General features: G+C 37.8%; 5 protein-coding genes and 1 pseudogene across 5 annotated transcripts; 5 read left to right on the forward strand and 1 right to left on the reverse strand.

Annotated features, from left to right (window-relative positions):
• The first annotated feature begins 2005 nt into the window (after positions 1 to 2005).
• Positions 2006 to 2735, forward strand: LOC121810385. The gene is made up of 2 exons (XM_042211169.1): positions 2006 to 2095; positions 2175 to 2735. The coding sequence occupies exons 1-2, from the start codon at positions 2006 to 2008 to the stop codon at positions 2733 to 2735; spliced, it is 651 nt and encodes a 216-aa protein (XP_042067103.1).
• Positions 2736 to 17613: 14878 nt separating this feature from the next.
• On the forward strand, positions 17614 to 21093 carry LOC121741778 (CDPK-related protein kinase-like). Its single transcript, XM_042134678.1, has 11 exons — positions 17614 to 18431; positions 18692 to 18822; positions 18946 to 18987; positions 19069 to 19177; positions 19319 to 19397; positions 19476 to 19772; positions 19855 to 19967; positions 20055 to 20162; positions 20239 to 20301; positions 20391 to 20558; positions 20656 to 21093. The coding sequence occupies exons 1-11, from the start codon at positions 17844 to 17846 to the stop codon at positions 20794 to 20796; spliced, it is 1839 nt and encodes a 612-aa protein (XP_041990612.1). The 5' UTR covers positions 17614 to 17843; the 3' UTR covers positions 20797 to 21093.
• A 4680-nt stretch (positions 21094 to 25773) lies between these two features.
• On the forward strand, positions 25774 to 28883 carry LOC121811061 (BTB/POZ domain-containing protein At3g50780-like). Its single transcript, XM_042211831.1, has 2 exons — positions 25774 to 27134; positions 27759 to 28883. The coding sequence occupies exons 1-2, from the start codon at positions 26499 to 26501 to the stop codon at positions 28743 to 28745; spliced, it is 1623 nt and encodes a 540-aa protein (XP_042067765.1). The 5' UTR covers positions 25774 to 26498; the 3' UTR covers positions 28746 to 28883.
• Positions 28884 to 32638: 3755 nt separating this feature from the next.
• On the forward strand, positions 32639 to 36044 carry LOC121810898 (protein DA1-related 1-like). The gene is made up of 13 exons (XM_042211628.1): positions 32639 to 32768; positions 32884 to 32961; positions 33310 to 33431; positions 33520 to 33607; positions 33723 to 33861; positions 34166 to 34286; positions 34397 to 34480; positions 34590 to 34709; positions 34785 to 35006; positions 35084 to 35146; positions 35250 to 35365; positions 35436 to 35494; positions 35563 to 36044. Exons 3-13 carry the CDS (start codon positions 33318 to 33320, stop codon positions 35883 to 35885), a joined length of 1449 nt encoding a protein of 482 aa, XP_042067562.1. The 5' UTR covers positions 32639 to 32768; positions 32884 to 32961; positions 33310 to 33317; the 3' UTR covers positions 35886 to 36044.
• LOC121810899 (serine/threonine receptor-like kinase NFP) lies at positions 35919 to 38251 on the forward strand (the record flags this gene model as incomplete). The annotated part of the gene is made up of 3 exons (XM_042211629.1): positions 35919 to 35931; positions 36046 to 36160; positions 36399 to 38251. Coding segments are annotated over 3 exons (1827 nt in total), but the record flags the coding sequence as incomplete, so codon positions are not given.
• A 288-nt stretch (positions 38252 to 38539) lies between these two features.
• Positions 38540 to 39691, reverse strand: LOC121810386 (annotated as a pseudogene).
• Between the last annotated feature and the right edge of the window lie 17493 nt (positions 39692 to 57184).

The raw sequence follows: 57184 nt of genomic DNA on the forward strand, positions 1-57184 counted from the left end.
TTCATTGCAATATAGCGACCCTATACACTAAAAACCCAAACCTTGAAACCTAAATCCTAAACCCTTAACTTTAAAATATACTCATCATGACCAACAAATGAGCCAAATTTTGATATATGTTGAATTTTAGTATTTTCACATTAAAAAAATATATTATTTGCTAGTATTTTAAAAATTTATTCAAATCAAAGGAAGGCCGTGCCTTGTTAATATTTTTGAGAATTTGTATGCATGTTTATAATGATAGATTGAAATTAAAGTCTAGGGGGAAAAATTGAATCTTTATTTCATTACACTTGTAAATCTATTTGGAGATTTTATTTATAAGACTAATTATTTTATATTGGTCTAAATAGCCAAAAATAATCAATAAGTACCTTCATTTTATCATTAACCATGATTATGGGATAAAATTCTGAATATATGTAATCAAAATAATCCATAAATATATATTAAAAGATACTTAAAGATCAACATCATCGGCAACAACAAATATAATATGATACTTGATAACATGCTAACCAAAATATAAAATTGAATAGAGTGATGAACGAATTACCGATAGCAAAAAATAATGAACAATCGAGAAACCAATTAGTAAATGAACAAATCAAGAAACCAATTATTTTTCGGTATACCGTTACCGTTACCATACCGTTATTACGGTATACCGTACCGTGTTTCGGTATACCGTTTTTTAACGGTATATCGTAATAACGGTATGGTAACGGTATCAAAAAATATCATACCGAATTTCCGGTATACCGGAATTTCGGTATACCGAAAATTCGGTACGGTATCGGTATTGAATTTTGTCATACCGTACTTTCCGGTACGGTATGCGGTATGGCACGGTCGGTACGGTATACCGTACCGTCCCACCCCTAATTATAGATGTTGAGAAGAGTGCTGGACATAAAATTGACTCTTCATAATCATACTTATGCTTGTATGCATATGATATGCGTTTTGCTACTAACCCTTGACTGGAAATTACAAATCAATTGGATAAAAAGTGCATTACACTTGTTTGGTTACTACAAATTCACTAATATCTTTGATGATTGTTAATATAACAGTGCACCCGTTTCGATTTCCTTGCTTTTCTTTACTCGAGTAAAGAAGAAAAGATTTTGGTAATCTAAGGGCTTGTTCGCTTCTTCCTATTTGGAAAAGTAAGAAATAAAGGTTGACTTAATTAAAACAGGCTAGTCCCACCATGAAGGAAATAGTTGAGAGAGTTTGGTGTTCCATATTTGGCTGACAACACGCAAGCCTCTTCCATGCATTCAGACGAATATGTTCCTATCATGTACTCGTAATTCCTTCTTCTACCCCTTCCGCCGATTAAAGCGGCAAAACGAAAAAAGTCGACTACCAAAGATTATGTCCTCGCCGGAGTATGGCCCCTCTGCTTAGCGGCCGGATCTGAGACTGCACACACAAATCGCACTTGTTAGATCCAACCTTATTCAAGAACGGTGGAAGGGGTATACACGTAGAATCAAGGATACCGATCAACTTTTGTACGCATAAACGTTGTTGTAAGCGGCGGAAATCCGTGGATCTTAGCCACCGCCTCTTCAACAGCTTCCAAGGAGTGCAGTGTAGTGAGAGAGAGAGAGTATCCCCAAAAGGCTAACTCAAAATGCAGACACAATGTGTGAATGGGGGGAAACCCAAAATTTTGAGGGATAATTTGGTAAACTTCCCACCAATTCTTGCCCACTGTAGCGGGAGACAGTGGCGGATCCAGGGGCAGGTGGGGGCGGTAGCCCCCACCGTGCGACTAATTTTCTCTTATCTCGGATGTATATTTTCCATATCCGCCCCCTCCGTTGTCTCCGACGTCGCCCCGTTGACCGAAAAAAAATAACCATTAAATGCGATTTTCTTAATAGAGAATGTGAAAGAAAGCTTGAGATCATTTCGAGAATTTGGATGGGATACTTTCTTGCAAGAAGTGAATGATTTTTGTGGGGCAAATGACATTTCAATAACAAACATGGATGATGATGCTCCAAAGCAGATTAGTAAGAGGAATGGTTCAAACATCAAGAACTACAATCATTATCGCGTTGAAATATTTTGTCAGGTAATTTGAAATTTAATATCTTATTCATTTACTAAATTAGAATCATCTTGATATTTAATCTTTCTTGTGTGTCAATTAGGTCGTCGACTTACTTACACAAGAGATGGAAAATCGTTTCTCTGAGGCATCCACAGACTTGCTAAGTTGTATGGCATGCCTCGATCCAAAAAATAATTTCGCTGCTTTTAATGTTCATAAGCTTGTTCATCTTGCTACACTTTACCCAAAGGACTTCACATCGACTCAACATACTGAATTGTTTAAACAACTTGAAACTTTTGTTGATGTTGTGAGAAGAGATGCACGATTGAATGGTATTGAAGATTTGGCTAGCCTATCTCAGAAGATTGTTGAAACCAAGAAAGATAAAGTTTTTCCGTTGGTTTATCGTCTGATTGAGTTGGTATTGATCTTACCTGTAGCGACTGCATCTGTTGAAAGAGTATTTTTAGCAATGAAATTTGTCAAGACTGACTTGTGGAATAGGATGGGAGATGAGTGGTTGAATGACAGTTTGGTAGTATACAATGAAAGATCCATCTTTGCTAGTGTTTCTAATGAAAGAATCTTGAAATGTTTTCAAGATATGGATACCCGTAGAAATCAGTTGTCTCGGTTAACAGATGCTAGAGCTACTTGAATTGTAATAGACTTTCATTTTGCTAAAAAAACATATTGAAGTATTATATTTAATATTTTATTATTTTATTATTTTATTCCGCCCCTTCCGTTTTTTAATCCTGGATCCGCCACTGGCGGGAGAGAATTCCAATATCAAGTGGGAATCGTGAAACATCTCGTGCGAAAGTATTCATGAATAGTGCGGGCCGGAGCGGAAATCGAGGGCCATGCAGAAAAATCAAATGAACACCGAACCAGCTTCATTGCCATGATTTGACCCTATTTTTGGTCAATTAATGAACACCGAACAAGCCCTAAACGTTATAGTACAAACTTATATAGATGTAAAGCAAGCAGATTAAAAAAAAGAAAACAATATTGTATTTTCCTATGATAGATGGTGGTAAAGGCCTAAAGAATGAGGGGTCCATGCTTTTGACTTTGCATTGGACATTTGAAACACAATACTATTTAGAAACCATACTTCATCATTGTCGGTCTTATTTGATTTGAAGTCAACACGAAGATAGATAGGACAATTAGCCTATGGAGAATCTAAACGCGGTGAAGTTAATGGATTGAATAAGGATCTTTCTTTTATTATAAATAACTAATTTAAGTTATTTTCTGAAAAAGTTGAATGCAAGTACAGAGCTATTTTGATTCTTGCAATTAACAAAGTTTCCTAGAATATCTTAATGTGGAAACATTATAAATTGTGGTCCATGATTTGCCCCTTGGCCCTTGTAGAAATGGTGAAACATGGCATATACATAAACTGTGGGATATGACGGAAGCATGAAATATTTACTCGTCACAAAATATTTTGAGCACTCGCCATGACTAATAGCCATGACACTTATTTTAATATAAAAATTAATAATGTATGATAAATAAAAAGTATTTGAAAATATTTTTAATGAAAAATAGAAAATTATCTCATTAAACAAAAACTTAAAAAAAAAATTAAAGAGAATAAACTTTTAAAACCGGCAAAAATATGACTATTGATTGTGGAGAAAGAAAGAGAGTATTAACTAAAATGAAGAAATCAAATGATATGGGGCTTGTGCAATGGTTCTTAAGTCTCACATTCCGGTAGAATGAAACGCTTAACTAACATATCGGGGACTTTAGGCAGCGGAGGAGGGGTGAGGTGGGTGACGTTTCACCATGTACCGACCCCCCTCACTCAATAGGATCTCAACATGAAGCCCATTCGTGTGCTTACGAGTGTACTAAATTTTTTTAGATATTTAATTTTTTTTAGATATTTAATTTAATTTTTTCAATCAAGAAAAATATTTTTATATTTAAAATTTGTCACACTATTTAATATATTCATTCCTCATAATATATCTATCCACTTTTTTTTATTTTTTTATCCTTCAATATCTTTTGTACTCATGTATAACTATTCCATCCAACTTACGACATACAATTTTCAACATGATACGATATAAAAATCTGACACGAATGCGCATAAAATTAATGGATTTGAGTAAACTTTATTGGGTTCGTATCTTTATTAGGTTGAACGGTTAGAAACCCGATAATTCACTTAACAAGAGACGATGTAGTGATTTGTGTCCATGATCATGCCCGGTGCATTTGCCCTACTAGATGACTACTTATTAATTAAATGTGTTTACTAATTATAACGGAAAACAATTAATTGACGTTTATACAGTTAAGCATGTAAATGGGTGAAGTAATACAATAGAATATAAATGTAGTCATCCACGCACCATTTGACACCTAGGCGTGTTTAAGCAAATTCAAATTACAACCACTCTTCATCAAATGATTTGTTATCATGATATATTGGATCATCAAAACTAAATGATTCACGCATGAAGAAGAAAACGAATTGATCTTCTAGAAGAAAAAAAGTCAATTCCATTTACTATTAGTACTATATTTGTATCAAGTCTATTTTCCTTTTGCATTTTCTTTTCTTCCCTTTGTTCGGCTCACATTCTTTGTTAAGTTTGTGTTCACTTTGGAAGCTTTCATTTCTTTGTTACTAAGTTATTCTCAAATTTTTTATTGTTTTCTAATTCTTGATCTAACTTTGATTCGGACTTCGGAGGATATATGATCTTCTAAATCTCGATTTCATGATAAGTTATTGATATTGCATGAAGATGAGTAGCAAAAAAAAACATAAAGTGGTGGTCGAATTTTCCTTTTATGCGTGTATATTTAATATTTATTATTATTATTATTATTATTATTATTATTATTATTATTATTATTATTATTATTATTATTATTATTATTATTATTATAGCACAGTCACACTATATGGTTAGATGCCCTTTTCGTAATCAACTGAAGCAAAGCAAGTTATTCCATGAAGTTAGTTGGTGCAGTTGTTGAAATAAATTTGAAATCTTGAAAGGAATAGTTGTCGGTCGATCGTAATTCTATTTTTGGGAATTTTAATATTTTAGTTATTCGTTCACCAAATATTTTGCATGCATGTATATGTGTAAGTGTACGTGATGTATATATAATTGATATGTTGATGATGATCGGTATAACTCTAACATCCAATAAATTATGTTATATATATATATATATATATATATATATATATATATATAGAGTTGTGATCATATGATAACCCCTAAATCACGTAATAACCCTATAACTAAATCTGGACCACACGTTTTTAAAATCACGCGGTCTAGATTCAAACTTAGATTTACTTCATAAAAAAAGACGCGGGGTAAATATGTCATTTTGCTCATTTAAATTTCTGAATTTCGCTCCATTCTTTCTCTCTCTCAGTTCGATTCTTTCCTATTCTCCGCGATTTGGTTTCAGATTTCCATAATCTCCAGATTTCCTTCCGATTATTTCCATAGATTCCAGATTTCCTTCCGATTATTTCAATAGAGATTTCCTTCCGATTATTTCAATAGAGATTTCCTTCCGATTTGGTTCATTATTCAATAATCTTCAGATTTTTATTCATTATCTGTTCAATAGCTGTCAGAATTTGCTTCGATGGAGAATGTAGCAAATAACGAAGGTAACAATCATTTTATTTTATTGATTGTTTTGATTCATGTATTGAATTTGATTTTTGATGAATATTATCTGTCGATTGGTTTATGTTTCTGATGTACTGAAATTCTTATTTAATTAAATTATATTTTGCCGTTTTTGTGTTAAGATGATAGTTTTGGCTTATAAATTTTAGGTTTGCATCATAAAATGATAGTTTTGCCGGATACAATGATATTCTGAGTTGATAGTTTTTTGTGTATAAAATGATACTTTCAGCCGATAGAATGATACTTTCAGACTATAGAATGATAGTTTTGACGGTTAGAATGATAGTTTTGACGGTTAGAATGATATGTATTTTTGGTGTATAAAATGACATTTTTGTTTAATAAAATGATACTTTTTCTTTAAAAAATGATAATCTAAGCGGATAAAATGACAGTTAGCTTATAAAAATGATAGTTTAGCTGGAGAAATTGCATGCAAGCTGATAAAATGATACTTTAACGTGACAAAATGACATAAAACTGATAAAATGATACTTTTGCCCGATAGAATGATACTTTCAGCCTATAGAATGATACTTTTGCAAGGTAGAATGATAGGTATTTTGGTGTATAAAATGACATTTTTGTTCAATAAAATGATACTTTAACCTTATAAAATGATAATCTAAGCGGATAAAATGACAGTTAGCTTATAAAAATGATAGTTTAGCTGGAGAAATTGCATATAAGCTGATAAAATGATACTTTAACGTGACAAAATGACATAAAACTTATAAAATGATACTTTTGCCCGATAGAATGATACTTTCAGCCGATAGAATGATACTTTCAGCCGATAGAATGATAGGTATTTTTGGTGTATAAAATGACATTTTTGTTTAATAAAATGATACTTTTACCTTATAAACTGATAATCTAAGCGGATAAAATGACAGTTAGCTTATAAAAATGATAGTTTAGCTGGAGAAATTGCATATAAGCTGATAAAATGATACTTTAACGTGACAAAATGACATAAAACTGATAAAATGATACTTTTGCCCGATAGAATGATACTTTCAGCCTATAGAATGATACTTTTTCCGGGTAGAATGATAGGTATTTTTGGTGTATAAAATGACATTTTTGTTCAATAAAATGATACTTTTACCTTATAAAATGGTAATCTAAGCGGATAAAATGACAGTTAGCTTATAAAAATGATAGTTTAGCTGGAGAAATTGCATATAAGCTGATAAAATGATACTTTAACGTGACAAAATGACATAAAACTGATAAAATGATACTTTTGCCCGATAGAATGATACTTTCAGCCGATAGAATGATAGGTATTTTGGTGTATAAAATGACATTTTTGTTTAATAAAATGATACTTTTACCTTATAAACTGATAATCTAAGCGGATAAAATGACATTTAGCTTATAAAAATGATAGTTTAGCTGGAGAAATTGCATATAAGCTGATAAAATGATACTTTAACGTGACAAAATGACATAAAACTGATAAAACGATACTTTTGCCCGATAGAATGATACTTTCAACCTATAGAATGATACTTTCAGCCGATAGAATGATAGGTATTTTTGGTGTATAAAATGACATTTTTGTTTAATAAAATGATACTTTTACCTTATAAAATGATAATCTAAGCGGATAAAATGACAGTTAGCTTATAAAAATGATAGTTTAGCTGGAGAAATTGCGTATAAGCTGATAAAATTATACTTTAACGTTACAAAATGACATAAAACCGATAAAATGATAGTTTTGCCGTATAGAATGATACTTTCAGACGATAGAATGATACTTTCAGCCGATAGAATGATAGGTATTTTTTGTGTATAAAATGACATTTTTGTTTAATAAAATGATACTTTTACCTTATAAAATGATAATCTAAGCGGATAAAATGACAGTAAGCTTATAAAAATGATAGTTTAGCTGGAGAAATTGCATATAAGCTGATAAAATGATACTTTAACGTGAAAAATGACATAAAACTGATAAAATGATAGTTTTGCCAGATAGAATGATTCTTTCAGCCGATAGAATGATAGTTTTGCCGGATAGAATGATACTTTCAGCCGATGGAATGATACGTATTTTTGGTGTATAAAATGACATTTTTGTTTAATAAAATGATACTTTTACCTTATAAAATGATAATCTAAGCGGATAAAATGATAGTTAGCTTATACAAATGATAGTTTAGCTGGAGAAATTGCATATAAACTGATAAAATGATACTTTAACGTGACAAAATGACCTAAAACTGATAAAATGATACTTTTGCCTGATGGAATGATACTTTCAGCCGATAGAATGATACTTTCAGCCGATAGAATGATAAGTATTTTTTGTGTATAAAATGACATTTTGGTTTAATAAAATGATACTTTTACCTTATAAAATGATAATCTAAGCGGATAAAATGACAGTTAGCTTATAAAAATGATACTCTGAGTTGATAAAATGATACGTTTACTACTTTGTGATAAAATGATGGGTTTAATTCATAGAATGATAGTTTTGATTGATAAAATGATAAAATGAGCGAAATTCAGAAATTAAATGAGCGAAATTTGTATACGCAAATTTTATCATGAGCGAAATGACATATTTACCCCCGCGCTTTTTTTTATGAAGTAAATCTAAGTTTGAATCTAGACCGCGTGATTATAAAAACGTGTGTTCCAGATTTAGTTATAGGGTTATTACGGAAATTGGGGTTATCATTATAACGCACCCATATATATATATATATATAGGGTCTTGTTAGGTTGAGATTTTTTAGCTTAATTGAGAATTGAGATGCATTTTCAGCCACTCATTTTGAAATGTCAACTGCAAGTAGATTATGTCAACTAAGGGGTATTATCGTCATTTCATTTCAATAGCCAGAATATCAAATGTCAACAACTCGTATTAAAATGTCAACAACTAAAAAAAATTTAATTTTTTTAATTTTTTTATTTTTTTTTAATTTTTTTTAAATTTTCGCGCGATGTCAACTACTGAGACATTATGTCAACTACGATGTGTAGTCTGCACATCAAATGTCAACAGCTTATAATTGACATTATATATGTGTAGTTGACATGAATTGTATATGTAGTTGACATTATATGTGTGTAGTTGACATGAATTGTATATGTAGTTGACATTACATGTGTGTAGTTGACATGAATTGTATATGTAGTTGACAAAAAAAAAATAAATAAATAAAAAAAATAAAAAAAAAATCGAAAAAAAAAAATAATTTTTTAAAAAAAAATAAAAAAAAAATTTATTAAATAAAATATATGATGAAATTACAAATATGCCCTTTCACAATTAATTAATGTAAAAATATTTTCCATGTGGCAAATTCTGGACCACTCATTTAATAAAAATGAGTGGCTTATAATGCATCTCAATTCTCAATTAAGCTAAAAAATCTCAATTGATCACAACCCTATATATATATATATATATATATATATAGGGTTGTGATCAAGATAGAACCATTCTTAAATGTAGAACCAATCTTAAATGTAGAACCAAAGCCAAATTTGGATTGAAAACATGATTAGTGGGGTGGTTAGTGGAGTGGTTATAACCGATGCATTGTGATTATGTATGAAATTTGATCTTGACCATCCTTTTTCCTCATCCAATGGATGAAATGTAGTTCTAGGTTTTATATACACTTTAGATTGATTTGTATATAGGACAACCATATATATATAGTGTGGTAGTAGATATCGAGCCAGTCCATAAATTTAACAATTTGTGTATGTTGTATGATTTTTTGATTTTTACAACAATTGCTCACCCAATCACATAATTAAGGGTGCGGGTGTGGATAATTGGTGACAGAAATATAGTATAAGTAGTAGATAAAAAACTGAGAGTATGTTAGATGATATGATGAAGGATGGGAGAAGATCAGCTAGTGAAAGGAAAGAATAAGACAGAAAAGGTTTCAACAATGAATGGATGAGGTTCGCCACTTACATTATTGCAATTTGCAAACATCTTTATTACAACTAACACAAAAATGGGGTTAAAATATGTATGGGACAAAGCTTATTATGTGCCTGCCATATATCTTCTAGGACTAGTATTTTTCTTTCCTATTTTTTTTCTCGTGGGTGGGGATGTTCCACTCCTAGGAATTTTACTGCTATTAATTTTAATTAATAAATTAAAAATAGTTCTCTAGTAGTAGTAGTATAATTTTAATTGCTACAGCCTACATAATAGTACCACCTCATTTCAGATTTTTCTTTATCGCAAATATTTAAAAAAACTAATTTCATATTTACATTCAATTAAAATAAAGTTTTGGATAAAAGAGAGTATGTATTAACCGAAAAAAGAACCCTATTCAATTTAAAATAGATAGATTTAAGCTGATTATATACTAAAATTTAGGCATAAAGGGTTGTTTAGCACATATCATAATAAATTAAATCAATAAATATATATTAAATTACTAAATATATTTGAAATTAAAATAACTCAAGAGAATGTTATGGGTATATCAAAAGTTAGAAGAATATAACACATTTGATTATCAAAAGAAGATCATGTCCTCATACGTGTTCATGTATATTGTGCCTAGCTATTCCGAGTTCTATACACCCCACATACAATAATCCCCCTCCGAATCTAATTTTGTTACTATATGTTTTTTTGTTTAAAGTAGAAAAAAATATAACGTGTGAGAATTATAAGGTACATTTACTTATAGTGTGCAAATGGTTGTGTTTGGGATTGGAATTTTATGAAATTGAATTAGATGTTATACTATTTTAATTCAATTTAAAATATTTTGTTCTATCGAATCACGTTATTGTTATAAAATTGTATTCTAATTCTAAATTTAATTTTTATTTATTTATGTGCATTATATATTTCTAGATAAGTTTTCAATAGATTTTGAGTTGTTTGTATGAGTTTAAGTGTTTTATCTGCATTGTTGTGTTTGCGTGTGTGCAATATGTATTTGAGAGGTATTAGGAATTCTAAACAGTAGTATTTCTATTTATTTTGGAAGACTGGAAATTATAATTTAATTCAATATCCAAATATTTGTACAGTAATATATTTAGAATTGAAGACTTCAATTTCAAATCCACATTCTCATTTCTTATGATACCAAACGAAACTTAAGTTTTTATTCTGAATAAGTGTACAATCTATTCAAATAATTTTTCATTATACTCAACTTATTGCATCTTAGAATCTTAGCATTTTCTTCCAAATTGTTTTTTAAAGTGCGGCATGGTGTTATTTAACTTCTAAATTTAGAAAATAGATCATTTGCGGCCTCTCGGCTGAAATTCTGGCTCTCTATTTAGAAATGTGGTTAAATAAAACATTTTTATTATAGGAATTTTAGAACTGTTAGAAGTAAGAACTAAAATTTGTGCAGTTCTTGTAAATTATATGCATATATGCAATGTGCAAATTAGATCACGAATTCACGTTATTTATTAGAGTGGACTATAAGCGCATTAACCTAAAATTTTACCACAGATCTCAAATATATATTTATAGAGAAAAGTTGAATTTAAATATGATCAACATCTTAATTCATAATTAAGATCAAATATCAATTTTACTATTGCAACATCAAATTGGATTAATATTACATGACAACCAAATTTTATTACTAATTATAATAGCTAGTCAAAATCAATGTCATTCTCTAGCTAGATCGCATTTGACCTAATTATCGTAATTTGCATGGGGAAATATAATAAATATGTACTATCTATTCTAAAATGTAAAATAATGAAGTAAATGTAATGTTACGAATTTACGATTATATTAATTTAACGTTATAATTATGTTATAGTTATGATTAAGTAATTGTATTGTTTCATGTTTTAAAATATATAAGTACGTATATTCTGTACTTGTAAATTTGTTTTAAAAACAATGGACGGTCATGCATGAATTGATTTCGTCATGAGCGATACCGACTTATTTTTTAAAAAAAATTATCGTTGCTTTCAGATTTATGTGACGTTCTTTAATGTGATACTCTCATTTGAAAATTGCCAACTTCCCTACCCTAGCTGTTCAGTCACAATTTTCAAATCATCATAAGCTGTATAATAACTGACATCCATAATAAATTTAACATTTAAATATTACACCACCAATTAGTAAGCCACGTAATTGTAACTGAAATTAATACTACAAAAAAATTAAATGCGTCTCTAATTTTACCAAATTCGTTTCGGAGTTATCCCTTTTTATTTTTTTATTTGGAACGCATCCAATTTTACTGACGTATAAATATGGACATGGAATTTAAATTACTCAGCTGATGTAAATCGTCGGCTGAAACACCGTCACACTGTATGTCCTATTTCTGCTTTATTTCGTCCAATTTTGACTATAGTTTGAATATTATTTCATATCTATACATATTATATTCGAATTATTTTTTTACAATTAATAGAAAGATTATTGAGATTCTGTGGTTGGATCGACAAGATTTGATATGCCACCCCAATGTGATTGTTGCGTACAAATCAATGTAGGATTATTTTAATTCATGCATCAACTACTCATGCATATTAAATATATGTATCTTTGATGCCACTGCGAAACAAGAATATAATGATAGTACGTTAGTACTTCCTCCGTCACCTTCACGATGACCATCTTTTTTACTTGTCTCAATCAAGATAACTCTTTTCAATTTTGGAAATAATCTCCTCTTTCCTATCTTCTTATTAAAATATCCAATCACTTTTTTTTTCTTTCTACTTTATTACATCTAACAACACTTCCTAAAATCTCGTGTCACTAAGAATGTGACCATCTTGAGTTGGATGGAGGGAGCGCAACTTACAAGTCTTTGAAAATGAAATAAGACAAGAAAATGGGCTTGTACATGTACTTGCTGCGGATATAAGAGACAAAATAAATAGATTTTCACAAAATATAGTAGTTTGTGTCTTCTAAATTATGTGAGTTGAATTAGGGATAAATTGGATAATTGTCGAATACATATCATTTTAATCACATTCAATAATTTAATACTCCACATTATTTGTAATACTTCAGTATAATATACTCCCTATACCACTAGGTTTTGATTAATTTGTCATAAATTTAACATCTACTAGTACTATATTTTATTTAAAAGTCTATTTTTAAAACGATGTGGTTTATGCATAGAAAGATGATACTGATGTTAAAATATGTACTATTAATTATGTAGAAATTACAAAATATTTAACAGGAGCAAATTAAATTAATTCTACCCTAATTGTTTAGAGTATAGCAAGTACTACCCTCTCCGTTCCCTCATAGTTGAGGCGAAACTTTTAGGGTTTAAAAAATGAATGTTGAGTGTGTTAAATAAATAGATAAAAAAGTAAAAAAGAGAAAAAGGTAGAGAGAATAAAGTAAAAAATGAATAAAGTAGAGAGAATAAAGTAAGAGAGAGTAAGTAAGAGAGAGAAAAGAATTACTCCTTATATATGGAAATGACTCAACTATTACGGAACTTTCCGAAATGAAAAAATGACTCAACTATGAAGGAACGGGGGAGTATGTTTTTGTTTTTTAAAAAGAAACAACTCAAACCACTCTAGAGAGTGTAGGGATCTATCTCAATCCAATCTAGAATATGTGGGGCGACCTGAATAGCCTGATAAAATTAGCGAGTTAGAACTATAATTTTGCACCCGAATATAAAACGTGCTAAACGGGTTAGTCCATTATGGTTGACGAGTTAAACGGTTGGCTCGAACGGGTTGCGGACAACCCAACAGATTGTAGATTTTAATTGAAAAATACTAATTTTTGGGTTTATCTTGTACTTTTGGAATTCATATGTCACAATTTGTCTGTCTTTTCAATCTTCATTCCACACCTTTTCACTAAGTTTCACACTACCAACTTTCAAGGTCTACATTGACACATTCTTACGTTGTCCCATCATCTGCCACGGCCAGTTTACCACCACCAAAGCCAATCAAAACAAAATTGAGAATTATTCCATCAAAATCTCAATATATTTATCGTTTTAATAGTGATTCATCTAAGATATGATTTCTAAGTTTCGTAAAGAATTGATTATGATCCATGCCAAAATAATGACACAAACAGAAACTTTAATTTAAATCGATTTCTTTTATTTTGATTTATATTTGTTTAAGTTGTTGGTAATCAAGATGAAAGACTCATCTCTAAATTTGAAAATTTTATATTATTCTATGACTAAAAAGATAAAATATCTAATATTTAAAATCATTTTACAGAGGTAAATTTTGACTACGAGAGATTGTTTTCGAAAGCTTTTTAGCCCGAATAGCCCAATGGGTTAGCTTGAAACTCGGTGAATTAGGATTAGGATTGAAAATTTATAACAAAAAAAATTATAACCAGAATAGCCCACGTCCAAATAGCCCAACAGCTCGAGTGGGTTGACTCAATCGACATCCCTACTAGAGAGGATGAGTAAAGGAAACAAAATCCAGTAAAAAAATTAACCGCATAAGAAACAATCTAGAAGAGATTAAGTGGTGCACCCTCCAAATAAAAAATTAACAAAAAGTTATTTTTCAGCAAATACCACATTAAAAAGTAATTGTTACAATTATTTATATCAAACTCAAATTAATAAACATTATTTATTTTTTAAAAAAATCAATCATACCCATACTATTTATTTGATCTAAATTACACGTTAACTTCACAGCACGGTGCCGAACATAAAATAAAATAAAATAAAATAAAATAAAATAATAAGAATTGGTTATTAATGTATTTATTTATATATTAAATGTATTGTTATTGGATAAAAAACTACACAACTTGAGAATTAAAATACATTAAATATATTACACTTACATTTAAACTTAAATTAGAACATACTTAATAAGGCTTGTGATCGATTGCTACTCAACTTGTAATTGCTAACTACAACTAATTTAGGACCATAGAATTTTAAAAATCTAGTGGTCCAAAATTTGTCACATGTAATTTTTGTTTTTATTAATTAAATAAAAAAAGATATAAAAAAAATCAAATTAGGGTTTTGGATGAAAATGTCAATATAGTGTTTTGAAAATATCAACACAATGCTTTGAGAATGTCAACACATTGCTTTAAGAATGACATTGTACATGTATTATATTGATATATTTTATATACTAAAAGCGAAAATTTTTGAATTTTGTTTTCTAATTTTGACATCGGAACATATGCAAGTGAGATCTCGTTAGAATCCTTATAAAATTATCTTTAATTTGATATATTTGTGCGAAAAAAATAATTTAAATCGAAAAAGTTACATGCGTTTTAAAGTTATGAGATATTTTTCAAAAGTTAGTTACAACTAATTTGTTGTAAATTGACATTAATACCCTTATTGACGTTTTTTGTTGATCATATTGACATTCCGGGGCGGATGATCTAGGTCCTTGATTTGAATATCTAATGGCGATTATTTAATAATAGTTAGTAATTAAGTATTGAGTTAGCAATATAACACTCTCCAACTTAATAATACTATCACATTACGAACATATTAGAATACTGACATAAAATTGCTTAATTTTAGGATTCATAAATTTATATATTGGTCCTACAAATGATTGCATTTTTAAAAATTAAAAGGTAAGTAATTAATTAAAATAAATGAGAGATGAAATTTAACAATTATCTATGAAATTTAAATAATATGCATGATCCCCAAGATCATGAATATTTCCAAGATGAGAAAGAAACATTTAAAAAAAAATATTTCAACAGCAAGATCAACCAAAATTACGAAGTACTACTATACAACTAATGCATATTCTTCATATTTTCATAATACGGAGTATTAGAGAATCTGGTTCTAATTTACCAAATTATTTGATTGAGTTTTTCCTTTTTGTTATTGTAACTTTGTTGTTTGTATTTTATTTCGATTTTTATGTATTTGAAATAAGATGTTTATTCGTTGGATTTTGTGTTATGGTGACTGGCGGAGGCGTATGCAATCCACATGATCTTGTAGAATTAGAAGTGAAAATTTTCGAACGAATTTCCACATGATTTCAGCTTGATTTAAAATAACCAACAATATTTAATTATAATTTTTTCCTTAAATTTATGGGAGTAGATATTTAAGGTAAATTTTTAATATTTTTTAAAATTGTTATAGAATGATTAGCTTGTAATTCATATTTATAAATTAATTTTTAATATAAATTATTTAAAAATTCAATTATATATATTACTATAATTTATGTACATTTGTTATAGATTGTTTCATATGGATATAATTATGTAGGTTTGTGATGGTAATTATTCATTTAAATGAAACATTATTTCATTAATTAATTGAATAAAGAATCTAAAATTAGTATTCCACTGTCCCATTACATGTGACACATCTCTTTTGGCCACAAGTTTTGAGGTAATGGTTAAATAAAGAGAGAATAAAGTTTAAAAGAGAAAAAAAAATAAAGAGCAAAAATAGGATAGAAGATAAAATAAGAGAGACAGAGTGTTGTTTTTTACCATAAAAGAAAATGTCTAACTTATAATGGGACGTCTAAAAAAAAATTATAACACGGAGTACTCTCTATAAAAATAATCTTATTAGTAGAAGACACATATTCTAATACAAAATTTATAAAATATAAGAAAAAAAATAAAGTAATTGAAGCAATGACGTCTAATAGTGAGACTTATTATAAACGGACTCATTTTTTGGACATACTACTAAAATAGTAAAATAAAACTTTTTTTTTGACGATAGAATAAGTTTCTCTTGCATTTGTTCATTGTTATAGTAATATTTTTTGTTAATTGTTATGATACTTAATTTTAAATATAGACATATTATAATCTTATTTAATCCATTCATACCAACTGATTTTATATATGTATAATTTAAAACTTGAGAACCCCTGTTATGATTGGAATATGAATTCATAATGCAAGTCAAACTAAATAAATTTTTCTTTGATTTCCTAGTCACACAATTGGTGGAGTATTATAACACAAAAGAAAAAAATATTTTTTAAATAAAATTAATAAAAGTTAATACTACCTTCACATTTGTCATGGTATCGAATTTGAAGTTTATCCAAATGTTTAAAAAACAAGTGTCAATTATCCATAATTATATGTAGAAATAGGTAATTTTGCTTATTATTCACTGTGAATTACATGTCTCTTTATAGACAAAGAAAAACTTATACTCCGTACAAGATAAATTAGGAAATCATATTTTCCAATTATGGTTATATATTAATTTGCTGATCTGATGTGATTTTTTCCTAGAATTATTTTGATTTCTTTCTAACATTATATTTATATACTACATCTAAGGGGGTGGTGTTCGATTTACTGATAAAATAATATCAAGATATAATTTATGATTGAGTTGTGAGATTTTTTTAGTCATAGAGAATTAGCAGATTGAGTTGAAGGATTGAATCTCATGAACCAAACACACTATATATTTAATTTTGAGATATAGTCTTGCAAACCAAACGCTCCTCCCATGGAAGTATTAAATTAATCCTTTTGGGGTTTCAAACTATTGCGGGAGAAAATACGCAGTAAAAAACAAAAAGAAATATCTTGATAATCCAAAGGAAACAAATCATACATATTAATCAAGAAATTCCTTCGTCACCCATCCCAAAATATCATTAAAAATCCACTGTTTCCAAGGAAAAATAAGAAAACAAATTCTATTTCTCACTGTTAATCAATAATCAATAAAAAAACCCAACACATCATGCCACGTGGATCTCAACTGTACACCCTGGACCACTGTGCCCTACATTCATTATCGTTAATTCTATTTCCTGAATTCGATTTCTTTTTTTTCAAATTTCCGGTTTTGATATTCGATTTTTCCTTTATAATCCAAAGCACCCATCGTCGTTTACTTTTTATCACCTTCTCCGCAGATCCCTCTCTCTCACTTGCTTCACTTTCTTCTTTCGTAGAGATTCAAAGCTGCAATCCCTTTATAAAAATGTGTTCAAATCTTTGAACTTTGAAACAAGGTTTTCAACTGCTGCGGACTAATAAAAAGATAGAGAGAAAAAAAAAAGTTGAGATTTTGTGTGTATAAACGGAAATGGGAGTCTGCACTTCTAGACCCAAACCCTCTCAAGAGCTCAATTGCCATTCATCAGGTGAAATTGGTGATAATTATGCCCCGAATCAGAATAACGATGAGCACCAAGTTCCGGCGAAGAACATCCGCGAGAATGGGAGAACTTCTGGAAGCTTCGAGAAGAAGAAGAGCGAGGAAAAAGGTGAAGCAGGAAAAAAGTCTCCGTTTTTCCCCTTCTACAGCCCGAGCCCGGCTCATTACCTCTTCTCCAAGAAGTCTCCGGCGAGATCTCCGGCGCCAGGGAGCGGCACGCCGAGGAGGTTTTTCAAGAGGCCGTTTCCGCCGCCGTCTCCGGCGAAGCACATCAAGGCCGTGTTGGCGCGGCGGCACGGTTCGGTGAAGCCGAATGAGGCGGCGATACCGGAGGGGAAGGAGGTGGAAGGGGCGGGTTTGGATAAAAACTTCGGCTTTTCGAAGAATTTCTACAGCAAATATGAGGTTGGGGAAGAAGTAGGGCGAGGGCATTTTGGGTATACTTGTAAGGCCAAGTTCAAGAAGGGGGAGCTCAAGGGCCAGGAGGTTGCTGTTAAGTTCATACCTAAAGCCAAGGTGAGGAACTTCTCTCTCCAATTTTGGTGATCTCATGTTTCTTTAATTGTGATGGGAGTTTGTTTTGTGGAGATCTGTTCTATTCAGAAAGGAGTTTGATTTTGTAAAATGTTTTTGAGTTTAGTATCTCCAAGAATATGAGGTCTGGAAATGGCTAATCTTCTTGTTACTTTTATGGAGATGAAAGATAAATGTTCAGATCTTGCTTGCCGTTTTTTGATAGTGTTTGTAATGCGTTTTTGTGTGATGTGTGTTGCTAGATGACCACTGCTATAGCCATTGAAGATGTGAGGAAGGAAGTGAAGATATTAAGAGCATTGACAGGTCACAACAATCTCATCCAGTTTTATGATGCTTATGAAGATCATGACAATGTTTATGTAGTCATGGAGTAAGTTCTTGCTTACCTTTGATTCTCCTTTGAATTGACTCGATCCGACTCCATTTCCGCTTATAAAGTGTAAAAATTAGCATGATCTTGAGTTTCTAACCCTTTGATTTTTTAATTCTTCAGGTTATGTGAAGGAGGCGAACTTTTGGATAAAATACTTTCGAGGTATCAATTTGTATGGTTTTACTTCGTTTTGTTTTGAGAGAGCGATATCCTGTAACTTGGATATGTGTCGTAATCTTTCAGGGGTGGCAAGTATACAGAAGAAGATGCGAAATTGGTGATGATACAAATACTGAATGTTGTTTCGTTCTGCCATCTCCAGGGTGTGGTACATCGGGATCTTAAACCTGAGGTAGGAGCTTCTAGTCTTCTATTCTGTGGCTTGTTTTTATAACATGTCAGAATATAGTTGGAGCTAAATGTTGTGTTTTAGCATGTTGGATTTGCTAATGCTATTTAAGTATAATCTAACTGTTGCTTGCCTCTTGATCAGAATTTCTTGTTTACAACCAAAGACGAAGACTCAACATTGAAGGCCATTGATTTTGGATTATCAGATTTTGTAAAACCAGGTTTGTCCCATTTGTTTCTCTCATAAAATATAATGGAAATGACGATTGATAAATTGACATTGATTCATTTCTTTGTAGATGAAAGGCTTAATGATATCGTTGGCAGTGCATATTACGTAGCGCCTGAAGTTTTACATAGGGCATACAGTACTGAGGCCGATGTTTGGAGCATTGGCGTTATAACATATATATTACTATGTGGGAGCCGACCATTTTGGGCTCGAACCGAATCTGGCATCTTTCGAGCCGTTGTCAAAGCTGAACCAACTTATGAGGAACAACCTTGGCCAACTTTGTCCTCTGAGGCCAAAGATTTTGTCAAGCGTTTGCTTAATAAGGATCCGAGGAAACGGATGAGTGCAGCTCAAGCCATGTGTGAGTGTCCAATGCTAGTAACACTTAACTACCACTGTGAATGACAAAATAAACTTATTTACTTACAAATACGATGCTTCAGGTCATCCGTGGCTCAGAAATACCAGTAACGTAAAAGCGCCATTGGATATATTGATATTTAAGCTCATGAAAGCGTATATGCGATCATCTCCCCTAAGAAAAGCTGCACTACGGGTGGGTAAAGTGTAGTGTATATTCCTTTGATTTATGTGTTAACTTTCTTGTTGTTGTTCCATAATTTCTGTTCATTGATCTCTGCAGGCTTTGTCGAAAACACTGACAGCTGACGAACTCTTCTACCTGAGGGAGCAATTTGCACTGCTCGAGCCAAACAAAAACGGCACCATATGTTTAGATAATATTAAAACGGTTGGTAGTCGTCGTCTCATTTTTGCTATTATATGTTAGAATAAAAATGTGGTCTTACTATCTGTAATTTCCACAGGCCTTGAAGAAAAATGCAACTGATGCCATGAACGAATCCCGCATCTTCGATTTTCTTGCTTCGGTGAGGCTTGGGATAAAGTGTGTCATGAATTGTCAATCAACTATAACTTGCTATAACACACACACTTTACCTTTTTGTATATGCAACAGCTAAATGCACTTCAATATAGAAGAATGGATTTCGAAGAATTCTGTGCTGCTACTTTGAGTGTGTATCAGCTGGAAGCTCTGGATAGATGGGAGCAACACGCACGTTGTGCTTACGAGCTCTTCGACAAAGATGGCAACAGGACTATCATGATCGAGGAACTAGCTTCGGTAACACATACTCCTACATACATCTTCTTAGCCCTCCTTATTTTCGTATGGAGGTTGGATGAAAACTGAAAGAAAACTCGATGAATTGTCGTATCAGGAACTCGGGCTTAGCCCTTCGGTGCCTGTTCATGCTGTTCTTCACGACTGGATCAGACACACCGATGGGAAGCTTAGTTTCCTGGGATTCGTGAAGCTGTTGCATGGCGTGTCCAGCCGGGCTCTGGCGAAACCTCATTAGGATGATAGAGCATGAAAGATCTGGCAACAGAATTGAAGAAAAGCAGTTCTGCAGCCAGTGTAAAGCCATAGTTAATTTTGAGAGCAGGCTGAAGTGGACATTCATAGCACAGCACACCCATTTCGTCTGACATACGACGCTGCCTGACATAACCTTCCTTGTATCTTCTTCCACCATCTAATCTATTCATTCTCTTTTTTCTTTTCAGTCATATTATTTAATGGAAGATTAACGTGAACCACGAACCTATGTACAGAATTGTTCATGCTTGGAGTTGTTGAAGTTCAACTACTACTATATTTGCTTGTTCAATCAAGCCAAATAGTTGAGTATTTTCCTATTCAATTCACCAATCCAAGACAATTAATTGGATGAGAAAGCAAAACAATTTATTTGGATCTAGAATAGAACAAGGGGGTAAAATTGTATCCCCAAAACATCGAAATAAGATTAAGGGCCTGTTCAAATTGCTTGATATGAGCAGAAATGAGCTTATATCTTGGACTTGATGGGTGTTCAAGATACTTGTTTAAGCCTACTGAAGCCCGTTGTTATTTTTCGGGCCCGCACTGTTCACTCCAGGTATCCTCTTAAACCAATTCAGCCGAAGGAGATGCTATATCATTTCCTGTCTCGAAATTCGGATACAGTAATGGATGGAGATTACCAATTTACCCATCTCTTCCCTCTTTCATCGTTCCGCCGCTCCATTCTTCAACCCCACAAAAATCCCCACACCACCTCATCGATAAATCTTCTCCAAGACCATCACCAAAAGAATTTCCTCAAACCAACCCCTCCTCTCCTCCCCTCCTTCCTCTTCCTCCCTGCAACGCGTCCCTTGCAATTGTTAGGGTTTCGACCGATTTCGCAACCCTTCTGGGGTTGCAGCAGAGCTTAACCCAATCTCGGAATAATGGATTCTTGAATATGTTGAAATTGATGCAGAAGATGGCCTTGCAATTGTATGTTGCAGCCGAGAGAGGTGCAAGCCCTAGCTCTGGTGTCTCAGCAATTGGGGATTCTACAATTAGTGATGGTGGAGCAGGGGAAAGTGAACTTGGTGGAGATTTGAGGGAGGATTTGGGGGGTAATAGCGAATTGGGTAGTAGGGGAAGGAGGATTGAGGAGATTTTGATGGAGCTAAGTCCAACTGCAATACATGTTGAGGATATATCTTATCAGCATGCCGGCCATTCCGGGGTGGCCGGTAGCGATGGAGAGACGCATTTCAATTGAGGGCAAAGTTGGAATTGCATATGGTGGGTATTATTAAAAAAATTGACAAACAAAATAAAATTAGTATTTTCGGAAGCATTCCTATAAGCTTGAACACAATGAACTCAAGGATTAAAACCATGATGGAACGGTGCCAAAACCGGATCAGATTAAATTGAGCATATATCATGTCATCCAACTTGAACAACCCCTAACAATGATGCATTTGCAAAAAAAAATATTGACCCAACAGTAGAATGTTCGCGTGTCCCATCCGAGATTTGAGTCTGACGAAGAGTGGTCACATGTACGAGCAAACTTAATGCTAGTGACTTCGTTTCTTGAATTGTGGTTTGGATATGTTGTGGCTTATTAGACCATCCACAATAGGAATAGCCCAGCAATAGCCCAGCCATAGCCTAGCCACTGCCACATCATCAGCACTAAAAATCCTCCTGCCACATCATCAAAACAAGCAATTAGCCCAGCAATAGCTCAGTCATAGCCCAGCCACATACTATCCACATCACTATTAACAAATATATACAAAATGAAATAATTAACAATCACACAATATACGGAATTAAATTTACGACACAAAAATAAGAAAATTCACTAATATTAATAAAATTTAAAAAGTACATTAATTAAAAAAATTACATAATTAAAAAAAACTAACGGCGGTCAATCCTCCGCGCCCATAACTCTTCAATTAAATCCTTTTGGAGTCGAATATGAGCCGTCGTTTGGCGCATGTCGGCATGTGCTTGTAGGAGGCCGGCTTTATCGTGAGGTACCCCACTCCGTACGTTGGGGGTGGCTACGCCGTGGCTTGGACCGGCTTCATTATCGTCGTTGACCCAATTGGTCAGTTCGCCACCTTCATCTTCGACAATCATGTTGTGCATGATAATACAGGCGTACATTATATCAGCAATGCATTGGACATTCCACAAAGGCGTTGGACCCTTAATTGCCGCCCATCGAGACTGGAGCACACCAAATGCGCGCTCCACGTCCTTGGACGCCGACTCCTGCCGTGCCGCAAAGTAGGCCTTCTTCTCATCTCCTGGGCATCGGATCGTCTTCACAAAGACGGGCCACCTAGGGTATATCCCATCCGCCAAGTAGTAGCCCATATCATATTGGTTGCCGTTGGCGACAAAACTGATGGCCGGACCGACGCCCTGGCACTGCTCGTTGAAAAGTGGCGACGAGTTGAGGTCGTTGTTCGAACCAGCTATCCCAAAATACGCGTGCCAAATCCAAAGCCGATAATCAGCTACGGCCTCCAGGATCATCGTGGGATTCTTTCCCTTGTAGCCGGACGTGTAGAACCCCTTCCAGGCTGCGGGACAGTTCTTCCACTCCCAATGCATACAATCTATGCTGCCTAACATACCCGGGAACCCATGCTGACTCCCGTGCATCCGCAACAGATCTTGGCAGTCTTCGGGGGTAGGCGTTCGGAGATACTGATCACCGAATACTTCTATCACTCCCAGACAGAAATTCTTCAGACATTGCAGGGCAGTCGTCTCACCGATGTGGAGATACTCGTCCCACATGTCTGCCGCGCCTCCGTAGGCCAACTGCCGGATTGCCGCAATGCACTTTTGAATAGGTGTGTGGCCGGGTCTACCAGCTGCATCGTGCCTGAAGCGGAAATACAGATATCGAGACTCCAATGCGTTGACAATACGCATAAACAGGTCCCTGCTCATCCTAAAACGACGCCTGAAAAGGTTGACGTTGAACCGAGGCTCCTGTGCGAAGTAGTCTTCGTATAGGCGCTGATGTGCAGTTACGTGATCCCGATCAATCACACTGCGGCGGTGGACCACTGGGGGAGGTCGAGGTATCGCCGGCTGCAAGGCCCTTTCCATCCATTGGTTTATCGCGTTGGTCGTATAGGCGTCCAACGCTTCGGCCATTCGACGTTCGTACTCCTCAGCATCCCCTCCGCTACCACCACTACCACTACCAGCGTTACTCATTTCGCGTTGTTGCTCTTGTACAGAAATTAAGATAGAGAGAGTACTCGTTAAAACAAGTGGTGCGAATGAAAATGACGAGCAAAGCGCGTATATATAGTGTTTCGAAAAAAAAAAAATTTAAATTTCGCGCTAGGCGGTGCGCTGGGCAATCCGGGCGCTGCAATAGCGCCTAGCGGACCGCCCAGCGCCACGCGACCACCCAGCGCTGCGCGGTTTCTCTCTCCATTCGCCCGCTGGGCGACTGCAATAGACCGCCCAGCGAACCGCCCAGCACCGGCGCTCGGCTGGGCGGTCGGCTTTGCGGCATTGTGGATGGTCTTAGGTCAAGGCAGTGGCTGTTTGATGTCGCAGTTCCAACGACTGTTGGCATTGCAACAACCAACTTCACCTTTTAATGATCCTATTAGCATATACAAGTATTTTATTATTTTCCATACGCAAGAGTGTAATTACTCGAGATTTTTTATTTTGAGTTTTGATAACGCTTAGCTACTTCAACAAAAAATGCAATTTCGTCCCCTTGGTGGCCCTCACACTCTGGCCCGACATCATGTGAGATGGTTCAATCAGGGTATGCAGTAGCCCGTTAAGGAGATGCCTTAACCCACTGGCTGCCAGAAGTCCATCTCCAAGGCCTCACACTTGTGCGCCCCACACTCTTGCCCGACATCATGTGAGATGGTTCAATCAGGGTACGCAGTAGCCCGTTAAGGGGATGCTTTAACCCACTGGCTGCCAGAAGCCCATCTCCAAGGCCTCACACTTGTGCCTGATAGATGGAAGCAACTACACGACAACAATGAGATTTGAACTCAGACACTTGTGCCTGAGAGATGGAAGCAACTACACGACAACAGTGGGATTTGAACTCTAACACTTGTGCCTGAGAGATGGAGCTCGTTGCAGCAAGATCTGCCCCTTCATTGCCAACTGCGCTGCCTCTGCGGGCAAACTGTGTTGGGTAAACTTTTTATAGTGATTGGTTCCACCGCATGCGGTCCCATACTCCAGAAATCCCCCTCCGGCATGGACTTACGGATTGGTTACCGCTTGCCCCTACGCATATGAGGAGTTTTTTTTGGAGGAAACTCAATTCCACTAACAATTGACTGAGCAAGTCAAGTCCCCCTCCACTGAACCTAGTGGAAATAAATCCACTATTTTTGTTACTTAGAGGGGTCGAATGCCTAGCTAGTAGTAGTATTTTATTTCCAGTATGTCGCACTTCAAATAGGTACTTGATGAAGGCCTTGCTTTTAGTAGTACTGTTATTTACCTAAACTATTGAAAATTAATCACAAATACCTAAACAATAAGAAAATTTCAAATTAAGAATAGCCTTATAGGAAACAATTCAAAAACAGTCAAAATTTGTTTGCGAACCTCATCATGGATCTCCATATTCACCATTATTTTCTAAAGAAATTTCGAAGCCAAGACCATCTCCGGCCCTATTGCAAAACACATATTGCAGTATTCAATTAGATATATAATACTAGTATTTTACTAAACCCAACATCAACAGAGTACAAATGTAAATAAAATTATCTCTCAAGTCCATATCTCAACCACAAAATTTCATTTTTTTTATACTAACAAGTGTATAGAAATGATTCGAAAATAAACATTAGAAAATAAACTTGTGGCAGTCTGTAACGAAAACAATAGAGTATTGCAATGCAGGAGACATGATGAGATATATGCAGACCCACAAAAAAGAGTGATCCAAATTTCCAGTCAACAAAGCATCCATACTTAAATTGCAAAGTTACCAAAGAAGCCATAGTAGCAAATAGTTAGAGAAAAATCCCTCTTATTCAGTCATGTCATGTGCCTTCTTTAACAATACCCAGAATTTTTTAATCTTAAAGAAAAATTAGTTTGGCCCTCATCATCATTATTCCACCCTGTTTAACTCGCTTTTCTTAAAGCGGTTCCCTTGATGCTTGACATCGAAGCTCCCTTCAATCATCTGTCAAAGCTCACATATTAGAGAGAGAGTAAAAGAGACTGTGGTGAGTTTAAATGTTTTTGTTGTTTTCGTATGGTTTCAGGGAACTTCTTGAAGATTGGTGGCTGAAAAATTCAATCTTTATGCTTCCATTGTGGTGTAGTGGAGCCATAAATTGAAGGGTTCTTGTTGATTTCCCCTTCTCAGATACTTTTTTTGCGTGAGCTGTTTTGACATTATAAGTAAATGCAGTTTAAGAATATATTGGTTAGTTGTGGATTGCTTTGTTCTTCACAAAGGGGGTAGATATTACAGATTTTGTAGTTATTTCAAGAGAGTTGGTTAAAAATCCTATGGGCCATTTTGCTTATTTCTTGGCTATTTTTATTGGAAATGGAGAGCAATCAAGTTGGGATTTTCGATGTAGGATTTTTTCTTAAACTGTAAATTCGATGTTGAGGAGATCTGTTTTTGTAAATTTGATGTTTAGGAGTATTGACTTTGCTGGAAAAATTTGTGGTTAAATCTTGTTGAGTATGGCTGAAATTAAGTTTCCAAGGCTAGAGCAGGGCCAAACCAAAATCAAGAGTGTTCCAATTGCTGTAACTCCAGAGGGATTTTGGTGTTGCCCTTCACCCACTGTGTTTCAAAAGACAGTAAGGACTCAAAATCCATTAAACAAGCCCAAACCATCTCCTCCCAACCAAACAGCTTCATCTCAGAAGAAGCAAACCTCTGTGAATGAGAGGAAGGCAAGTTGTGTGGCGCCTAGAGCCAATGTTGTTTGTGATGTGCAAACAACTCATGGTTCAGATGCACCTGCTGCAAATGCTTCACTGGCAAGCGAGAAGGCGCCTCGCTCTAGGCCTGAGAATGCGTCAAGGAAAGTGACAATCGAGTTTGGTGAGCCCGGAACGAGTGATCTCAAGGTGATTTTGCTTGGGAGGCAGGGAGTAGCTGTGAAGTTGAGTGTTCAGAGGAGCGTACTAGTGGAACATAGCAGTTTCTTTGCCAGTAGAATATCGGGACAGCAGCTTGTTTTCCCATGTCTTGAGATTGATAACTGTGAGGATGCTGAGATATATGTGGAAACTATTGGGCTCATGTACTGCAGGGACCTCAAGCAACGCTTAATCAAGCAGAGTGTTTCTCGTGTTCTACGCATTCTCAAGGTAGCTAGCAGAACTATGTCTCATGTGTTTTTTTTGTTTATATCAGACTGGAATTCTAAAATTCTGTGAGGTTTAATTCATTTTCCTGAGTGAATATAGTAACTTGCTTTAGAATTGAAGATGTTTGAATATTAGGATTTTGTACCTAATTTATCTTGGTTCAAAAAGGTGTGCAAGATTTTGCCATAACATTCTTGGTTTGCTGGTCTAAGCTAAATAATTTCTTGACAATACTAATTTTAGAAGCAATATTACTAGTCTTGTTGTTCCATATGCGAAAAACAAATAGGAGTAGCCTTTTTGCTTGATGGGATACAGGCAGTTATAAACTAGGGATCATAGTTTAGGGTTTTGGCTCATACATACTCTTATGGAGTATAACTTCCCTGAAGATATCGTTCTGCATCGTTCAATATTGGCTTCCCTGAAGTTATCGTTCAAGAAGTTGAAATATACCAACTCTTTTCTGAAAGAAAGCATTGCTCTTTGAGCATCTTATTGTTTTTAACATGTCATACATCAAATTCAATTTTAGTTGGCTCTACAAAAGCTACTATCTTGTTGTGCTAATACCGTGAGAGTGTTTAAAATAATGTTATGATTCTGTTGTCAACTTGTTTATAGGTTAGCGAACAGCTTGGTTATACCACGTGCATCCGTTTTTGTTTGGAGTACTTAGAAGCTGTCCCTTGGGTGGGACAAGAGGAGGAAGACAAAGTGGTTTCTTTAGTCTCGCATCTTGAAGGTGAGGGCATTGGTGTAAAGCCAGTACTAAAGCGAGTGTCTCCCGAAATCTTAACACCACCTAATGACACCCTCTCTCACATATTGGAGCTGGTGCTAAAAAGCAGAGAAGACAAGGGTAGGCGAGAAATGAAGTCCGTTGTGCTGAAGCTCCTTAAGGAAAACAATAGTCTCGCGAGCTCCTCCTCAGGGCCATCTGACTTGTGCAACGAGACTCTTTACAGCTCGTGCAGAAGCTCCTTAGATTCCTTACTGGCTCTATTCAAACAAGCTGCAGAACCTGATTTTCTCGACTGGGGTGTGGAGAAGCGGGAGCCAGTGGTGAGGTCGATCTCTCTGGAGGCAGACAACATGTTGTGGCTGCTCGATATCTTAGCTGACAGGCAAGCAGCAGACGAGTTCGCCATAACGTGGGCGAATCAGCAAGAACTGGCCTCGCTTCACACTAGACTTCCAACGGTGTGTCGCCACCACGTTAGCATGATCAGTGCAAGGCTCTTTGTTGGGATAGGGAGAGGGGAACTCCTTCCATGCAAGGAGACTCGCCATCTGCTGCTGAAAACGTGGCTGCAGCCGTTGATCAATGACTACAGCTGGTTGCAGCACGGGTGCAGGTCATTCGACAGGAAAGTTGTGGAGGAAGGAGTAGGGAGGACGATCCTAACCCTCCCGCTGGAGGATCAGCAGAGCATCTTGCTCTGTTGGTTGGGAAGCTTTCTCAAGGGTGGGGATAGCTGCCCGAATCTTCAACGAGCCTTTGAGGTGTGGTGGAGGAGGACGTTCATCAGACCGTACGGAGAATCAGGGATTCTCGGGCAGCCGGAGAATTTAGATACAAGTTACTGTGTTGATGGTAAAGATTGTTGATTGAGGTCTAACAAGAAGGCTGTATTGCTAAGTTTCCAACAAGGTTAGTGTTGTATGCTTCATTTGACATGAAGGTGAAGAAGCCCAAGATTCAGTATTTGTAACATTTGTGCAATAATAAAAAGGAATGCGTTTCTATGCTGGCATTTTGCCTCATGCTTTACTAAAACTTCTTAGTCTTTTAATTTTGTTTATATTAATTTAGAATCACGTTTTGTAGTAGTGTGAATGAAGTCCAAAGTAGACATTCAAGTAAACTTATATGCATATGAATCTATGACAACTTGCGTTCACTTCGAAGTGGGATTTATAAATTTTGTATGGTTCGTAAATTATTAGTACTATGCTATTCATTCCATAGATATACTCAATGGCCGATGCCTACCAAAATAGCGATTAAATTATTGGCCTTCCTTGCCTTCACTTTTGTTACATGATTTTACCTTTTTTAGGTGTAGCCGTCAAATAGTAGAGCTACTTGATTAACCAAACAACTCCATTATTTAATTACTATACTTGTAATAATGCAAACTAACAGTAAGTGTTCGTCGTAAATTGTTGAATAAGATTTAGTGTTTGGGTTACATATTTTTTCATGAATGAGCTTCTATTCTAGTTTGTTTGTTACTACGGAGTAGTATTTAGTAGTAACTTTTAGCTTTGAATAAAAAAATTTCTGTTATTTGTGAGTGGCCTTCATTTTTTATTATTTGTGTTTCGAAAAAAAATCATGACAGATAATTTTATATTCAAACACTATTCAAATACTCTCATTACCCAATAGATTTCTATCCACTTTTTTGTTTTATTTTGTTTTTCTTCTCTAATACATTCAATTCTCATCTGTACATACTTCATTCTACTCATTATTTTTTCACACTAAAAAAATACTCGTATACTTAATTTTCTCTCTAAATTTTTGCACTTTTTTCCGGATGATAAGCCAACATGTCAGATGTCTCCACGTTTCCGGCAACAATGGGCACTCCTGGATCTGCCGGATCTTCGATGCCCCACCCGTTGGGTATCTAGTTTAATTATATAATTCGTTGGTCTTTCTAGGATTTGAATTATGTAATTTTGGTTTTAAGATTTTAATTATGTAATTATTAATGAATTGAGTATTGAATTATGTAATTTTAATTAATTGTATAATTTAATTAGAATATATAATAAATAATTTGTAATACGAAATATCTAATGAATAATTAAGGAAGTGAATGATAAATTCTGATTGTAATTTTTTTTATGTAAGGAAGGAAGTAAAAAGTGTTTTAGATCTTATGAATGGTGAAAGACAGGAATTGTTTAATTAAGAAAGGTGTTTGTTATTTGTGGGTGACCCAACACCATTAAAAATGATGCCTATATTAGTATATTAGATAATTAAGGGAGGTTATTGGCCACTGATCAACTTATTTGAGTTGAGTGCACTAGATATTAGGATCAAGAAATCATTTCACGTGTTGCACAAAAAGGGCATGTGCAATCTCCGTTTGAAAAATTCTTATATCCCATTATTACGTATTTAAAAAATAAATTGTTTGATACTGATCAATATAGATAGTGAAGTTACAAAAAAAATCAAAATAAACCTACAAGCGCAGCACATCGATAATCACCACAGCTTATATATTGAATCATTTCTGATATAAATGACAATATTAGGGGATTAATGACAATATTACATATGATATCATATACCAACAAAATCCATCGATAAATCCCATTTATTTTGTAGTGGAAAGATTTAATGAGCCCAACCAATTTCTTTGTAGTGAAAAGATTTAATGAGTCCAGCCCATTTCAAATAGCAAATGGAAAAAAATATCTCATCATTTAACAATATAAATATTAATAAAATTATATTTTCGCCCTTATTAATAAAAAATCTGACTTCATTCAAAAGATGCACATAGCAAAAGGAAAAAATATCTCATCATTTAATAATATGAAAATACTAATAAAGTATATGTCTTTTCGCCCTTATAGTAAAACACGAATCTGACTGCATTCAAAAGATGCAAACAAATTTTGCTAAATTGAAAATTATTATAATAGTTTAAATTACGTTAGTACACAATTGAAAAGAATTTAACAAAACTGTAATTACTTGCACAAGAAATTGCATTTTCGCTAATTTCTTATAAATCAAGTAAGAATATTCAAGCCAGTTTACTACCAAAATGCTATTTTTCTATATATTTCTCGCAATAGATACTTTTTCTTTTTATATTTATGTTTGGCCAGAATAGGCGTTGCCTCATATTTAAAATTTATCAATACCTTTAAGTTTCAATTAAGAAGCGTTGTAGTATTAAATTGTCCAAGTAACTTTAAAGTAGCTCCACTTTTCAATTGACTAAATTGACTTAAATCATATGATACTTGCATAATATAAAATTTATAATGCATTCAATACAAGAATTTTGTTTACCTCGAAGAGGCAAAAGGAAAATTTCAATTTTTTATATATATAAGTTCATTCGCATCCATGTCTCTTATCCGTCTTATCTCTTCACTATTCATGAGCCCCACTGTATTTTTCAACCAATCTCTTAACTAAGAGACAGCACATGCATCCCTCCATCTCTTAACAGTCTCTTAACTATCTCATCCCTTAACTATTCATTCAATTTCATTTTTATTTTTATTTCCAACAAATTCAATTAATAAAAACACACTTAATTAAATAAAATAAAATAAAATTATAACTTAAAATTCTAAAAAAATAAAAAAAAACACATAATTAAAATCCAAAAAAAAATTAAAAATACATAATTAGAATAGAGAGTTTTTTATGGTGGATTAATTTGTGGGAATGATTTGATATTTATAGAAGTGATTGGGGCTTAAAAAAATACAAAAAAATAAAAAATTTGTAAAAAAATGGCTATAAAAGGCTAGTATATTTTTGGAATTTTTTTTTTCGAATTTTTCCTGAATTTTTAAAAAAAATAAAAAAAAACATTTTCAACGGAAATTAAAGACGCCGGCGAGTGGGCGTCACGGACGAACCAACGCTCGCCACGTGGCCAACGCGCGTGGCGAGCTGTCTTGCGCGCTGCCTCTCTGCGGCGAGACAAGGGACGGGCTGGGGATGAGACGGAGCCCGCATCGCTGTCTCGATGCGGTCTCGTCTCTCCGAGACGAGATAGAGCCCGCATCGAGACGCGATGCGGGTGCTCTTAGGGCAAGGATCACAGCAGGGGCTGTGCTTCAAAACACAGATTTTATTGAATAAAACGCAGGTATGGATCCTTTTATCTTATTTCTTTTTCCTTTTCTTTTATTCAATTGTCTCTCTTCAAAATAGCACACCAGAGGATCGGTTTCCATATAAATATTTAGATACAAAGAATAATGTTTTAAATAAGTTAATTGACTTCTCAGCTACTTAACAAGCATGACGTTGACTTGCGGACAATCATATTCCACCTCATCGTTGCATCATTTCTACGATAAATTTTATGTATATATCCCAACTTTTGTAATTAAATAATTATACATACACACTTTGTAAATTGTAGTAATGATCATTATTACACCATTTAGTTTTGTAATCGATCATAAATGAAAAAAAAAATTAAAGGAACACTGTTATAGTCTGATTCCATAAGAAAACGATGCATTATTCTGTATCCAAGAACATAGAACATGCTAGGAGCAAAAGTCGAGCAAATACTAACAAAAAACAATGACCTTCTAATTGCCATAATATTTTCTTCTTATCCTGTTATCAAAATAAATAATAAATAACCGAAAGCGGCCTTAGTTAAATCATAAATGACGGTTTCCTGTTGTAAATTATTTAATCATCGACTAAATTATTGTATACATTTATATTCATAATGTAAGATAGATATGGCATTTAAATTTAAATAAAAAAGAGGCAAAACAAGCCTCATATTTGGACTAATCTTGGTTTTCGTCAAATATAAAGGCTAAAGTGGGACTAAAAGGTGTGGAAGGGTCTAGCCTAAGACAAGTACATGAAATCCTGCTTCCTTGGATTTTATCTTGGTCTGTTTGTTACAAAATTCCCACTATCATTTTTCTGCACAAATAGAATTCTGGTCTCTGTCTTTAAGCAAAAAGATGGTATTTTTATGTTGTTTAACATATTTTGTTTGTGTAGATATTTGCAGCAGATAGAACTTTATGATGGTTTGTCTGATTTGGGATTCATCATATACCTTGGAGTTCTGCTGATTGGGTAAGACTACTTTTTTTGACACTTGTATTTCTTTCTCTGTTCCTTTCTGCAGTTCTTAATTTTTTGTGGGAAAGTTGATCGACTTTGTGAATTTGAGAAAATATGTTGTTAATTTGATGGTGGAGTAGTTGGATGCTCAAATATTAATCAAAATCAAATCTTTCTTCAAGGAGTGGATAATCCAAGCCAGACAAATCCACAGTAGATTTATCAGTGAGCCAAACAAAATCAGTGAATTCTTCATACATACTTCTATATTGATTAAAAAGGCTTCACTTTTTCTAAAACAAATCAAGATTTTGTGTGATATATATATATATGTGGAATTGAGCTTCACTTTCCAAACAGTTGGCACTATGGGGTGGCTGACCAAGATTTTAAAAGGCTCCAGTCACAAAATCTCAGAAGAGCATTTTCATTGTGATCACAATGATGATGAGGTAACTTGGGAAGCAGCTCGTGTTTCGCGGGTAATGACCATTGTCCATGTATATCCTTGCCATTTTAATCCTTGTGTGTATGCATGAGATTGTCGATGCTGTCCAATAATGAATACAGGGCTCATCAGATTTTGACAGAGAAGAAATTGACAGAGCAATCGCGCTTTCCATTGCTGAGGACGATGAGAAAGGAAAGAAAGTTAAAGGTGAGCCAAGAGATCAGAATATGGAACCTCTTGCAGTTGTGATATCTTTCTGTTACTTTTGGAATGTGTATATGTGAATGGCTTGCTAATTTGTCCCTTTCCCCTTGATTATTAGATACCGATTCTCAGTTAGAGGAAGACGAACAGCTTGCTAAGGCGCTTCAAGAAAGTTTCAATCTCGAGTCTCCACCTCCTCAGCACGAACATGGAAGTCTTTTTGCACCCTTTCAATTCCTCGATCCTTCAAGATATAGGTCCATGTCTTACATTCCTAAAGTTTATTATGCCAATCCAACATGTTGCTCATCAACATTATTGAATGATCTATACACATTTAGTATAAATTAGGATCTGATTAATGCAGAAGAGAAACTCTTAACATAGTGTCTCTCTTAAGTACCTACTTATATGTGACATTTCCTTCGAACAATCGATCACAACTGCACCGGCTTACTCTTAGAAATCCTGACCTAAATGCATCAGATGTTTAAGGAAAAAAATTTACTTCAAGACTGCAGATAATGATTTTTCCCTTAACAATATGATATTTTGTTGTAGAATATGTGCTGGTTGTAAAAGCCAAATTGGACAAGGGAGATACTTGAGTTGCATGGGAGCTGTTTGGCATCCAGAATGTTTCCGTTGTCGTTCTTGTGATCAGCCGATATCTGAAATGGAGGTGATGTTTTGATCCCTGCATAACAGACTCACTTTGGTTGTAAAATCTGCTATTGCTTTCGTGATCAGTTCCGATTATGGTGATAAAACTTAACATCTTTTGTGTTTCAGTTCTCCATGATGGATGACCACCCGTACCATAAATCGTGCTACATGGAGCTGCATCATCCCAAATGTGATGTCTGCAAGAATTTTGTAAGTGTGAATTCACCAATTGTAAAACTTCAGATATCATTTCCAGTGAAGAAAGAACATTTTAATTAGACTTGGTAGCTTTTGATGGCTCTTTTTATTATTGAAGTAGATCCCAACAAATGCTGGTGGCCTTATTGAGTACAGAGCACATCCATTCTGGCCTCAGAAGTACTGCCCTTCACACGAGCATGATGGAACGCCGCGTTGCTGCAGCTGCGAGAGAATGGAGGTGAGTGGAAAATCATTAAGAAATAAACCTGAAATACAGAAAAAGACCAATAAATTAACTGAGTGGTTCTTGTAGCCGGAGTGTTTGGACTCGTCGAGGTACTTGCATCTCGAGGATGGAAGAAAGCTCTGTCTGGAGTGTTTGGACTCGTCGATAATGGACACTCACGAGTGCCAGCCTCTTTACCTTGAGATTCAAGATTTCTATGAAGGTCTAAACATGAAGGTGGAGCAGCAGATTCCTTTGCTCTTAGTTGAAAGACAAGCACTAAACGAAGCCATCGAAGAAGAGAAAAAGGTTCGCAACGTTCTCTTATATGGAAAATGAAGCAGATTTTTCGAGCTGATGTTTTTCTACTTTTGTTCTGTGGCCAGGGTCATCACCGTGTGTCCGAGACTCGAGGACTATGCCTGTCTGAAGAGCAGATCATTACCATGGTAAGAACAGAACACCTTCCATGAATATAATACCATGATCTTGATCATGTCCAACCTAAGTTATCTTGAAAACTTGGTAATGTGATTCCAATCTTGATCACAGGTGTCGAGGAGGCCAAGAATCGGAGGCTACCGGATACTAGACTTGTTTACGGAGCAGTATAGGCTAGTCCGCCAGAGTGAAGTGACAGCAATTCTTGTTTTGTATGGCCTTCCAAGGTAAATGATGTCTCCTTCTTCAAATTCTGCAGTTGCATCAACAAAATATACAATCTCTTGTTGTTTTCAGGTTGTTGACCGGATCCATCCTCGCCCACGAGATGATGCATGCTTGGTTGCGCCTCAAAGGTGATTTTTCTTCTTAGTTTCACAACTTCTTGACAAAAATGTAGGCTTACTATTGAATTCGGTTGCAGGTTATCCAACTTTGGATCCAAAGGTAGAAGAAGGTATTTGCCAAGTGCTAGCTCACATGTGGTTGGATTCCGAGATTGCGGGTGCTTCAGCTTCGGCTATGGCTACATCTTCATCGTCCTCGTCTAACTCAAGCCAGCCATCATCGAAGAAGGGGCAACGGTCCCAGTTCGAGAGAAAACTGGGTCAATTTTTCAAGCACCAGATCGAAACAAGCTCGTCTCCGGTATATGGAGATGGTTTTAGAGAGGGAAATGAGGCAGTGGAAAAGTATGACCTAAAGAGGACTCTTGATCACATTCGCTTAACCGGTTGTTTTCCATGATCATCCTACATTTCATGCTGCCCTTTCATATGTATACACACATTAGGTCAGGAATAACTAATTGTTTTCAAAGAAATATTATAATTGTTGAGGCTACATTGGAAAATAAAGCTTTCTTTATAGTGTAATGCTTATATCATATTTTTTCTGATTTGTTAAGCCAGAGGGAGCTTGTTTACAAAGACATGTTCTTGTGCCGTCTCAACTTGGTTCCTTTTTAAACCATTCTTGAATTCCTGTGATGACAGCATATGTACAACATACAATATTAAAAGGTGTGTCACCTTTTCCTTGTCGACTTGATTTGCCATTTTCCACCATAAATTTATGAAAATTGACAAATCAAGAATGTCTATGATAATACAATAAGATTGGATAGTAGTAGTCCTTTTGTAGTCTTAGCTTTCAAGAAATGGCAATCTCACTTCAAATATTTTTGGTAATTATTTCACAAATTCTCATCTTTTCTGCTGCTTCTCACTTTGTTAACAATACTGCTGTTGCTGACTTCAGATCATCATCGGACTCACCATCATCGTGTGAGGCGTACATTACATATCGCGATAGGTCACCTTATGCCGACCTTGGAAGTATATCTGATCTGTTTGGCACGAGCAGATTAGAGATAGCAGCAGCCACTAATCTAACGTCGGAGGATGCTCCACTGGTTCCGAATCAGCTGTTGCTGGTGCCAATCACTTGTACTTCAAACGGGACGCACTATTTCTCCAACGTTACATACAAGATAAAGAAGGATGACAACTTATACTCCGTTCAAGTGAAGGCTTTCCAGAATCTAACCGACTACCATTTGGTTGAAAACACGAACCGGGAGTTGAATCCTACCAACTTGACGATAGGGGAGGAAGTTGTGTTTCCTTTGTTCTGCAAGTGCCCCGGAGAGTCTTACAAACAGAAGGGAATTCAGTTCCTCACTACCTATGTATGGCAGCCAGGCGACGACGTAGAGACTGTGAGTGCTATGTTTCAGACAGCAGCTTCAGATATTGAGACAGCAAACCACAACAGAAATCTCACTGCTGCAGTCTGTCTTCCTGTGCTGATTCCAGAGAAGGCGCCGGTTGTTGTGCAACCTTTTCCCACTTCAGCTTCGCGCGGTAAATCCAAACGCCAACGGATTCTGATAGCTAGTTCAAGTGCTCTGGCTTTGATTGTTTTAACAGGTTTTGCAGCATTCTTTTTTATATCACTCAAGAAAAAGATGTTGGATCAAAATAGTCCATCTCTTCTAGAGACGTCAGATCTTTTTGCAATTTGCCAAGTCTCCAAAGACGAGAAGTTAGAAGTGAAGACGGGACAGGACAAGCTGCTCCTGGGAGTATCAGGCTATCTTGGCAAGCCGATAGTGTATGATCTAAATGTGATTCTGAAGGCAACCATGAACCTGAGTGAACGGTACAGAATTGGGGGGTCGGTGTACAAGACCACGATCAACGACCAGGTTCTTGCTGTTAAGAAAACACGAGATGCAACGGAGGAAGTCCAAATATTACAGAGAGTGAATCATGCAAACTTGGTGAAGTTAATGGGAGTCTCCTCTGATACTGCTGGTAACTTATTCATAGCTTATGAGTACGTCGAGAATGGATCGTTGGACAACTGGCTCTCCCCGAAAGCTTCACCTTCACTCAAATCCCTTGTTTGGAGTCAAAGACTGGTTATAGCTCTAGACGTTGCCAACGGTCTACACTACATGCACGAGCATACGCAACCGAGTATCGTCCACAACGATGTCCGTACGAGCAACATACTCCTCGATTCCAACTTCAGAGCAAAGATAGCAAATTTATCTTTAGTAGCTCCCATCATGCTAAACATTGATGTGTTCTCTTTTGGAGTGGTGCTCTCGGGAAAGAAAGTCGTGGAAATGAAGGATGATGGCGAAGTCGTGATGCTGTGGAAGGACGTGAAGGGAGTGTTGGATGTTGAAGATCAAAGGAAGGAGAGGCTAAGAAGATGGATGGATCCGTATTTGGAAAGCTTCTACCCTATTGACGACGCGCTAAGCTTGGCGACATTGGCTAGAGCTTGTACATCGGAGAATTCCTTGGAGAGACCAACGATAGGGGAGGTCGTCTTCAATCTTAGTGTCCTCACTCAGTCATCTCCTCAAATGAGTGAAACATCTTGGGTTTCCAAATTTGAAACAGAGGAGATCTCCCCTGTTATCATTCCAGTCGAAGCCCGATGAAAGCTTTGGTTTTAGCTTCTTGGTCCATTTAATAGGTTAATGTGAATCAAGTTTGATATCTCTTGTTGTTGATGTTGGTACAAGAAGGAATGAGTCCATACCATTGCTACCAATAGATATTTCTTTGAAGCAAAATTAAGTCTGCATTTTTTTTATATGTGTGATCTATGAAAATGAAAAACATTAATTCATGTCATGACTTCTAATCCAAAACACGTGCATGCCATAGACTAGATAAAAGTCGGAGTTGGTGTTTGTAATTGTAATAAAGAAAGAGATGATGATGATGAGGTGATATTGTACCAACTGCCGGCCTTCTTGGACGTTTACAATTTTATTATGGGAAAATATACTCATTTAGCCCCATAAATTAACTTAATCATACTTCTAGCCCAACTTTCAGTTAAGAAAGGAATAGGATTACAGGTGTTAAGAAATAAAATTAGAATGATGAGAATTTGAGGAAAGGCATTTTGCCAGGAAATGGTGGTGGATCAGAGTATTTTCCAGTGAGAATCAGTGAGGCAACATACTGATTGGCAGCGTCGGTGTAATGGATTCCATCCCAGCTTATGTATTCTGTGGTGTCATTGCATCCTTTGGCCGTCACTGAACTCCCATTCAAAACCTGTGTCTCACCGCAGGAAATCTGTGCATCGTAGTTCAATGGCGGTCCTCCATACCCGCAGCACGCCATCAACGCTTGCTCGAATCTATATTATTTAATATTTCAACAAGAAGCTAGGAAGCTCTTTTGTAACTCATTGTAGTAGTTACCATATCAAGAGTAGTTTGCAATGAGGTTGGACTTGATCGTGTAAATGTCGTTTGCATCTTGATACTGCCCCTGCAACTTTTTGCACAGAGCGTGCAATTGTAAGTTGAAGAGTTTTGAAGCTTGATTGTGAGAGGCGACACATCCAAGCTCATCTAGCTTGGAGGGGTCCAGTAGTGTTGTGAATCCACAAGTTTCTAGCCCCTTCGTCGTACAGTTTCTGCAAAAAATTTATCCAAGTTATATATGGTGATTGATGTATGTATGATTGGAAACTATTGGTGTCGGCAACCTGAATCCCATCTTGGAAATGCTGATAAAATGATTGGGATCGAAGCAAGAACATGTAGACTGCCTTTGCCAAGTAATCCTGAGCCGGCAGGTATTTGTCATCTTTCCTGGCTGTTCGTCCAGAATTGAATTTTTAATTATTATTTATCTCCGTCTATGAAAAATAGTCTTGTTTTTTCATTTTGGATCATCCCAACTCTTATTCCCTAAAAACACTTAACTATATTTCTCTTTATTTATTTTATTTTATCAATTTTGTATTAAAGCTCTTGTCGTGATTGGAAGATTGGTATACAAACATTTAGGGAGGATATCCATAGCTTTTGCCTTGAACCTCAGAAACTGAGCTACTTGAATCTTGAATGAAAACGGGCAAACCGAGTTAGCCGTGGCCGGAAGAGTGGTGGCGCCTGCAGCTGCAAAGTTGCAGCCTCTTTTGAAAATCGGCGCTGCGATTGACTCCAAATATGGATTCAACCAGGGGAACTCCATTGCATCCACTGCATACAATCCATCAAAATTTACCATTTCGATAAGAATACCATTTTGGTAAAGAATGCCAATACAATATAAAGGGTTGGCATAAAGGGGTGGGGACAAGTCATAGTGTATGATGGGGTACGAACTAAACAACTAAACCCTAGTTGCGAGCCCAATAACAGTAACGGCCCATCAGCCCAAAACCCAAGAAAGAGTATCAGTTCGGCATGACCAAAGAGTTCGGTTCGGCACAACCAAAGAGTTCGGTCGCAGCCTACAGCTCGGTAAAAGAACCAATCAAGCTCTACTCTCAGATCGGCAAAAGCTAATCGGCAAAGTTCAGCAGTTCGGTCTCAGTGTTCGACCGAACAAGGAGATAGTGGACCCATGCAGGATCTCCACGACCTCCATTACACCCACGATCTATTTAGTGGTGTTAAGCAGTTATCAACCATCCACGATCTAGTGAGTGGTGCTGCAAACCACGATCTTAGTTCAATGTATAAATAGAACCTAGATCAGATAGACAGGGGTTAAGCTCTCTAGATCCTGAATCTTATAGCAAATCAGTATTGTAATCTGTAAGCGAGACCAAGCAATACAAATTTGCCCTCTTTTCTTCCCGTGGACGTAGATTTACCTCAGTAAATCGAACCACGTAATTTTCCGTGTTGTGATCATTTATTACTTGCATTTATTCCCATCAAAAATTCGCCACCTCATCACTGGCGCCGTCTGTGGGAAACAGAGAACCAAAACTGTGATAAAAGCGAGTTTTTGATCCTTTTCTACCAAAAAAAAAAAAAAAATGCGTACCAGATCACATAATACCCATACTTCCGTCCGTGATGAAGGTGAGGAAGCTAGTCCAGCCCATAGGTCTGGAAAACAGCCTCGGGAGAAATCTGCCTCCAGTTCTCACGGTGAAGGAACAAACCACTCAAAAAGTCATCGCACCGAGCCTCCCCAGCAGCTCGCTTTGAATGAGGCTGTCAAGTTGTTCTTGGCTGAGAAGCAGGATGAGTTCTTAACATTCCTGCAAACGAGCCAGAAGCCGGAGAAGAAAACGGCGGATTCTCCCTCCCCCTCCAGACATGAAAGTCACTACCGCAGTAGTGTCGCACCTTCCAGGAGAAAGAATCCTTACCACCGACATGTTCCTGTTCCTCCTCGGTACCGAAATCACAGGAGAACTCCATCTCCACCATACCGAAGAGATGTCGGATTCGCCATGTATGGAGCGCTGAAGACTCCATTTTCGGATGATATCACCCGAACTCCATTGCCACAGAATTACCGAACTCCGTCAATGACTTATGACGGGTTAGTGGATCCTCATGATTTCCTGGGACGCTATCAGTATAATATGGCGAACCAAGGTCTCAATGAGGTTCACATGTGTAAGCTGTTTCCCGAGCTGCTTATCGGGAACGCAAGAAGGTGGTTTGACAGCCTCCCTCAAGGGAGCATTAGATCTTACAGAGATCTAATGGATGCTTTTCACAGGAGATTCTTCCAGAAAGCGGAAGCCCGAATCACTTCGGCTCAGCTGCTTTCTATACGTCAAGGTCGCGATGAAAAAATTAGCGACTTCATGACGAGATTCCACAAGGAATGCCTACAAGTAGATGATCTCAATGATCTACTTGTCATTTCGGCATTCCAAAATGGAATTCTGCCCGGAGCTCTCTACAGAAAGCTCGTTGAGTGCAGTCCGCAAACAGCTCAAGAGATGTGGGACATTGCGGACCAGTTTTCTCGTGCCGATGAGGCAGACCGTCGAAAACGGTCTTTAGACAGCTCATCCAGAGGAGACAAAAAGAAGCCCGATCATAGCGATCAGGGGCTTCCTCGCCGAACTCCTTTTGAAAGAATTCAAAGGGCACCGGTACAAGGCAGATTGGGACCACGTCTCGATCTTGAGAAACCGCCCGCTCAGTTCGTACCATTGAACAAGTCGAGAGCGGAAATTTTCGAACTGCATTCTGATATGTTCGAAAAACCAAAGCGGATGACGAAATCAGCCACGCGCCGAAGTCAGGATACGTACTGCTCCTACCATCAAGACCACGGTCACGATACCGAGGAGTGCCGAAATTTGGCAGCAGGTATTGATGTTCTTGTGAAAGCAGGGACGTTAAAAAAATACCAAAGCAAGCTGCCGAAGAAGAATAAGAAACAGAGAGGTGCGAACTGCGCTCCTCAGGATCCTAAAAGGCAACAGGATCCCGAAGACGATGACGAGCCGCAATATGACGGAGTAATCCAGACTATTGACGCTCTCCAAGCCGGGAAGACTAAGTCGTCTCTAAAAGCAGAACGCAGAGGCGTCAATCGAGAGGAGCCTATGCATAAAAGGCTGAAGAAGGAGGAAGTAATCACGTTTTCAGATGCAGATCCCGTCCCGGCCATTTCTCCTCATCAAGACGCGATTGTCATTCAAGCCGGAGTGGCAAACAAACTGATCCACAGAGTGTTTGTGGATACAGGAGCGTCGGTTAGCATTCTTTTTAAAGAATGTTTTGATAAACTGGAAGTGGATCCAGCTCGGCTCAGTCCGGCCCCACTTCCTCTGAAAAGTTTCGCCCAGGAAGACACCCGCCCTGAAGGTACTATCAGCCTTCCGATTACGGTGGGAAGAGCGCCTACTAGCTCCAGTACGATGATCGAGTTTTTTGTGGTAAAAGCTCGGTCCCCGTATAACATCATCCTGGGAAGAGACTGGCTCAACACAGTTCGGGCCATTTGCTCTACTTATCACCTCACAATCAAGATCCCCACTAAAGGAGGGATTGCAGTCATCCGAGGTGATCAAAAGAGAGCAAAAGAATGTTTGCAGATTGCGCTTAAAAGTGCCGAGCAATCAGATCGGCACCATCAAGCATAGCAATCACAGCAGCCGGAGTCAGAGGCAGGCGAAATGACCGAAGTCACACCGGAGCCGAACTCGATGACAGTTCAGTTATACGAAGATGATCCATCCAGAACGGTCAAGATCGGTTTCGCGGGAACACCTCTGCTCCGGGAAAAGACCATCCAGCTCCTCAAAGAGTACAAAGATGTCTTTGCGTGGTCTCCGTTGGACATGACCGGAGTGTCTTCCGAGGTAATTACACATCGGTTAAATATTGATCCTTCAGTCCGGCCTATAAAACAGAAGCAAAGACTCTTTGCGGCAGAAAGAAATCAAGTCATCCATGACGAAGTCCGCCAATTACTGAAAGCGGATGTATTATTCGAAGTAAAATATCCTTCTTGGGTGGCCAATCCTGTGATGATCAAGAAAAAAGAAGGAGGATGGCGGATGTGCATAGATTTTACCGATCTAAATAAGCACTGTCCTAAAGATTGCTACCCCCTTCCGAACATAGATAAAAAAGTAGAAGCTTTGATAGGCTTCGAAATTTTCTGTTTTCTTGATTTGTATAAAGGATACCACCAAGTTTTAATGGATGAGAATGATGCTTCAAAAACGGCTTTCATTACTGACTTCGGCATTTTTGCTTATAAAAAGATGCCATTCGGTTTAAAGAATGCCGGAGCCACATATCAAAGGATGGTAGACAAGCTATTTCGGCACCTGATCGGAAAAGAGGTTGAAGTCTATGTTGACGACATAGTTGTTAAAAGTAGAAGCACTTCGGATTACGAAGACAATCTCAAATCAACTCTCGACGTGCTCAAAAAAGCCAACCTCAAACTCAATCCCCAAAAATGTACCTTTTTGGTAGATTCGGGAAAGTTTCTGGGTTGTTGGGTTTCAAAGGACGGACTCAAGGCAAATCCCCTAAAGGTTCAAGTTGTTCAGAACATGGCAATGCCGAAGTCCATACATGATGTGCAAAGGCTAACTGGATGTCTAGCCGCACTGAATAGATTCCTTTCCCAAGCAGCCGAAAAGCAACTGCCGTTCTTCAATGTTTTGAAGAAGGCACCAAAGTTTGAGTGGGGAGCCGAACAGAAAAAGGCTTTTGACGAACTCAAAAGTTATTTAGCCGAACTCCCTATTCTCTCTGCTCCAACAGATGCCGAAGTGATATTCTTATATTTAGCGGCATCAGATCAAACCATTAGCGCGGTACTTGTACGAGAAGAAGGCCTAAAGCAGCGTCCTATCTACTTTACAAGCCGAGCATTAAGAGGTCCCGAAACAAGGTATCAACCTCTGGAAAAAATTGCTCTGGCATTAGTAAATGCAGCAAGGAGACTGCGGCCATATTTCTATGCTCACAAGGTATGCGTCTTAACCGATCTTCCACTTCGGCAAGTTTTGACTAAGCCTGAAGCATCAGGCAGAATTGCCAAGTGGGCCATAGAGTTGGGAGAACATTCAATAGAATATCTACCTCGGAAAGCCATCAAGGGACAAGCCTTGGCAGATTTTCTGGTAGAGGCAAAGTTCGATCAAGCAATCCCTATTATTGCCGAACCGAAAAGCCCTACCAATGATGAACCAACACAGCCCCAGGAACCCGAAGTAGAGCCGCCGGACTGTTGGATTGGATTCGTAGATGGAGCTTCGAATAAGACGGGAAGTGGAGCTGGTATTCTACTTATCGCTCCCGACGGACACGAGGTAACTTATTCACTTCGGTTCTTATTCCCAACCACTAATAACGAAGCCGAATACGAAGCCCTTCTTGCCGGACTTCGGTTAGCGCAAAGTCTATTTATCAAATCTCTCAAAATCCATTGTGATTCACAAGTCATAGTGAATCACATGTTGGGTACAAGTGAAGCCCGAGATGAAAGGATGAAAAAATACTTGGACAAAGCGCAAAGCATTAGCCGAAGTTTCTCTTATTTTCGGATAATCCGCATTCCCAGAGCGGAAAATGGCCGAGCAGATACTTTAAGCAAGTTGGCCTCATATCCGAGCTCAAAAGTGGAGGAATTACCGCACAGAAGCATTGATGATGCTGAGGTACTTTCAGTAACCAGCTCGCCGAACTGGATGACGCCAATATCAAAGTATCTAGATCAAAGACAACTGCCCGAGGATAAGAGAGAAGCTCGGAAAATCACATGCCGAGCACTTCGGTATGAACTTCATGAAGGAGTCCTATATAGAAAGTCCTACCTTCAACCGTTATTGCGATGTGTAGGACCAGAAGAGACGGACTACATCCTTAGAGAAGTTCATGAAGGATCGTGCGGCAGCCACATCGGAGCTAGAGCTTTAGCTAAAAAAGTTCTGAGATGAGGATATTATTGGCCAACTATGGTACAAGAAGCAGTACAGCTCGTTAAGAAATGTACGAAGTGCCAAATCCATGCAAATATCCCAAGGATGCCGCAGACCGATCTATGTGCTATGCAAAGCCCTTGGCCTTTTATGCAATGGGGCATAGACATAGTAGGACCACTACCACAAGCTCCTCGGCAAATGAAATTCTTGATCGTTGCCGTGGACTACTTCACAAAGTGGGTGGAGGCTGAACCATTAGCTACGATAACGAGCTCGAAGGCATTGGATTTTGTTTGGAAGAACATAGTTTGCCGATTTGGCATACCCCATATCCTCATTTCGGATAATGGGACTCAGTTCACCGACAAGACATTCAAGAATTGGTGCCAAGAGTTGAATATTCAACAGTGGTTCACTTCGGTCTCTCACCCACAAGCAAACGGACAAACGGAAGTAACAAACCGTATTTTGGTGAAAGGATTAAAAGCTCGGTTAGAACAAGCCAAAGGACAATGGGTAGAAAATCTTCCTCAAGTCCTATGGTCTTACCGAACTACACCAAAAACCTCCAACGGTGAAACTCCGTACAGTCTAGTGTACGGCACTGAAGCCGTAATTCCGGTTGAGATCGGCATACCCAGCCCCCGAACACTCAATTTCTCAACAGAACTGAATGATGACGGACTGAGAGCCGAACTAGATCTTGCCGAAGAAAGAAGAGAACTGGCCTGCATAAAAGCAGCCAAGTACAAGGAGCAAGTAACCCGGTATTATAACCAAAGGGTGAAAAAGCTGCAGTTTCAAGTGGGAGATCTCGTATTGAGAAACAATGAAGTAAGCCGAGCAGAAAAGCTGGGCAAACTTGAACCCACATGGGAAGGTCCGTATCGGGTGTCAGAAGTCCTGGGAAAAGGGTCTTATAAATTGACTCACATGTCAGGAGAACAAGTACCCCGAACATGGCATATTTCCAACCTCAAGAAGTTCCATTTGTAAGAGACAAGGTCCGGTCAGTCTTGTATCTAGTTCGGTCCTAGGGATATGTGCTTTCATGTTTCTATTTGTCCTTTATGCTGGTCGTTTTATAAAAGTTTAAAATCTTTTTCGTCTTTTTTATTTGTCTTTATGTGCGTTTAGTCTCTATGTGCGTTTTGTCTCTTATAAATATTACTGAGGTATATTGATCTTTAAAGGCTGATCCCCTTTTTAGATCATGTATTAAAGACAATTGTGAGTCCAAGCTTCTAAGGAAGATACAAGACCACAATTCAGCTTAAGAAACAAGCAGTTCGTCTGAAACGGACTGCAATAAGCCGAAAACCACTTCGGTCAACCAGGGAAAGTCCAATCCAAGCGATAAAACTCGCCAAATTAGGACACAAAGGGAAAGTCCAATCCAAGCGATAAAACTCGCCAAATTAGGACACAAAGGGAAAGTCCAATCCAAGCGATAAAACTCGCCAAATTAGGACACAAAGGGAAAGTCCAATCCAAGCGATAAAACTCGCCAAATAAGGACACAAACTAAGTCCGGTCAAAGAAGAGTTTTCTTCATAAGACTGAGGACGAGTCCGGCCAAAGAAGAGTTTTCTTCATAAGACCGCGGACGAGTACAATAAATGAAATAAAAAATCGCTGAACTGTAAATACGCAGTGATAGAAGCGAAATGAAAAAATTTCATTTATTAAGTCTTGTTCGGCATACAATTTCGCTGCCCTACGAGAAGGCGTTACACCATTACAAAGGACTATTCTACTGTCCACGGTTGCTAAAGTTGAGCCACCTATCCAAAAAATCCTCATGATGCTGAGTTCGGGTGTTCCGAACAGTTGAAGAATAAGTAGGTCGACGAGATGCTCTGATCGACCTACCGCCCCTTCCCTGAGTCCGGGAAGTTCTAGCACCTCGGCGGCGAAGAGTCTCTTCACGAAGCATCCGCTGATCTTGCTCACTCATAATCACAACTCCTCTACGAACTTCAGGGCGTTCTCGTCTTGACATTTCCGGTTGCTCCGGAGTCCGTTGCTGACTTGGAGTACGTTCTCGTCTTGACGTTTCCGGTTCATCCTGAGTCCGTTGTTGGTTTGGAGTAGAATCTTGAGCAAGTGGATTAGAGGTTTGAGTTGGAGTGTGAGCATCTGTTGGCGGGAAACGCCTAAGGAATCTCTCGATTGAGGGACGCCGGGAAAGAATGATGTCGTACCGAGAAGCCAAGCGCCGCAATGACTTCACAACTTGTTGGCAAGCCGAGCTCTCCAGCGCATTGTTCTTCCGGAGTACATGAAGCTCCTCCCACAGTTCATCAACTTGATTCTGAACTTCAGATATGGTCATTCCCCCGCGCCCGCAGATGAAATCCTCATATGCAGTCCTCTCAGCGATGACAGTGTTCAGCTCGGCCTCCAGATCTTTCTTTATGGACTTTAAGTCCTTATTGTTGGACTCCAGCTCCACTAACCGAGCCAAGAGTTCGTCATACTTCACCTGGTCATCTATGGCTTTTTTCTCAGCTTCGTTTAAAGCCGAAGAGTATAGCCGCTTCCAGTGAAGTACCTCCAGCTCCTTAGAGTTAAGAATACAAAGCAGCTATGTCAGTTCGGCATTTCAGTTTACCGAGCAGGCAGTAAACCACAACAGGAGTAAAAGAGATTACGAAAAGCTATAAAGAAGACACGAGTGTAGAAAGAAGAATTTCTTCATTCACAAGAAAATTTTTTACACAAGGAGGGCTTCAAGGCCATTTTACAAGGAGAGAAAGAAACTAAACTAAGAGAAGGGAGACGAAATCATACTCCGCCAGTTTCGTCTCCGGCTCCTCTGTGGGTTTCAGCCTCCTTCTCCTTGCCTACTTCGGCTTCAGCCTCGGCCTCCCTACTCCCTCCAGCCTGCTCGGTGCCCCCATCGCCGATCTGCTGCACCTCCTGCTCGGCATGCCCGTCGCCGGCCTGCTGATCCGTCTGCTCGGTCTCCTTGCCGGCCTCGTTTTCCTGCCCACCCTCTTCGTTAAAGATTGAAGCGGGTGAAACAGGTCCCAAGGAGGCAAAGATGGCCTCCATGTTCTCGTCCCGGTCAGCGCGGCAGTTACGGACTCTTTCAGCAGAGAGCAGGACCGAGGAAGAAGCAAGCTCCTCAAGGAGCGGCAGACTCTGGAGACGAGCTGAAATCTCTCGGCCATACAGCGGCAGGACGACTTCGGGTCCCTGCTCAGCGTTATCGGTCATCAATTTCAGCAGATCACCGATAAAGGCCGAAAATTGATTGCTCAAAAAGAGTTTCTCCGCGAAAACACGGAGAGCCTCCCCCTGAGCAACCACGGCGGCAGCCTCCCTCTGTTTAGATTGCTCTCTCTGGATGATGAGCTGGTTTTTGGCACGCTGAGCTTCATCCTGAGCCGAGATCCTAGCGGCCCTTGCCTTCTCAAAGTCTGCCCGAGCCTGTTCGGCCTGGTGACGAGCAGCATTCAACTTCCTCTGCATCTCAGCATAATCGTTGGACGCTTTGGAGAGTTCAACGGCGACGAGCTTGGAGAGCATATTGTTCCTCTGAAAATGGAAAAAGGAAAAAGTCAACAGAGGGGCCACAAAAAATATAGGAAAAAAGCAAGGCCAGAAAATCAAGAAGAGAATTCACCTCTACAAAGTCCGTTGGCCATGCAAAAGGCTCACAGACATGTTCCGAAGGGGCCGCCAAGACAATGTCTTTCTCCGGCGCTCTTGGGGGTTTCTGAATCTTCCCCTTCCCCTTTGCCGAAGTCGACTCCGGCTTTTTTGGATCCGAATAAGAGGTCTTCTGCCTTTTCGGATTCTTCTCGGCATCAGACGCCGAGCCGGTGGCTTTCTGTCTCTCCGGCTCATTAGATTCGGAGGATTTGCGACCGAGCTTGTTTAGCATGTTCACTGCCAAAAAGCAAGAAAACAAGGTTAGTCTTCGTCGTTAAAGCAGTAAAGCATAAAAAAGAAATCCTCACCCTCAGTCTCTTCGTCCGAAGACGAGATATCGAACACGAAGTCACCCTTGACGAGCTCAGATTCCGAGTACTGTTTCCTAATCATAGGAATCTTATTGAGCTCGCCCTCGAGCTCGTTCAACGGTTCTAACCGAGGATGAGGAATTACGGACTTCGGCCCTCTCCAGGGAAAGCCCGGAGCCGCTGTCCTATTGTAAAAAAAGAAACGATTTTGCCATTTCGGCCATTTGGTTTTACAAAAGGCTCTAAAGGGCTGTAAAGGGATCAAGTAAAACCAGGATCCCTTCCTCTTAAACTGAAAGAAATTAAGGATTGCCCTCAGAGACAGATCCTTTCCTAATCTACGCAGTTCGGCAGCAAAGGCCGATAAGTGCCTCCAAGAATTCGGAGTCACTTGACCTAAAGGGAGTTGAAAAAAATCAAGAAGCTCTACAAAGGCAGGGGGAAGAGGGAAACGAAGCCCGCATTCCAAGCAGGCTTCGTAAACGGTGGCGTAACCCTCCGGCGGCGAATCAGCCCTATGAAGGTCGTAGGGAATTACCACTAAACCCCCAGGTAGAAAATATTTTCCGTGTAAGGATATCACAGTATCCTTACTCAAAATGCTCGGAAAATATTCTACCGTCTTCTCCCCGGACTTCTTCCGGCCAGAAGACCCCTTACCCCCCTTCCTACCGCTACCTGATTCAGAAACAGATTCAGAAGAAGAAGACATGATTCTTACTCTCTGATGGTCGAAAGTCTGAAGAAAGTCTTGAAGAAGCGGAAGAAAATTTTTCGAAAAAGGGAGAGAATACAGAAGAAATAATCGCAAAAGTGTTTCCAATGATGAAGAAAGGAAATATTTATCGGATTCGCAAAGGCATTTCAAATCCGTCGCGCCGTTTCAAATCCCACTTTTTCTGGATTCAACGGCCGGATTTACTGTCACATTTAATGCAGACACGCGCATGGCACGTCCCCTGACGTCAGCCTCCCCCTTACATTTATCCAAAATGCCGAAGTGATTCACTTCGCTTTTCGGGGGGGGTGGTGATGGGGTACGAACTAAACAACTAAACCCTAGTTGCGAGCCCAATAACAGTGACGGCCCATCAGCCCAAAACCCAAGAAAGAGTATCAGTTCGGCATGACCAAAGAGTTCGGTTCGGCACAACCAAAGAGTTCGGTCGCAGCCTACAGCTCGGTAAAAGAACCAATCAAGCCCTACTCTCAGATCGGCAAAAGCTGATCGGCAAAGTTCAGCAGTTCGGTCTCAGTATTCGACCGAACAAGGAGATAGTGGACCCATGCAGGATCTCCACGACCTCCATTACACCCACGATCTATTTAGTGGTGTTAAGCAGTTATCAACCATCCACGATCTAGTGAGTGGTGCTGCAAACCACGATCTTAGTTCAATGTATAAATAGAACCTAGATCAGATAGACAGGGGTTAAGCTCTCTAGATCCTGAATCTTATAGCAAATCAGTATTGTAATCTGTAAGCGAGACCAAGCAATACAAATTTGCCCTCTTTTCTTCCCGTGGACGTAGATTTACCTCAGTAAATCGAACCACGTAATTTTCCGTGTTGTGATCATTTATTACTTGCATTTATTCCCATCAAAAATTCGCCACCTCATCAGTGTACAAGGTAGCCAATGGTCCTCTCAAGATAAAAGGGTGCTTTACTGTTGCATGAATCATTTTTTAAGCAATATTTTTGGGTAACAACTGATGTTATGTGTCATCTGCTGCTGGCCATTGCACCCACACCGGAGAGCCTGTATATGGATCGAGTAACCTTCAGTTGCACGCACCATCTGTGTTGTTTCTAGGCATAAGGTAGATGCAATGGTTCCACAATCATTCGTAGAGCAAAGCGAGAGATACAAGGGCTGGCCCGAAGCCCCCACATTTAGGTTAGAAATTTTAACCCGAAAAAAATTCAATCCAATTAGCCTGCAATATGAGTAAGGTTGATTTGAAACCCAATCAATCGATCTGATTGACCTCCACAAAACCCAAAATATATTTTTACCTTCAAAATTACTTTCTTTTAAGAAAAATCAAATTGAGCCTAAAGTTTTCAATTGGACCTTTTTTCCTACACAAACCCAAATAAGATTCACAACTACAAATCCTATATTATAATTATTCTTATTTTAATCTTAACATGCAAACTCTATGTATTAGTGATAAAATGCAAACTCAATGTATTGTACCAACTTCAAACTCCTCAACACAATATCAACACAATTTCAACACAGTGTCAACACCATATCAACACAACATCAACCGTTGATACTGTGTTGACATTTTTTGTTGCTATTATTTTGTCATCTGTTGACATTTTCTAACGGTCCAGATCATAGTTTAAAGTTTGTACAATATTTAGAGTTTTGCATTTGATTACCTACCATATATGAATTATAACTATCTTATAAATAATTTATTCTTATAAATGTAACTATTTTAATTATAATATCTAATAGTATGAAATTTAAAAATATATTAAAAAATAACAAAATGTGAAAAAATAACTTTCTATGCAACCCAACCCAACTCAGCCCAGCTCATTTCAGCCCACTTCTCCCGTGTGCCTGGGTTAACCGGATACGAATTTATAAAAAGAAACTCAGTTCAACCCATTTGACACCTTTAGGCTTTAAGTCGCACTTAATTGCTATATTCTTTTAAAATTTTCTCATCTGTTAAAAAATACTACCTCCGTCCGCCAGTAGGAGTCCTAGTTTACCATTTTAGTCGGTCCGCTATTAGGCCAAATTTCATTGCGAGAGAAGAAATGACCTAAATTGAGTCACTACGACGAATTATTACAGTTGACGCTTGAATTACACTGAGAGGAGGAAGAAAAGAAATTAATTTCAAACATTTAAGAATGAATGCACAGTACACGACAACATTTGAGTTAACAACGATGCAGACCTGTCTGCAAAAGTGCAGCCTCGGGCAGAGTATGCCTGCAACACACCTGTAAAATGTCTAAAATGCCCTGCAAGGCATAAGGGTATTGTAGTCCGAAAAATGACTACAAATACCTGATATGTGATTATGTTAAACGCCAGAGACTTGTGGCGATATTTTTAAACGTCAGGGGCCTGGAGTGAAACAAATGAAAACGTCAGGGATGGTTTATGTAGTTCACTAATTTTCAAATTTTAAACACGTGTTCTTAAATAAATGCTATAAGATGTAAAAAGAATATCATCATAAATATGAGGATTGCATGCTAAAAAAAATTATAAACGCCTTATTAGTGTAAGGCCATCAGCAACGCTGTCACTTATCCGTCCCTTAAATTACTATTCATGGGCCCCACTGTACTTTTTTACTACATCTCTTAACTAAGGGACGGAACCTGCAACCCTCCGTCTCTTAACCGTCCCTTAAATTAATATTCATTCAATTTCATTTTTTATTTTTATTTCCAACCAAATTAAATTAATAAAAACACACTTCATTGAATAAAATAAACTTACAACATAAAATTCGTAAAAAAACATAATTTAATAATTTCCTAAAAAATAAAAAATACATAATTTAATAATCTCCTCCGCCAAATTTTGCCCAAATGTGCTCCATTAGATCATCTTGGAGTTGGGCGTGGGCGGAAGAGTGACGTGTCCTTGCCCGAATAGACAACCGTTCTTGTATAGACGGATGCACTCCACTGCGTGGCGGACTACTTGTGATAGAGCTTCCGGGGGCTTCAGGGTCGAACCAATTTCCCACCTCAGGTCCTTCTTTTTGGACAATCATGTTGTGCAAGATTATGCACGTATACATGATGTCGACCATGCTCTCCATGAACCACGCACGAGCCGGGGCTTTGATAATGTTGAAGCGCGCTTGGAGAACCCCGAACGCCCGCTCCACATCCTTCCGAGCAGCCTCCTGCTTCTGCGCAAAAAGCGTCTGCTTTGCGTTCACAGGCCTGGTGCACGTCTTCACGAAGGTTGGCCACTTCGGGTAGATGCTGTCGGCAAGATATTACCCCATTTTATAGCGCCAGTTGTTAGCGGTGAAGTTGATGGCCGACGATTTACCATCCAAAACTTCGGCGAAGAGGTCGGATTGGTGTAGCACGCTTATGTCGTTGTTCGAGCCGGGGACCCCGAAGTACGCATGCCAGATCCATAGCCGGTAGTCGGCAACGGCCTCGAGTATAACGGTGGGGTGGGTGTCTTTGTGGCCGCTCGTGTATTATCCCCTCCACACCACCTGCCAATTCTTCCATTGTCAGTGCATGCAATCGACGCTGCCAAGCATCCCGGGGAATCCATGCACTTCTTTGTAAAGGCGGAGCAGGAACTGGCAATCTGTCGTGCTTGGCTTCCGGAGAAATTCGTCGGTGAAGGCTGCCCGGACGCCTATCCAGAATTGGAGCAAGCACATTCTCCCAGTGCTTTCTCCAATGTGGAGGTATTCGTCGAACACATCCGCCGTTTGTCCAGACGCAAGCTGACGGATTGCTGCAGTACATTTCTGCAACGTCGTGTGGCTGGGACGGCCGACGGCGTCGAACCTTTCTTGGAAGAACTCTTCCCGGGCCGCCAATGTATTTGCGATGTGGAGAAATAGAGGTTGCCGCATGCGGAAACGGCGACGGAAGTAGGTATCTCCCCACACCGGGTTATAGCTGAAGTAGTCGCGGACTAACCTTGCGGCGGCTTCCTCCCGGTTACGATGGATGTAAGTCCGGGAGCGTCTTTGAGGCGGTGCGGCTTCCTCCGCCTCCCTGCGTCGATCTTCTTCAAGTGATTCTTCCATTATTCGACGCATTTGCTCATATGGATCCATTAGATCGATAAAATTTGGGGGGAGAATAAAAGAGATGATTTGAGATGAAAATTGGAGAGGAAAGAGAGAGGATTTGAGAGGTTTAGATGTGTGTTTGTGTGTGAAATGAGGATGAAATAGGAGTATTTATAGAGTAAAAAAAAAAGAAAACGGTTGAAAACGGTAATATTACCGTTTTCAAATTTTTAATTTTTTTTAATTTAATTCGAAATTAAAAAAATGAATTATTGCATCAGCGTGACGAAACCCACTCGCGGGCTGGTGAGTGGGCGTCACGCATGGCCTGGGAGCGCGCCACGTCGCGGGAGCGAGTGGCGAGACGTCTCGCGCTGCGTCTCGGCGTGACGGGCGTTCCGGCGGGATGGTGACAGGACGGGACGCTGCAACGCGTCCCGCCACCCTTTTGTCACGGAGGAACGAAATTCGAGCCACCCGCATAACGCGTTGCGGGTGGCCTAATTTCCTTAAATAAGTATATTTAATGAATACTTTAATGTGAAGGTTAAAAAAGTAAGTAAACATAACATAAATTTAAATAAAAATATAATATAATACATAATTACTATTTTATCTTGGCAATGCCATCATGTCTCTAAAACATTTTCCTAAAAAAATGTTAGAAACACCTTACAAGCTGGGGTATATTCCATACCCAGCCAGAGTTACCTAAATTTTTTTTTGCTTTTTAGTATAGTTAATTAATTCATTAATTAATTTCCACATCATTATTTAATATTTATTAACAATATAATAAAAATAAATGAATGGACATTAAAAAAGATGTTTCTATGTAAGAGAGTATTCATTGGTCAAGTTTTTTTGCAAGCATTTGCAATTTGATTTGATATTTCTTGATTCATTGATTAATGACCTATAGCATTAAAGCTTTTCTTTTAGACTGTTGGTTTACGGATAAAGACAACTTTTTAATAATTAATTGTATTAACTATTAGATCAAAAACTTTCACTGCAATAAAGAAATGCAATATAAATTAAAAGAAAAACTGTTACGATTGGCACTAATTCCCTCTGATTCCCCCCCCCCCCCCCAAAAAAAAAAACTTGGCTAATTTTCCCTCCAAAAAAATGTGACTTTATATATTTATATAGATACTCCATCCGTCCACAAAAAATTATTTCAATTATGGACGACACGAATTTTAATAAAAAATTGGTAAAAGTAAGAGAGAATGAAAAAAAATAGGTAAAGTAAGAAAGATAGAGAGAAAAAGTGGATAAAATATGAGAGATAAACTTTCCAATTTTAGAAATGAGACTATTTTTTGTGAAAATCCCAAAATGACAAGATGAGACTATTTTTTATGGACGGATGGAGTATTCGTGAATACTTAACCATTACAGAGAGTATTCCCATATAGGAGAATGCATATTGTCTTCAAACTTGAATCTCTTCACCGGATTCCTCAACATCGGGTCGGACCGCACCTGAGCGCGGCCTCACGCCCCTCCACCTCCCCAGGCGTGTCATTTATTTCAAACTTTGTGCATGTAGTCTTGGGGATGGATGGACACAAATTTGGTATGCATAAGAGCATTCACAGTAGTGGCCTATCTCCGGAGCCCATCTCAGAGTCTATCTCGATTTTTTCCTGTCACGTTAGCAGGCCCATCCCAGAGCCTATCTCTCTGTAATGAGAGCTCATCCCAGAGCCTATCTCAGAGCCCATTTCAATTCCACGTCATCATTATTTTTAATATTTCACTTTTAATTATTTGTGTAATTAAAAGACAACGTAAATATATACGACAAAAAAAATTCATTTAAAAACATAATAAAACATCCTATATTAAAGAAAAAAAAGAGAGATAAAGATAGAAAATAAAATAAAAAAACAACAGAAGCACTCGGGTTCCGACTCGTCCTCCCCGACACGACTCGTTAACCATATGAATTTTAGGCAATCCTTTAGTTGCAGATATATTTCCCAGTACTTGAACTCTCTCGCATTGCCATCATAGAACTCGTGAAACTTAGCACACTCATACACCATGCGTTTCTAATGCTTGCGTAGATCGTCGGACTGGTGTGTCGGGGCACCTGGGGGCTTTACTTGTTCGTATCTTTTCGCGATACGTCCCCAGAAACCGCCCTCACACTTCTTGGCTGAAATCGGGTCCTCAGATATTTGTGTCCAACAATGAGCAAGAGCAATCGACTCCTCTATGGAGTAGGTACTCATCGTCCGCCCAGATTTAGACGCCTCCCCGACTGTCTCCTTCTTCTTCCCCTTCATGTCGGGCACCTTGTTGCTGAAGTTCATACCACCGTGGAGAGAGTAATAAAATTGAAATTGAGATTGGAAATGGATGAATGCGAATTGATGGATAATGGGGTATATATAATGGATTAAAAATTGAATTAAATTTAAAAAAGGGGATATCGGTTCCATCATCGGCCTGAGCCGATATCGCCATCGGCTGAGGCTTGCAATCGGCGCAAGGGCGGAGGCGGTGGGGGGTGGAGATGGCCTCCCTCCCCACAATGGAAGGCTTTGAGAGGTGAGAGGGGGGGGGGGATCAATCGGCCTTGGCGATCGCCTCCCAATTCCCATTGTGAATGCTCTAACTTGAAATATTGATTCGTGAGAGACTATGTCTTGCACATGAAGGAAGCTAGCATTATTGATTTACTACTTCCTCCGTCACATACACTTTTTCCTTTTTAGTCCGTCCTTCAAAAATATGCACTTTCTAATTTTAAAATATATTTTTCTTCTATGAGGTGAAAACTATTTTTTTCACTAGCAATACTTTAATTACATTTTCTTTCTGTCTCTCTAACTTTAATAATTGTGCATTAAAACTTATGTTTAACCAAAAGTGCATACTCTTGTGGGACAGAGCAGAGTGAGTATGATTTTACAATTAATTAAATTTAAGAAATGATAATCTAGTATAATACGACGTTGTTTCGTTGCTTTAACATGATGTCCCTCTATATATATATTAGTACCACTTTAAATTAGTGTTACAGTAATTTATTCAAAATTTTGAATCATTTGTTGCAATTATGAATTTGTACGGAGTAATATATATTCAGTTTCTTTTATTCCTCTCTATTTTGTTTTATGAATATTTCAAAAGCAACTGTTATTATTCGTATATTATTAATTGTCTGAATTATTTTATTATGAACTTTACAGAATTTTTTTATGTTTATAATGATAAAATTTGGGGCAGCTGACATCATTTGTGTTGTTAGTAGCAATAGACGTCGAAAACTCACGATAGGGAACAAAATCCCCTGTAACTGTGTGACTACTGAGGAGTGACTCTGTATAGTTGGTGCTGGAATTTGGATGCCGCCGTCACGAGAGCTTGATGCATAAACATTAATTGGCAAATTTCACAAAGCCAATACAAAAGGCTTGCTGTATGATGCACCTAATGTGAGGTTCATCATGCTTCATAGTACTGAATTGTGTGAATACATCCTCAAAATAAGATTGCAGTAGCATGCACAGACACAGGCAGTGGCATATCCAGGATATTTGATTCGGGGTTGCGGAATACATGACCAATAATTATGTAACTCATTAAATTAAGATAAAGAAAGAG

This window comes from Salvia splendens, chromosome 7, assembly GCF_004379255.2.
Source record: "Salvia splendens isolate huo1 chromosome 7, SspV2, whole genome shotgun sequence".
Lineage (NCBI taxonomy): Eukaryota > Viridiplantae > Streptophyta > Magnoliopsida > Lamiales > Lamiaceae > Salvia > Salvia splendens.

Coding starts and splice junctions, on each gene's coding strand:
- LOC121810385 (XM_042211169.1), top strand. CDS start 2,006: ATGGATGATGATGCTCCAAAGCAGATTAGTAAGAGGAATGGTTCAAAC. Junction 2,096..2,174: donor GCGTTGAAATATTTTGTCAG/GTAATTTGAAAT, acceptor TGTGTCAATTAG/GTCGTCGACTTACTTACACA.
- LOC121741778 (XM_042134678.1), top strand. CDS start 17,844: ATGGGAGTCTGCACTTCTAGACCCAAACCCTCTCAAGAGCTCAATTGC. Junction 19,178..19,318: donor ATCGGGATCTTAAACCTGAG/GTAGGAGCTTCT, acceptor CCTCTTGATCAG/AATTTCTTGTTTACAACCAA. Junction 19,398..19,475: donor ATCAGATTTTGTAAAACCAG/GTTTGTCCCATT, acceptor ATTTCTTTGTAG/ATGAAAGGCTTAATGATATC.
- LOC121811061 (XM_042211831.1), top strand. CDS start 26,499: ATGGCTGAAATTAAGTTTCCAAGGCTAGAGCAGGGCCAAACCAAAATC. Junction 27,135..27,758: donor GTGTTCTACGCATTCTCAAG/GTAGCTAGCAGA, acceptor ACTTGTTTATAG/GTTAGCGAACAGCTTGGTTA.
- LOC121810898 (XM_042211628.1), top strand. CDS start 33,318: ATGGGGTGGCTGACCAAGATTTTAAAAGGCTCCAGTCACAAAATCTCA. Junction 34,287..34,396: donor AGCCGATATCTGAAATGGAG/GTGATGTTTTGA, acceptor TTTGTGTTTCAG/TTCTCCATGATGGATGACCA. Junction 34,710..34,784: donor GCAGCTGCGAGAGAATGGAG/GTGAGTGGAAAA, acceptor TGGTTCTTGTAG/CCGGAGTGTTTGGACTCGTC.